Genomic DNA, 71,665 nt, shown 5'->3' with positions numbered 1-71,665 from the left:
GTATCTATCTTCTTCTCTCGGGAGCTTGCCTCTTACTCCTCTGTTCCACTCTCTGGGAAGCTTGTCCCTCCAGCTGTCATCTTTCTTCTCCCCAGCAACGTTTCAACCACATCAGTTCCTGCTGGTGGCTTTTTGATACTTAAACTGGTCATTATAATCCCTAAACAAGAGGCCCCAGGAGAAGGGGACATTTATGTGAAGCGCTCCCGGCAACCCATGACCTTTGTGTTCCAGCTTTCCTGCCTTTATTCTCAGTTGTAACAAGGCAGTGTTTCCACCGGGGAATTTTAAACAAGGCTCAGATGCTTCTTTGTGTCCTAAGAAGAGTTTGTTCTCTGCTGCCATTTACATCTCCATACCACCCCTGCAATGGCTGATTGGGCTTAAGCAGGCCACCTCCTTTCAGATAGCTGCTGTCCATGCCCTGTGCAGTCTGATCAGTGCAAGGAGCTGTGAGGGGATGGTGCATGCTCAGTAACTGTGGGGAAGAGACATGCTGTCCCCACTGACTGGGGAAACCTGACTAACTGCCTGTTCACAAGAGGCTAGGATAAGAGAGAAAGGTTGCACCAAGAGTTAGCTGGTCACCTGGGACTTAGACCTGAGTGCAATCCCTTGCTGTGGGTTCAGATCAGTAGTCATAGAAGCTGTTGACCTTGTGCTCTTCTCACACCTGCTGGTGTGACTCCATTGATGTTGGTGGAGTTCACTGGTGGTGGGACAGTAGTATTAGTGCGAGGTGACTCAAATCTGCTCCATTAGTTTCAAGGTTCCCCCCCATCCTGCTCAAGAGCTGGAATGTTTGCTGCTTTTTTAGTGAATCAGGTGTCCTATCCAGTTTAGAAGCTGCCTGCTTTTCCATAATTCACTGATATCTGAATATTAGCACTAAGCTGTTTGGCTGGATGATAAATACTAGAAACTCCATATATAAGCAATGTAAACGTGGAATAATGAGTGTGTGCTGATATAATTCTAAGCCTATTACTATATAATGGTGACTGCAGTCTGATGAATTATGCTAATAATTCTCTTAAATAACTTCCTTGTTAACACCAATTAGATGCTAATGTAAATTCAATGCATCTTACATGCTAATATGAGACCTCACTCAGCAAGCACAACAGGGCAGAGGTTTCTGGCTCTGATTTTGCCCAGTAGGAGATCAGAACCAGGTTTTGCCGCCCGCTATTTGCAATAATGTTTTAGGAAAACAAAAAATTGCAGTTCCTTTGCTATCAATTTTGATCTTTTCCCAGTGCTATATACTGGGGCGCTTCCCCCTTATTCTATACGGAACACAAGGCAACCTAAAACCATGGCTTCTTTGCCTCCTTCTGTACATTAGCCTTTTCACATAGAGAGAAAGGACGATCTTGCCGTTAATGCACTGGGCTGTGACTCAGGAGATCAGGGTACAAATCCTGCCTTTGCTATAGATTTACCTGTGTGACTTGGAGCAAGTCACTTATTTTATGCCTTGGTTTCCCATCTGTAAAATGGGGCTAATGACTCTGCCTTTCTTCCAGCTTCTCTGCATCTTCTTTAGATAAAACCTTTGGGGCACAGACTCGTAATATGGGTTTGTACAGCACCCAACACACTGGGGGCCCTGATCAGGGAACTCTAGATGCTAACAAAATAGATACACAGCTTGGGACTAAGTTAATCACAGGGCTTACACTGCTCCACTCCCAACGCTTGGAGCCCCCCAGGGGCAGAATGTTCCCTCGGGGAGGCTTTCACAGTGGCCGAAAGCAACTGCAGCCTCCCAGCCACAACAAGCCAAGCTGTGGGCAGATTTAGACAGAAAGGGGATGTGTCCAGGGGAGATGCTGTTTTAGCGCATTCCTCCTCCGCAGCTATCACAAGGTGGGAGTTAAAGCTGCCCTGCCCTGGCAGATAGCCCAATAGAGGGCAGACTGGAGAATCTCTCGTCTAGTGCAGGGTGCTTTGCACATGCTGCTAGGAGCCTACCAGTACATCTGCCAGCTTCAGCGAACACATCCCGGATTTGGTGCTATCTTGTGCCCCCTCTGCTGGCTGGCTCTGCAGCAATAAAGCACAAGTCAGCCTTGGCTGGTGCGTGGAGAAGTGCCAGGACACCTGGAAAATAGCCGCTCTGCAATGGCTTTAAAACAAAAGCCATTTCCCATCTTGGAAAACAATCCCCAATTGATTGTAAAGACGCAACAGGTTGCTCTTGGGGCTTTAATTGCACTGAGTGGTCCCTTTGAAAACCCTATTTCTTGGCACTTCTGCCCTCATTCAAGTGCAGGGAACATACTCCAAACCAGTGCTTAATTTGTAATGAAAGGCACCAGACTCACGCAATTAGGTACCGGGGCTCAGGCAGTTTTTTTTACTTTCATAACTGACACGGCAAGCCCAGAGGTGCTGGGGATATGTATTGCCAAGCCCAGAGGTGCTGGGGCTTGGCCCTGGCACAAATTAAACACTGCTCTAAGCCCCACAACTGGAAAGTTAGTAGCAGATAGCTACACTAACCCCTACAAACTGTGGAGCCGCTGGTTGTTATCTCTGCTCTTAACTGTAACCAGGTAGCCCTACAATTTGGTCCATAATGTTTGGTAACACCCTTAACTGTTACCTGCAAAGGCTTATTATAAATTGGGCTTGTGCCCTTCGTTTCATTCTGGTGTATAAAGAAAGGCATGAAGGAGGCTTTTGAGCAGATGGGGTTTAACCCTAGAAATAGCAGAAATGTCAAGTCTGGTCTTTTCTGGTTTCACTGGAGGGCCTTTGAGATCTCTCAGTGCTGAGCAGTGAGAGTTCCAGCACTTTAAAGTGGTTGTGTTGAATCTTCGACAAAGATACCCATTACTCAAAGTTAGTTAAATGTTAACAAAAGTGAAATTTTAAATGGTTCACCTAAAAATCCCTTCCTTCTCTCCTCAGCTCTTGGGAAATCATTTCACTATTTCTCCAGTCAACGCACAGGCAAGACCCCCTTTCAGGCCTCCTTTTGCCATCTTATAGAAGCAAACATGGGCACAAGCGCACTCTTCCCCCACTCCTTTGCAGCTCACCTTTAAGCCCAGAAAGTCACTTTGTAACATGCCTGGCCAGCAAGTGCCCTAAAACCTTGGCCACTAAATCACCAGCCACTGAATCCCACTAAGGGGGATTTTCCAAAATGCATACAGGATTTAGGAGCACAAATCAATGGGACTTGTGCCCCTAAACCTAAATCCTTGGCTACATTGGGATTGGACATGTCAATTCCCTTGTCATTCATGCAGACCAAGCCCTGAAGTCTTTCCTTAGTCCTGAACCAGCCCAACACAGTAAGGGGGTCTACAGAAGGAAAAAATACACAGACTTTCCATCAGATCATTCTGTCAGCAGGTATTTGGCCCCCACAAGCTGAGCAGATGGATCCATCCTCAAACTCTGCTGATTCTGAGGCAGATTGCACAGGTGGTCTGCGTCTCTGAGGCTTCCTGACAGGGCAGCCTTATCAATTGTTGCTTGCAGTATTATTGTGCACAGGACAGTAGCATCTAGCAGAGAAAGGGCTTCCCAGGGCATTAGGCACTGGGCAGGTGCCTAATAAGAGACATCTTGTCTGTTTAGATTATTAGCAATTTTATAAATGGGGAACCAAGGCCCAGAGAGACCAGATCCGCAAGGTCATTGAGGCACCAGAATCATATTGAAATCAAGGGGAGTTGGGCCCTATATAATTTGGAGGATCTGGGCCTAAGAATCTGTGGTAGTGGCTGGTAGGGTCGCCAACCCTCCAGGATTGCCCTGGAGTCTCCAGGAATTAAAGATTAATCTTTCATTCAAGATTATGTCATGTGATGAAACCTCCAGGAATACGTCTGACCACAGCTGGCAACCCTAGAGCCTGGTATTCAGGCTAGATCTTCTGAGGCCCACGCTAGTGTCTTAGCCACAATTCCACATGTTCTCCCCAGTGCAGCTGAGGCCTATGGAGGAGCTCTTCCTGCACACCTCTCCCTGTAAACGCTTCTTACTCACCTCTCTCCTTGTAAACAGCAGCAGATCCATAGATCCCAACAGATCCTGCCTTTGCCAGCTGTGAATTCTCAGCTCATCACTCCCCATCACTGATGTGGATCAGCCCCTCCGGAGGGACTCCTCATGGCCACTTTGGGATCTTTAAAAGCTTCGTCCTCACTGGATCAAAGCATCCCTGAGCAGTGCACCTGGTAAAGCATTGCTTCTCCTTAGAGCTACTTTTCTGTTTAGTTCATTCCGCAGGGTCATACAGCCTTTTCAAGGCCTGGCAAAGCACATGACCAGAAATGGCTTTGCTCTCGGAATTCTAAGCACCAGGCTTCTCATTTCCAATGCAGGGCTCCCGCATCACTGCTGAGTTCAAAAAGATTGTCACTGTGTAAAACGCACAGTGATGCATATTGTGAATCAGGGATTAGACTTCAGGGCTCGATGATTGTTCAGTTACTAAACGCAACACAGTGACTTTTTGCTGTTATGTGAGGAGGAAAGAGAGGGAAACACATACAACAAATGTATTTAGTGACACGTAATACACTGCCCTTCACATGAACAGTTTTAACCTTAAGAAACTTGGCAGGGAAAGAGTCACTGACTTACATTAACCTGTGTGTGTGTGTGTGTGTGTGTGTGTGTGTCTGGATTTCTACTAGTGTAGCTGAGATCAGAATCTGTTCCTGTTCTCAGATCTGAGCTCAGCTGGTCTGCCTATGGTGCCTGATTCAAAACATCCCATTGACTTAAATGGGCTTGGGATCAGGTCCAACTTAAGGAAAATGCAATATCTGGGCCAAACACTGCTCTCACTTAATTTGGATTTACACCAATGTAACTGCACTGAATCTGGTCCTCTGTCTCTTAAAGAGAAGATCTGGTAGACATGGCTGAATCTTTTTTCAGGTCATGTAAGTTTGTTCAATATTCAACATCAGGAAAAGCAAACATTTATCTGCAATCAAAGCCAGGCCAGAGAGGTTTCTAAACTGCCCTGAATGTTTCTTGAAAGAAGTCTATTCAGGAACAGATGGAAGTATTTGCAATATGATTATAGTGTTGTCACTTTCCAGAATCTAAAGAGCTAAGTTTGGACTTCCTCTAAAAGGTCAGACTAAATATGAATATTAGTTTTGATTATTTTCCAAAGTAATCAATATGCCTCACTTCCCAGGGTTCTGCTTTAGGATGTACAAACAGAAAGAGTGTGCTAACAATAAGGTACTTTAAAGACAAAGCCCTTGGTCAAACTTTTCCTGAATCCGGGGAGCACCCATTTCATCTAGCATAGGCTATGTTTACATTTCACACAGCCAGATTTTCCCATGAGCCCCAGCATTCAACACCATTGTCTTGAGCTTTCATTCTCTGTACAGTTGCAATCAAAGCAATTTGGCATGTGGGGCCATCTTGTGCTCCAGAATCCAAACCTTTGGGCCAGGTGCTCAGCTTGGGTAAGGAGGCACAGCTATGTTGAACCAGTTTATACCAGGTGAAGATATGAACCAAAAGTTGTGCTGCTTTAACTCTACCACTGTAGTTAACAACCCTCCTAATATGGATGCAGTTATAGCAGCATAAAAGTGCTTATACTGGCATAGCTTATTACACGTCTCATAAAGGGATAAATTACACAGGTAAAGATGCCTTATACTGGCATAACTGTGCCCACGCTAATGGTGGTATCCGCATAGCTATTTTGATGAAAAAATAACTGAACTGGCTATAACAGTACGAAATCTGTATCTAGTGGTTTGAAATACGCTGTTTTGTTGAAGCTTGAAATGGTTTTGTGGAGATATATCTGTTTCAACAAAGTTTTCATCGGGAAAGATTTTCTGGAGAAGAAGACTATTGTAATTTTTCCAGTCCCCAACTTGAGACACCTTAAAGGGACCTGATTTTTAGAAAGTTTAGCTCCTACCTTCTGAAAATAAGACCATTTAAAGGTGTCTCAAGTCTGACACACACATACACACCCCAATGAGGCACCCTAAATCATGAGCCACTTTTGAATATCTGAGCAATTTACATTTGCTTCTTTAAAAGTAGCAATGCTATTTAAAAAAAGAATCAGGCTCAGAGAAGTTTGGAAGGTTCTCACCTAGAAGTCACTCTTCCATCCCACCTACATCACCCCTCTCCAGAAACAGGATCATCCAGAGGGATGTATTAATAAAATATATTGTTCTAAAATGCTGCCTTCTCTTTGTTGGCAAAGCCGGATAAGTGCTGAACAATGATACAATGAGATAAAGATGTAAATCATCTTAATGCAAGTGATCTGCAAATGCAAGTGCCTCTCCTTTTATAGGAAGCACATTAAGACAACCTACTACAAGTTATTCTGCTGCTGGTGGTTTTGTTGTTGTTGTTGTTTTTTTAAGAAAAGGAATCACGAAGCATGCTTGGATGGCTGCCCTGACCCAAGTGGCTACAAGGCACCACAAGCTAGCAGAGCTTAAAGGATTGATTTAGGTGGCATTGAAGGCTTGTAGATCAGCCCCCATCATGATATTACAAAACACCTTTTCTTGCCCATACCAACAGGTATGAAGACCTGATGACTGGCATTAAGGTAAAGCAATAGCATGATCCAGTGACTGGCATAGCAGATGGAAAAAATCCCCTATTGCTTTCACTTGTCTTTGCACCCAGCTCCAAAGTTCATGGCAAGTCAGAGGAAGAATTCTCTTTTCCTGACCAATTTCCTGGTGGATGAGAGTTCTGGGTCAGCACTACTCTTCTTTACAACCTTTTTACATGTGTCTTAACTACAGAGTTAGCTCAAGTGATCTACCTTTGAGTTACTTCATTCATGTTAGGCTATCATGAGGGCAAGTGGCCACACTATGGAATAATAGTACAGCAGTTATAATGTCCTGCATCTACCCTGGCACTCTAACTTGACTCATAGACTTTACCGTCAGAAGGAACCATTGTGCTAAGCGGCAGTTCTGCAGAAAAGAACCTGGGGATGACAGCGGACAAGAAGCGGGATATGAATCAGCAGTGTGCCCTTGTTGCCAAGAAGACGAACAGCATATTGGGCTGCATTAGTAGGAGCATTGCCAGCAGATCGAGGTAGGTGATTATTCCCCTCCATTCGGCACCGGTGAGGCCACACCTGGGGTACAGTGTCCAGTTTTTCCCCTTCCCCCCACTACAGAAAGAATGTGGACAAATTGGAGAGAGTCCAGCAGAGGGCAATGAAAATGATCAGGGGGCTGGGGCACATGACTTACGAGGAGAGGCTGAGGAAACTGGGCTTGTTTAGTCTGCAGAAGAGAAGAGTGAGGGGGGATTTGATAACAGCCTTCAACTACCTGAACGGGGGTTCCAAAGAGGTTGGAGCTCGGCTGTTCTCAGTGGTGGCAGATGACAGAACAAGGAGCAATGGTCTCAAGTTCTAGTGGGTGAGGTCTAGGTTGGATATTAGAAAACACTATTTCACTAGGAGGGTGGTGAAGCACTGGAATGGGTTACCTAGGGAGGTGGTGGAATTTCCATCCTTAGAGGTTTTCAAGGTCAGGCTTGACAAAGCCCTGGCTGGGATGATTTAGTTGGGGATTGGTCCTGCTTTGAGCAGGGGATTGGACTAGATGACCTCCTGAGGTCTCTTCCAACCCTAATCTTCTATGATTCTATGATCATCTAGTCTGACCTGCACATTGCAGGCCACAGAACCTCATCCACCCACTACCTCATATGTTGCACAGACTTCTGTAAGGGCACATCCCCTGGTTCCTTGTGCTGCATAAGCTTCACTACTCTGAACACTTTTGCAGTGCATTGTGGGAGAACTTGTCTGGCCCATCTGGAGATCTTGGACAGAAGTGGTATGAACCAGCGACTCATTAAAGTAAGCCAGTTTTAGCTTAGCACGCCAAACTTCTGCCTATGGCCTTCATTCCAGCTAATGGTAAGGCATGATTCCAACTCAGAGGAGTGGAGCTGGGTGACTAATTGTTTTGTCAGTTCAGCCAGCGGAGAAAACCCTATACCAGAAAAGATAGTTGGTTTGGTTCCAGAGATATTTGGAATTTGTTGACAAATCAGAAAAATTTGTTTTGGACCAGCAAACTATCTGTGTGCCCTTATAACTGTACACCCACAGGTAGGGGCACTTACACAGGCTGTCAGAGACCCATGTCTGAAGCTCCACTCTGGAGCAGGGCTTTTAACTCAGATCTCACCCCTCTCAGGTGAGGACCCTAACCACCAGGCTATAGGCTATTCTGGAGTGTGCGTCTCTCAAGTCTTTCCTGTTGAGGCTCTTCCACTTTGTTGCCAACTGTCAAGGTTCCTCCCCCACTCTGAACTCTAGGGTACAGATGTGGGGACCTGCATGAAAACCTCCTAAGCTTACTTTTATCAGCTTAGGTTAAAACTTCCCCAAGGTACAAATTAATTTTATCTTTTGTCCTTGGAATAACCACTGCCACCACCAAACTCTAACTGGGTTTACTGGGAAACGTAGTTTGGACATGTCTTTCCCCCCAAAATCCTCCCAACCCTTGCACCCCACTTCCTGGGAAAGGTTTGGTAAAAATCCTCACCAATTTGTGTAGGTGACCACAGACCCAAACCCTTGGATCTGAGAACAATGAAAAAGCATTCAGTTTTCTTACAAGACTTTTAATAGAAATAGAAGTCAATAGGAGTAAAGGAATCACCCCTGTAAAATCAGGATGGTAGGTACCTTACAGGGTAATTAGATTCAAAACATAGAGAATCCCTCTAGGCAAAACCTTAAGTTACAAAAAAGACACACAGACAGAAATAGTCATTCTGTTCAGCACAATTCTTTTCTCAGCCATTTAAAGAAATCACAATCTAACGCATACCTAGCTAGATTACTTACTAAAAGTTCTAAGACTCCATTCCTGTTCTATCCCCGGCAAAAGAAGCATACCAACAGACAGAGACACAGGCCCTTTGTTTCTCTCCCTCCTCCCAGCTTTTGAAAGTATCTTGTCTCCTCATTGGTCATTTGGTTAAGGTGCCAGTGAGGTTACCTTTAGCTTCTTAACCCTTTATAGGTGAGAGGAATTTTCCTCTGGCCAGGAGGGATTTTAAAGGGGGTTTACCCTTCCCTTTATATTTATGACACCAACCCTCCGTGATTGTCCTGCATTCTCCAGGAATTAAAGATGATTCTTTAATTCATAGAATCATAGAATATCAGGGTTGGAAGGGACCTCAGGAGGTCATCTAGTCCAACCCCCTGCTCAAAGCAGGACCAATCCCCAACTAAATCATCTCAGCCAGGGCTTTGTCAAGCCTGATCTTAAAAATATCTAAGGAAGGAGATTTCACCACCTCCCTAGGTAACGCATTCCAGTGTTTCACCACCCTCCTAGTGAAAAAGTTTTTCCTAATATCCAACCTAAACCTCCCCAATTAAAGATGATGTTGTGTGATGAAACCACCAGGAATAAGTCCAACCAAAATTGGCAGCCCTTCATAAGAACCAGGAGAGTCCCTCACTGTTTTGCCAGAAAACATTTTTGGCTCTCCCGTGCTCAAGTGGCTGAGCAAAAATAAAAATAAAAGGCTGGATAACCAATCTGGAGCAGAGAGAGAGAAGGGGGGAGGAGGCCAAGCATTACAGCAGTTCAGCCCCCCTGGGACTTTGGCATGGAGGGTGACCACCCTGCTTGCCCACCCTTAGAACCAGCCCTGGTGAGACTGGTTCACACCCCTGAACACCCTAGTTGGGTCAATGAAAGAATTCTTCTGTTAACCTAGTTGCAGCTACAGCAGGGGTTAGGTCACCCTACCTAGGATTAACTACAGCAATGGGGAAAAACCCTTTCCGTTGCTGGAGGAGGTACTATGCTGCTGTGACGTCTGTTGTATGGAAAAATCCTCACAAGTACTCCCACGGAGCTCTGGGTCCTCCTCAACTTTGCCACAGGGATGTTGTGAATGGCCAGAACGGAAGCAGGTAAAGCAGGTTGAGAGCCTCAAATGAAAGTCCCCTTGAAATTGCAGTCTTATAATTAGTTCTCTGGGCTGGAATCACCACATTAAATCAGTGAAATTGAAATCAACCCTTGACAGCTTCAGGGTGCAAACAAACAATCCCTGCCTATGGTGGGAGACAGGACTAAGGCTGTACAGTAAGGAAGACTGATTGTTGTTGCTTCCCAGCAGAAGGAGGAAGACAAGTTCAATATGAGCAAGCAAATGCCTCGTCCAGAAAAAATAGAGCAGGCAGATTAAACTAATCTTCAGTGTGGCAACCTCTTGGCAGATATAAAGAAGAACGGAAGCATAATCAACACACTGGAGATAAATAAAGCAGAGCACAAGCTGAACGTCAGGATTAATCAAGTGATAACCAACATCTGCACATTCCTAACTAGGCACCAGGCCCATTGGAGTAACTCAGCTAATGATCCAAACTCTGCTCTGAGCTACTTCTATGCAAGCCTACTGACGGCAACAGCAACCCCAAGGGGGTAGATACAGTGCAGAAAGAGAGCTCAGCCCAGTAATGGTTTGTTGTTGCTTCAGCTAAAGGGTTGTGTTCTGTGTTGTAGTTAAATTGCAGGGGAAACTAATCCAGATCAGTTCCATTTAAGTGATGCAGGTGTAGTATTTCTTTCTACATTACTACAATCTGGAGCCAAGTAGGCTGCAAAGCTCTCGGGGCAGGGGAAAAACAATGCACCAGAGAAATACATTAGCACAAAAGCTATGGGACGTTAACGGGAAACATTAGTATCTGCATTAACACGAGCTGTAAAAACAGAAGGGTTAACAATGCGGCAGAGATACAAAGAGATGCGTTCTCACTTTTGAGATCACCAGACTGATGCTTAAAGCATGGAAAGGTTCACAGAACGTTGCAAAAGCTCCCGCGGTAACACTACAATGTTTAGCAACCCTGGGGAGTTGTAGGGTCAAAACCTAAAGAAGACCTTAGGCACGCTGCCTCTGCATTAGTGAGTGACTAACTCTCCTGCAGTAAACTAAGGGCAGACGTGTGACACTCTGTACCTCAAAGCAGCAGCCTGGACCCTCCATATTCATCACTGCGATATTACTATTATAAGTTTTGTACAAAGTATACCTTGTGAGGAACCATTTTAAAAGTCTTGATCCGCGGAACAATAATAAGCTGTTGGATTGTATGTACTGTCAGTACATGTGAAGTTAGGAAGCATTGCTCTATGTGTTACTGAAATATGTTGGGAGACTGGGAGATGCCCACAGCCAATCTTTCAGTTGCAACAAAGGACCCCGGCCAGACACGTGCTGATGGCCCATTAAACGGAATCCCAGAGACTTCTCAGAGAGAGCACGTGTGCTATGGAGACTGCTTGACCAACGGGGACTGCCTGATCCCCACGTCACAGCAAAGCTCTTTCCAGCAAGCTGGAGGAAAATATAAAAGAGGGGAAGTGACATCTTCACTTGGTCTCATCCCCCCCACCTCCATCTCAACACCTGGAAACACATCTGGGGAGGGGGGGAAGACTTTGAACTGCGGAAGTGTGGGCCCCATGTTGGAAAAGAGTCCCAGTCCGTGTATTGAGGAACCGTAACCTGCTTGTGACCTCTGTTGGGATGAAACGCTGCTTGATTCAAATCCTGTTTAGTTTGTAGAATTTAGAGTGAGAATTTTTTTTCTTAAGTAACCAACTTTTATCTCTATGCTTAAAATCCATCTTTCTGTAGTTAATAAATCTGTTCTATATTTTACCTAAAACAGTGTGTTTTGGTTGAAGTGCCCAGGGAATCTCAGCTCAGGTTAACAAGGGCTTTTGCATGTCCACTTTCCTTTTGTTGGAATGGCAAACTTGGTAATCAGCTTACACTGGTCAGGCTTCCTACCAGTGCAAGATGGTACAGTTCTGGGGTGCAAGGCTGGGGAAAAGTGGCAGGAGCCTCTCTATTGATGGCTCATGGGTGACTGGGAGATCATTCATGTAACACAGTTGGGTGTGTCCCTGCCTGCGGATGCAGTAAGTGCAGTGCCTGTCAGAGATTTGTTGCTTGACATCAGCATCATAGTGTGAGAGGCAACCCAAGTTGGTGGGTTTGGGAGGGGTCAGTGCTCCCACAGTCCAGGGGGACCCCATCTCACCCTTATTGTTCTTCATAAGGCAGCTCTTTGCTCTTTGTGCCTTAGGTGTGTTGTTTGGCAGCTGCCTGAGACAGACTGTCTCTTCTGTGGGAACAGATTTTTAAAGGGTAGTGTTGTGAGGATAAACTTTCAGCCCAGCTTCCGCTGTGCTTTTCTTGGTGGCTGTTTTGCAGGTATAAATAATTGCGGTGCAGATTAGGGTGCAGAGCCATCTCAGCAGCTGATGGCACCTCCAAGTCAGGCATTCATGTGGCTATGGGACCCCAAACTGCAGAGATAGCTGGTTGTGCCCTGCCAATATTGGTGCTCCACAATTTTGGGTGAAAGACTGCCACGCAGGCTATCAAATTCAGGACCTTAGTGTTTGTCACATGCCATCCTAAGTCACTCAGAATATTAAGGGCAATGTTCTCCAAACCAAGTGATTAGATCGGAGGGAAAGTAGTGCTGGTATCCTGGTCAATCCCTGTCCATAAGCAGTGGCCCTCCAATCAAGGCCCACTCATTGTTGCAGATTAACTGCATACCTCTGCTTAAGTGAGCAGTGCCGCTAAGTAGTTCACAGAGCTCTCACGACACTTCCGAGTTTATGTATCATTGGGCTGTGTGGAGCAGCTCACAATTGTGTCGGGCTGCCTTTCTGTAGCCTAGAGAAGCCAGCACTTCATCCGGTCACGCTTGGGTGGAATAAGGGCTAGTGTTCTTCGTTCAATTCCATTCTGCTCCTTAGTGACCCATACTGGGCGTCTTATCCACAACAGTGGGGATTACGACCTAATCTATTCTTATTGTTTGCCATGTTGGGGTAGCAGTGCTGGTTCCAGGACATGAGAAAGAAGATTATTTTTATTGGACCAAGTTCTGGTGGTGAAAGAAGCTCTGTGACCCTTCCATCAACAGAAGTTGCTCCAGGAAAAGACATTGCCTAAGCCACCTTGTATCTATACTTATTCGGCATGTAAAGCATCTGATGACAGGAGTAAAGTGTCCACATGCACACTGTCGTTTTATCAGCAAAAACAATGAGTGTATGTTACAGCAGATCCTGGAGATCCCAGCCGAGATCAGGAACCCCTTGTAATAGGCATTGTACATATACAAAATTCCTTCTTCAAGAGAGCTTGGAATCCAGGCTGACAAGATTTTCCATGAGACCAGGTAAAATTTTCAGAAGGGACCTGGGTACCTCGGAGCCTAAGTCACTTTTGAAAATTGTATCCACAGTGACTTGCTCCCAGTCATGCCACATGTCAGAGCTGGAGCTGGGAATGGAACTCAGGATTCCCAGCTCACTTCAGTATCCACTAAACTGCACTGCCTTCCTGTGGCAAACAGGAGTCTATAGCATTGGCAACAGATAAATGCAGACAAGTAGGAAGAATTTTCTCTCAAAATTGTTGATAGCCTTATCTGGGTCTAACCTGCCCTTTGATATGCTGTGTCCATCATGATGGGGCTTGGAAAATCCTCTCCCCTGCCCACACAGGTGCACAGTGAAGGTCAAGTTCTTATTGGATTTTGTCCCTAGATGATTAAGAAAGTATCGCTTATTGCAATGGAATGCTATGCTCAGAATACAGGACTGAACCACTAATTCCTGCTTTGAATTAGTACATTACTTGTGCTATTTAATTGGTTGTTTTCATTTAAAACTCTACTCTGAACCAACAGCTCTGCTCCCGGGGGCAAAGGTGCCCTCAGTGCATGATGGAAGTTGGTTCCCTCCTGTGGCTCCCTGGGGCAGGACAGGGCGACTCTCACATCACAATTTTACCTCCCCTGGGCTCCGAGTCACCAGCGGGGCACTCCGCAGCTAGCCAAGAGCACACCGAGACACAACTTGGTAAGCAAGCGCAGCGTTTCTGAGCCCCGTTGAGCCACAGTTAGCTGGATAATTACCCAAAGTGAGAGCGCCCAGAGCATGCCCAAGCTTTCCCTGGGGTAATGGGGGCAGGGAGGGGGGGAAGCGACACTTGCAGCTGCTCACCAGAATGGCTGAGTGGTTGATGTGTTAGACTCAAGTCCCCGTGGGCGAGAGTCTATATGGATTTGAATCCCATCCCTGGTAGGGCTGTGCTGCCTGCTGCTTCCCTTTGGCCAACTGGTACAAAAATTCAGGCTCCTGCTTCTCTTTAACATAGCCCTCTGGCGGCCTGCCTGTCAGGTGTGCTGCATTACACTCCTCCCCCTCCCCCCAACAAAACATAAAAGCAAATACCTTGGTGCTGTGTGGACAACAGGCCCATCCAGAAACTGCCACTGGTTACCTAGGCCCTAGCAAGATTGGAACTCGCAACTCTTGGTTCACAAGACCAACACTCTAACCCCTGGGCTATGGGGTCAGACTGGTTTCCTACCTGCCCACGTAAGTGATGCTGCACCTCCGATGGTCAGACGCTCAGGGCTGCTGGCTAGTTGGAGGACGCCGACTGGCGGAACAAAAGGACACTGTCGCCCTTGTTCCTTCCAAAGAGACAGGGTGCAGGGCTGGCTCTTTGAAGCTGTGGGAAGACACCCCGAAACAGCAATGTGAGCAGCTCCACTGGACACCCGGAGGTTCTGCGTGTAGTATGTGCTAATTGTGGTTCCCCTGCTCATGTACACAGCCTTGCAAGTATAAAGAGCAGTTTAACCACGGTAGCGCAAGAAGTGGCATTGATGGCATGGCTTAGTCATGCCAGGTATGTCCCCAGCAGTCTCCGGGGCGGGTTGTTCTCAGCACCAGAGCCGCTGCTGCCTGGGCTACCCCAGCTACTCGACTATTTATGCTTGTGCTAGGTCAATGAAAGCTAGCAGGGGTGTGCCTGTGAGAGCGGGGCCTCACACCCTCGCTCACAGTGTGGGCACAGCCGGACTGAGAGACAACCCTTCCTGGTGAATTTGTCTAAACAGAAGAGACGAAATGTGATAATGGAAACCGATGAAGTGACTCATAGGCTAGGTCAGTGGCAGAGACACTGGATGGAATGGAGGTCTCCTGATTCCCAGCCCAGTGGCTTAGCCACTATTGCATGCTCGCTAAGTACCCTGCCACACCCATGTTCTGTCCTTCTCACATAATTTCTTCCCAAAAAGTCTGGGTAAAACAGGGAGGTAGGAGGAAAGATAAGGGGCCCAATCTACAAACCCAGTGAGCTGTGCAAGACCTGAGTGGGGAGGGAAAAGTGGCTTTATGCCACCTGTGTATTGGCGGATGGGCCAGGCTATAACATAGAGCAGCCTTAAATTTGCTCTAACCTGTGCCAGCTGGTGAAGGCCCTCAAAAGCCCTGTTCCCCTGGGGATCACTGGCATGCAACAATACTCCAACCATGTCCACTTCCTCTGACCATGCCCCCAGCACACTAGGGGAATCCTCAGGTGGCCAATGAAACCGGTTCTGCAGACCTTTAGCTCTCCTTTATTTCTGCCCCTAGAAGGTGATTTTGTAGAGATTAACTTTGAGATGGAGGCAGGACATCCCAGTGAAGATGTCAGACTGGCACGGGCAGGAGTAGAGAGGCAGCTTTGGGATTCATTACAGGGGAGATAGTACAGAATTAGACGGCCTTCAAATGCTCAGACCATTAAATCACTTAGTCCATCCCCTACCCTGGCCCATGCAGGATTGCACCCCACAGTATATTCTTGGGTGCTTTGGCCAGCTCATTTTGAAATGACTTCAGTGATGGGATTTCTCCCCCTTCCACTACATAGACTGTTCCAAAGCCTAAGAGATCTCGCCACATAGAAATATTATCTGAACTTCTGCTAAAAGTTCTCTGCTGGATTTCATTTCAGTACACCTCAGTAGCTATTACTCCCGTAGCACCGAGCTGCAGACTCCTTCAGGAGAACTGCATGATATCAGATCTGTCCCACTAACCTCTCGAAAGCTCATGCTCAAATAAATTGGTTAGTCTCTAAGGTGCCACAAGTACTCCTTTTCTTTTTACTAACCTCTGTGTGAATTCTGCCTTAAAAAGGACCAGGTAAGAACTGGTGGCCCTGTTGCCCCAGCCCTAAGGCAGCACAAAGTAGCCAGAATCTCTGTTTGAGCCCTGTGAGTGAGAAGAGACTCGGACTGGATACAAACACCGAGCAAGTGCAGACTCTTCACGAATATCCCTCAGGCCTAGGGTGACCTTACGTCCCGTTTTTAAGCTCTGCCCCAGCCATCCCGACTTTTAGCTCATGCTCAAATAAATTGGTTAGTCTCTAAGGTGCCACAAGTACTCCTTTTCTTTTTGCGAATACAGACTAACACGGCTGTTACTCTGAAACAAAAAAAGGGATCAGTTGACAAGAGCAAACAAACAAATGCCCAGTTTATCAAACAAATCAGATGCACCCCCTTGGGAGGGGTGGGGAGGAACATTGGGGGGGTGCAATATGAGGTACCGGGCAGCCAGGTTCAGGGACAGCCCCAGATGGCCTGGGGCTCAATCCCAGGCGATGTGGAGGTTGGGGGAAGGGGTCAGCCCCAGCAGCTGGGGGCAGGGGGAGGAATCAGCCCCAACCATGGGCGGCAAGAGGCTCAGGTGCTCAGGCCCAGCCACGGGCACAGGGGGTGTGGCTCTGGCGAGCCCTGCAGGCTCAGGCGAGCCCCAGCCATCGCGTGTTTACTTTAGGAAATATGGTCACCTTACTCACACCACCTACGTTTTCACTGCACCATCCCTGCTCTTATTTGTTGCAGGTCACTGGCAGCAACTTGGTATTCAGAGACCAGGACAGTTGCCTGCTTCCCCCCACCCCTCCCAAGGGCATCATGCCATTTATCAATCCACAATCAATTTTGACAGGACCCCCAGGGCTCAGAACCTGGCCTTTTGTCATTCTTGATTTATATGCTGCCTTCCCCTGACTTTATTCAGCAACATAATAGCTGCTAAATTTTCTTCTATACCCTGGGGACACACAGACCTTTATATTTCAATTAAGCCTCGTTTCCTCCCCTTGCACTAGCCGCTTGGCCTGATTGCCTAAAGAAGATCACAGCAGCCCATTTACTTCAACTCAACCTCGCCTGTTGTGGCAGCCGGGCTCTTTGGGGAATAGGTGGTCCTCAAAGCATTTGGGTTCAGATAAGCACCCAAAGCCCAATTCTCCACTCTCTTGCAACTTGGGTAGTCACCACTGTTAGTGCAGACTAATTGGTTAACATTCTGACCTGCTAGGCTGCTCCACTCATTTCACACAGGTTGATGGCCTAGATCCACAAAGGGACGTAAGTGTTGCAAGGCTCAGCCTTGCAACACCGAAATGGGATCCACAAAACCTGACAGGCTCCTTGGACAAGGCACTGGGAGAGATCAGCACCTTTGAGTGCAATCCACAAAAGGCAGCACGCTAGGCAGGGAGACACCTAAGCTATGCAGCAGGAGATGCTGGTGAGAGTGATGTGTCCTAGGCACCATCCATCTAACCGAGTTAAGCACCCAAATCTCTTGTAGTCGGGCCAAAATGACTATACAATGCGCAAGACAATGATGATTCAGCTCCCCCTTCCCACACATTTTAGTTGTTTATCTAAGGTTTATCAGAACTAATTGGAAATCTCATAAGAATTTCCAGCTTTTCCTGATTCTGATTGGGTACAATATCTTGCAAGAACAGACTTCCTTGCCTGTAGCATTTTGGTTCCAACCCTGTTGGGAACCCAGAAGTACAAATAACCACATCTTTGTTGCCTCTGGAATCTGAGGTGATGTCTCTGGCAAAAATGCCATTGATCATCTCTGCATGACTGGGGACTCAGTGCTTTTAGAGCCAGACCTCAGCCCAGAAGTTTAGGACATTGCACACCTTTTTCTAAGGCAGATTTAACTAAGGGTATGTCTACAGTATGAAATTAGGTTGAATTTATCTAAGTCGACATTTAGCCTCCGATTTAACAAAGTCGATGCTGCATGTCCCTACTATGCACATTCCGGCGGCAGCATGCATCCTCACTCCCAGGCTAGCATCGACTCACGGAGTTGAGTTCAAGGGATAATGGAGCTTCCCCCTCCCCGACTCACACCCCCACCCTCACCCCCCTGCATTCTAGGATGTCTGGGAGAGAAGGATATGGAACTTGGGGAGGAGGGCAGCTGGTTCATCACTGCGTGCAGCGGGACTCTAAGGTCTAGCTGCCTTTCCTGCACCTCAACCAGACGCCTCAACATGTCTGTTTGCTCCCCCATAAGCCGCAACATCTCCTCTTGTGTGTTACGCTCTTGTTCCCTGCATGCTTTCCTGCCCTTTTGGTCGGGGCGTGTGCTCTCCGACAGCATAAGCATTCAGCATTCAGCTACATTCAGCTGGACCCTGTCAGTTTCGGAGGCACGCATCAAATCACAGAACATGGGCTCTCTAATCGGGGACAGTCTTTGCGCTGGTGTGGAGGAAGCACCCATAGATAAGGTTGCAGCTGCAAAGAAAAGAACCCCGCAAGGCTAGCCTTACAGAACATACATTCTTGCAATGAATGAAACACTTCCCGACAGTAAATACATTCCCTGAGGTACACGGTCACATTTTGTCTTTTAAAAGACGCGCCTACCATTAAGGTACAACACACGGCAGAGCGCTGGGCAGCAGATTTCGGTTTGCAGGCAGGCATGGTAAGCACACAAGAAAGGGTAGGAGTTGTCAGGACACACCCAGGGAAATTTTCTGGTGGGGAAACTCTTGGCACATAACCAGGCTTTTCCGGGAAGCACCCTTTGCGTAGCTGGACTGGCCGCCACTGTATCCCAATTGTTTACTGCAGATTAAGCATTAAACACAATCACATTTAACCCCGTAGTGTGATTACAAGTGTGCACTCACCAGAGATGCCTTCCCCACCATCACGGTCCCGCAGCAATAGGCCCTGGGCGGGGATTGGCTCCAGAGTTAGGAAAAGGTCCTGGCTGTCAGGGAGAATGGATCCTCCGCTTCCCTGCTGTGCATTCTCCTCCTCCTCCTCTTCCTCATCAACAATGTCCTCCTCCTTGTTGCCCGAGGCCTCCTGGGGCCCCTGGGAGGTATCCAAGGAGAGCGTTAGGGATACTGGTTGGGTCCCCGCCTAGAATCGCATGCAGCTGCTAATAGAAGCGTCATGTCTCTGGCTCAGAACCAGAGCGACTATTCGCCTCCCTTGTCTTCTGGCACGCTTGCTTGAGCTCCGTTATTTTCATGCGGTTCTGCTGCATGTCTCTGGTGTAGCCTTTGTCCCCTGTGCCCTGTGCGATTTTGGCATCGATGTCAGCATTTCTTCTGCTGCTTCGGAGCTCTGCCGGCACAGACTCTTCTCCCCATCCAGCAACCAGACCCAGTGTCTCCTGCATGCTGGAGCGGCTTTGCGGCCCTGGGCAGACATGGTCAACTGTGCTGGTGAGCTCTCCACGCTGATCAAACAGGAAATGAAATTCAAAAGTTCCCTGGGGCTTTTCCTGTGTACCTGGCTGAAGTGCAGTGGAGTTGAAAGTGCTGTCCAGAGCGGTCACATTGGAGCACTCTGGGGCACCTCCCGGAGGCCAATCCCGTCGAATTACACAGTGTTGTGTCTACACTACCCCTAATTCAACCTGGGAGGGTCGACTCTAGCTCTACACCTCTCACCGAGGTGGAGTATGGGCATCGATTTTAGAAGCCCTTTAGGTCGGGGGAAAGGGCTCGGTAGTGTAGACATGCACATTATAAATTCGGCCTAATGTGGCATATGCCGACCTAATACTGTAGCGTAGACCAGGCCTAAGTCAGTTTAGAAACTGGTTTAATCAGGGCAACCCTCTTGTGAGGATGATCCTAAATCAGTTTAAGGGTGCCTTATATTGTTTTTGCTTAAGCCTCTGGGTGGGCTTTTCAAAAGCCCATAATTGACTTCAGAGAGCAAGTCCCACTGGAAGTCTGTTAGGCTGTCACTAAGCTATGACCTGGTGGGCCAGGATGACCTGAGCCCCACAAAAAAATAAGAGGGGAGAAGAAAAAAAAGGGAGCCAGAGAGACTCAAGGAGTACTTATTAAAGGGTCTCTTCATATTCAGTTCATCCCCTACACTTGAAGGCTTTAGTCTTATTCCCCTCTAAGTTCTATAGCCTCTCAGGCAAGTCCTGAGGAAAATGGGCCCAGTGGATGTCCCGAACTCAGCAACTTTTCCCCAAAATGTCTACTGCACCTCTAACACCTTCCCTTAGCAGCGCTTCTGCCTTCTCCAGCATTGTCCCACCTCCTCGTGCCCTTGGAATGGGCTGGGTCTGGCTAATATAGGCCTAGCCACCGCCCACTCCCAGCAGCCTCTAAGAGGATTGGTTAATTGGAATCAGCTGTTTGGGGGGGAAGTTCTATTTATTTCTCCCCCCCTTGCACAGTTCACTATGTCACACGGGTGGCTTTGAAAATCCTAAGCTACATCTGAAGTGGGCCTGAAGTGGTACATCGTCTTTGTGCTGGCATGGAGTGAATTTCACCCTGTAGCAAACCCATTGAGCTTGAATCTACTATCATTTACACGGCTGTAAATTGGGGTAACGACATTGAAGCCAATGGAGTTGGTGTTGTAAAACTAGTGTTCATAAGAGGAGAATCAGGCCCATAGCCAACTGTGTGATGCATAATCACTAAGATTTTCACAACAGCCCAGAGAGTTTAGCCAGATATGTTCCATTAATAATAACAGCTAAGGCCCAGATCCTCAAAAGTATTTTGGTTCTTATCTTCCATTCAAATCAATTGGAGTTAAGAGCCTAAATATCTTTGAGGGTCTGGGTCTAACTCTCCTACCCAGCTCTAATCATCTCCAAACCTCATCTAAGGTTTTGGCAATAGTATTTATTTTATTTTGCTTACATACGTTACAGAGTACATCCGCAGCTCCATTAAATTAAATGGTTTCAGAGTAGCAGCCGCGTTAGTCTGTATCCGCAAAAAGAACAGGAGGACTTGTGGCACCTTAGAGACAAACCAATTTATTAGAGCATAAGCTTTTGTGGGCTACAGCCCACTTCATCAGATGCATAGAGCCTGGGAGTGGCTGGGTCATTACACATATTTAATCTATTTCCCTATGTTAAGTATTCTCACACCTTCTTGTCAACTGTCTAAATGGGCCATCTTGATTATCACTACAAACGTTTTTTTCTCCTGCTGATAATAGCTCATCTTAATTAATTAGCCTCTTACAGTTTGTATGGCAACTTCCACCTTCTCTGTATGTATATATATATCTTCTTACTATATGTTCCATTCTATGCATCCGATGAAGTGGGCTGTAGCCCACAAAAGCTTATGCTCTAATAAATTTGTTAGTCTCTAAGGTGCCACAAGTACTCCTGTTAAATTTAAAATGAAATCTACCCTGAGGGCAAGAAGATTGATTTATAAGCATTTCCCAGAAGGATTCTTGTATTAGCACATTTCACATGCCAGGCTTCCACCACGTTCCCCTTCTGTGAGTTAGCTTGAAAACAACTGTGTCAACAAGATAAGCACACTTTGAAACAGGCAGCTCTAATGGTACCCAGAAAGCCGGAGTGCCTCTGCAGAGCTTGTGTAGTGAGGTATCAACTCTTGCAAACTGTGTACTCACAGTCTCATACAGTAGGACGGCCAACTACATTGCCGGAAATAATCATTGTCATGAGGTGATTGCCTCAAATGCTGAATCTAAGGGAATGGCTTCTCTGGTTTGCCTAGATTGTACATGTATTACAAAGGCATTCCAGTCACCCCAAACAGGTCAAGGCATCTTCTGGAAACCCAGTATTAACTAACACTCCCCTAGACAGGGCAATGTTGCTGTAATTATCTCTTATAGTGCAAAATACATCAGGATTCTAGCTTTGTTGCTGTCCACACACACAGCATAACTACACTAAATATCATAAAAGGAGTGGTTATGTGTAGGGTTACCATACGTCTAGGTTTACCCAAACAGAGCCTCTATTTTGAGCCTCCTTTCTCTGTCCGGGCAGATTTTTCAAATAACAGGCAATGACCCCAGTTTTTGCTGCAGAGCAGACAAGCTGCAGGTCAGAAAGAGATCCGATTGGTCTGCTTCTCGACTGGTCCCTCCCCTGCATCTGCAGCTGATTGGTCCATTCCCCTGCATGCCACAGCTGCTAGACCCCGCCCTGGCTCCCAGCCCTGGGGAGGGGGGTCCCACAGGCAAGTGCTGACTGACGTCTGTTGCTGTGTCCTGGGGACCCTCCCCCCGGGACACTGTCCCTTTAAGGGCCCAAGATCAGAAACATTGTAGCATAGGGTGGGGCAGGGCCTCCCTCTCTTCCAGCCAATTGGGAGGAGCTCTCTGGGGGAGAGCAGTATATAGACTGCAGTACCAGGAGCGAGATCCGATCCTTTGGGATTGTAAAGGCCATACCATTGAAAGGAGATGTCTATTTAGAAAACTCAGAGGCCTTAAAGTAACAATTTTTTTCTTGGAACATGTATCAAGAATACAAGGAAAATGGAGCCCAATAAAAACAAGCTCTTCTGCAATTTTTTGAAAGCTGCTGGGAAAGGTGCAAGACTCTAAGGCCTGGTCTACACTACAGGGTTAGGTCAACCTAAGCTGCCTTGTATTGATCTACCGGTAGATGTGTCTTCACTGAAATTTGGCTCTCCCCAACATAACTACCTCTCAATGCCAATTCAGTAACACCACCTCCCTAAGCGGCATAGAATCACAGCCGACGTAATTAGGTCGATGCAGTGTCAGTGTAGACACTGCTTTATGTCAACGGTTACTGGCTTCCAGGAGCCGTCCCACGCTGACCATACAATCACTCCTGATGCCATAAGGAGCCAGGTGTGTGCACACACAAGCAATTTAATAACTGCGGTGGCTGTATGGTGACATAAGTGAGGTTGACATAATTTTGCAGTGTAGACATGGCCTAAGTCATTGGGAAAATGCAAAGTACAGGGCATGGCAGGAATAGTCTCAGGAAGCAAGTCTGCTATTCCACAAAACCAAAGACACTGCAGGAGAAGAAAGCCAGGGCTAGAATTCCAGCCAGAAAGGGCTGGAAGTGATGCCTTTGGGTGAAGCGGATGGGGGGAAAGGAAGAGCTCTGTGTGTGACAGAGGAACTGAGGTTGAGCAGGAATGTCATGGGTAGGGATTTTATTTTGGGGACTCTCTAAGGATTGTTTGAACCATTTGTTATTAAGATCCAAACAGTCCTCAGAGTCCTTACCTACTGGTAAACCAGCCCTGGGCAGGGGTGGTGTTAAACACAAGAGAGACTGTTTGAAAGGGCACACAAGAGGGAGCTGACAGCAGCAGGGTGCCTGCAAAGTGACCCCTGGCCGTGTGGGGATGCTCACTAAGTGGTCACCCTAACTCCATCTATATCTATGGGCTTGTCTATATGGTGCAGGCAAAGCACACTAGAGGGGTGTGATTTGTAAAGCACACTAATATGCTGCTCTCTAATGGCCTGGTGCAGACCCTGCTGGTGTGCTCTAAAAGGTACCTAGTTCATGTTAATGTAGGCACGGTTCAAACAGTACTACGTTAATGCAAACTAGGTACCATTAGAGCGCATCAGCAGGGTCTGCAAGGGGCAATTACAGCGCAGCACGTTACTGTACTTTACATATTACACCGCTCCGGCATGCTTTGTCATGCTGTGTAGACAACCCTAAATCTATATATGGCTTGGCCTGTAAGCTGTTGTGGGCTGGGACTGTCTTTTTGTTCTGTGTTTGTACAGCACCTAGCACAATGGGATCCTGGTCCATGACTGGGGGCCTGTGGTGGGGCAAGTGCCCCACCCGCCCTGTGAGAGTGGAAAAAGACAGGCCAGAGAGGCTGCACAAAGCGGCAGCCAATCAGAGAGGGCCTGTTAGAGAGCCAGTCAGGGTTGGGTAAGAGGTGGCCAATCAGGGCCAGGCTCAGCCCTCTATAAATGCTGCCCATGGAGGAGCAGTCAGTCTCTCCCAGACCTCCAGCAGGGAAGGTCAATCTACTGAGCAAGGAGACCAACGCCCAGGACAGCATAGGAGAGCTCCAGCCTGTTACCTGTGTTAGGTGAGAAAAGCTAAATAGGAGACAGTTATGCCAACCAAACCAAAGTCAGGCTAAGAGAGGCTGCTGGGAAAGTCTCTGAAAGTAGAATGAAGGAATATTTGTTTGTTACAGAGAGTGAGGAAAAAAAAGGGAGGCCTGCATTTTTGTACCAGATGTGCTGGGAACAGTCCTGGAGATACAGAGGCGCTGTTTTCCACTCCCTGCTCTTGTGTTATGTCCATTTTAACTCCTGGTTGACACCCATACCGATAAGAAAGTTAGTGAAGCATTATGATTTGCTAAAAGTTATCTACAATAAGGGGGGTAGATGTGCATGCATATAGAGAAAGAGGATTTTAACTAATATGGGGGGGTGGGCTGCTTTATGAATAAATCTGTGACGCGACGGGACTGTCTATAAAAACCTATGAGTTTTACTTAGAGGCTGGCTGGTTCTCTTTGGAGACGGGCCGCTCTCTATTGTTGTGTGCACTCTTCAATAAAGAGCTTTGAGTTCGGACCTTGATGGTGGTGCCTGTCTCTCTCCGGTCAGACAATGAACCGTGCCGTCTGGGGTTCGAGTCCTCGACACGTGCCAGGCTGCGGGTCCTGACCAGAAGGGCCTAGAGGGTGCAAAGGGGTCAGAGGGGAAGTGACCCAGGGAGAGTGGACAGACAAGGGGAGAGAAGGAGGGCAGGGAGGCTGTCGCTAGAGGGTCCCTCGGTCAGGACCCAGAGTAGTGGGCATGCCTGGGTCCCTCCCTTTCCTCCTTATCTTGCACCTGGTCATGGGAAGTGGCCATAACGGAATGCAACAGACCCCTGAGGGAAGGGGTTAGACTTTGGGGCGTGGTTGGCCACTGCAGCAGGGGCGAACCAGGAGACTGCTGTTAAATCACCCCCCAGAAGGGGGTGAGTGTGGACTAAGGGGCACAACCGGCGGAGGGTGTCCTGAAGAGGATACCGCTGAGCGGGGAGCAACGCCGGTCCAGACACCAACGGAGGGCAAGAGAAGGACGGGACACCACTGGTGGAGGGTGCTCCACATGGACTGAACTAATTCCCGGAGTCATCAGCGGGAGGCGCCACAGTGGTGAGTCTCAACCCCGTCATAGGGCCCCATGTGCTACCACAATGCAAATAATTATAACAATATATGGCCCCATGGATGAGCGACTAGGGGAAGCTGGATTGTATTGGTGGCTCGGCTCAGTGAAACTGAGCATGTTTCTGTTTCCCTATCTGCAAAATGGGGGTAATACGACTTTTGAGAGCTACAGATGAAAAGCGATATGGAAAAGCTCAGTATTCCTGTAAATTGGACGATAGGGTTTAACTACTGGAATTGATGTGGGGTTTCTGTAAGAGGAAGGGAGAATGCACTGGGATACATTTCACCAGTGCTCAGTGAGCCAGCATAGGTCCTTGGTACTATTTGAGCCCTCAAAACAGAGCTTAAGTGGTGCACAGGGGATGAATTTTACCAACTATGGTTTAAAACTAAGAATCTGATGCTTCTACTTACGCCCCACAATCCCTTGTTAACCAGCTTCCTGAAAACCGGATGAAATCCCGAGCTAATCATTTCACTCAGGCTAGGGGGAGATATTTTTTGCGAAGATAAAACAATAATTGGGTATTAAAACATTTATTGTGGCTTAACGACCCTGTTATACAAAAGTGAGTGTCTCTGTTACATCCCTATAAATATTTTGCTATAGGCACTTGATATTTATCACACACTAACTGTCCCTTTAAATTGTAAATTACATGCATATTTGGGGACCTTAATAAAAGGTGGTTTCCATGAGATCTCACTCTATCTGATTTATGGCTCAGGGACACTCCTGTCTCTTCTTAACAGCTTATTGGCTGCAAAACGAGAGGAGCAAAAACACTGGCCCAGCAATCTGCAGAGGGGGAGTATGTTTTCTCTGAGTGAACTGAGTTCTTGTTAAAGGTGCTGGAGTCACGCCCATGAATAACAAAGGTCTCTATTTATCCGAAGAAGAGGTACCCTGTGGGCAGCAACAGTGCAAGCTTTCCCCTCATCGCCCCACCCTGCTCGGGAATAACCAGCTACCAGGATTAGAAAAGGATTCAGTCTATGCCAGGGGTAATCAATTATTTTTTGTCAAGGTCCAAATTTCTTGGTAAAGGTGTAGTCAAGTTCCAGACTCCAGAGAGTAAATAAAATGATTTCACGGGCTGTTCAAAAGCATCTGGCAGTCCGGATTTGGCCCACGGTCTGCCTATTGACAGCCCCTGGCCTGCACAGCCCACCGCTCCTGTTGCCCAGGCCTGTGCTTTAACCACTTGACAACACTCCTCTACACTCTGTTCTAGAGTGACCAGGCCTGGTGCTGTAACCACTAGACCACACGGCCGTGAGTACTAGTATAATCCAGGAAATTTACAACCTTCAAAATGGATTTGAGCCATTTCATTTCCATATGGGTGATGGCCCCTGATGCATATCTCTTGCTGAGTCAGCCTGGCAGGCGAAATCAATGCTCAAACCACATAACAACATGGAATGTCATCTATTGATCAATTTCTCCTTTCATGCTGCTCCGCTCTGTTGTACATTACGAACTACAGCCTCGCACTGGACACAAGCTCTGAGTTAGAAATAACAACAAATGTCAAAAGCCTTTAAAATTATAAACCATGTGGCATCTGCTCCCAATGGCTTCCATAAAACCTTGCAGTGTATTTCCCTGCAAGTGAAATTGCATGCCTCTGATACCCACAGTTGCGCAAGATCCATTGCAAATAAAGCAGTAGTATCAGACAAGTGTTCTCAGATTATTAATTTGTAACATCCAGTGAGTTTGATGCCATGTCAGGCTTGCACACCATGACTAACGTGCATCACTCTTTGTAAATGATACACCTGTGATGGCATGAGCACTAATCACCAGCAGTGCTGATGTAAAATGAGCCAGATGCGCTGGTGCACACCTTTGGAAGGATGCGCTCAGGTTCTGTTTAAATAAATGTAAATTGTTTCACTAGAAGCATGGGTGTGGTCTGACTTGCATTCTATGCCCAACAGCAAATGCCCCTATGTAGACCCGTGGCCACCATCCAAGCACCCCTTGGTGGCCCGGGGTGCTTCTGCAGTGCCCTGCCCGTTTTCCCCTTCTTCAGGGCTCCTTAAACAATACTCCACACAGTCTTGCTCAGCAGCCTTCCTTGGGGTCTGAGTTTTTTTGTTTTTGTTTTTAATTAAAATAACAAAGTTCGCAAAAGGAAACGTAATAGAATGCTAACGTGTATTATACAGTTCAGACAGCAGGTGGCACTGCAAGTAAAATACCTTATTTAAACAAACAGCCATACCTGGCTGAGTGCTGAAGTATCTCGGGGTGAACACGTGTGAGGCATATAAGCAAGCTCTGTAGCCAGGCCATATGTGATACAGGGACATGACAAAACACAATAGAAGTCTTCCACAGAGGTACTGCTCCTTCCTTGGGGACCCTCACAAGAGGCCCATCTCTCCCTGCATTTCTTGCCTAAGCCATCTGTCATTGTTCGGAGATGTCAGCTCATTGATTTTGTTTATGAAACTGAAAAGGGCATCATCGCCTATGCTGTCGCACTGTGTTGCATCGCAGAACATTGTCACTTTGGTCATTGTCTCAACGACATGCTGCAAGACCCCAGTGGAGTTCAGGATGAAGCGTTTCAATGCCCTTTCCTTGCTGAGCCGAATTTGACATTCGCCATCACTCAGGAAAAGGCCTTGGCTGCCAAAATAGCAGCATTGTACCCTAAGAAAATTCATGTCACGGTAACCAATGTCAACGCCATCTGTCACAAAAGAAGGATGATTGTCCTCAGCGGAACAATGGGAACTCAGTCACACTGAGGCAAGATTAGTCCTCTGAACATCTGCTTAAGTTACGCAGAATAGCATCAAAGCTCTGCTTGAACATTCAAAGACACCGAGTGCCATTTCCGAAAACAGAAAGGTGACATCAAGCTAGTCTCCCGATCAAAGGTCAGCAGTGTGAGGCAAAAGGACCATGACAAGTATTCTTATCCTCAAGCATCAAACAAATCCTATCCCTCCTTCGACAATAATGTCAAGAAGCATTATCACATTCATAGAGTCCGCAACAAGGAATCTCAAGGTTCTGAAATATTTGTCAGAGTGTTCATCAATGGCCATGATTGTGAAATGGAAGTTGACTCTGGTTCTGGAATATCAATGGTCAGTGAAGACACATTCTGTTTTTTTTTTTTTTCTTCACGTTGTCCTACCAAGTTGTCAAGTCCGGCATGCAGCCTTTGAGACTACAATGGACAAAATGTCAACCTGCTGTTAACCAACTGCTCACTGTTCTTGCTGAAATAAAAGTCTTCACAAAACTTGACCTTGGCAAGCATATCAACAATTGATTGTTGACAAAGACACTGCAGATGTGAAGACATTTATCACTCTTCTAGGAGCATTTTGAGTCAAGCATCTCCGGTTTGGAATTTCCATTGCACCAGGAATTTTCCAATGCTTCATCAAAACTCTACTTTCCAGAATTCCAGGCACTGTACCATATTTTGATGACATCCTGATTATGGGATCGACTGAGGATGAACTTGCCGAGTGACTTTGAGAAGTCTTGCACAGATTTGAGAAGTCAAGCATTCACATCAAGAAGGAAAAATGTGAAATTGGAGCTACAAATGTCACCTTCTTGGGCTATTGCATCGATGCATCTGGTATCCATCTGCCCAGAAACAAAGTACAGGCAATCTATGATGCCCCTGAGATGAAATCTAAACAGGAACTTCAAGCATTTTGGGGGCTGCTCAACTTCTGTCACAGTTTTCTTCCAAAAGAGGCAACAGTCGCTGAACCGATTCATCGCCTTCTTGACAAGGCAGTTCCATGGAAATGGACTTGCCAGCAGGCAGAAGCCTTCAAGAATGTCAGGAAGTTACTAACACCTGACTCTGTCCTCATGCATTACGACAAACAGAGGCTGTTGATCATTAACTGTGGGCAGAGCCATTCTTAATCATTCCCTTGCCAGATGGAACTGAGGCACCTGCCGCCTACTATTCAAGAACATTAACATCCACCACAAGAAGCTATGCATAAATTGATAAGGAAAGTGCTTGCCATCATTGCTGCCTTCAAGAAGTTCCACAATTACATCCATGGTCATGCATTGTACATGAGATTTGTACTGACCACAAGCCACTTCTAGGAATTCTCTCCAATAACAAGACAACACTTCAAGTCATATCACCATGAATGCAATGCTGGAGTGTCATGCTAAGTGCTTACAACTACACGCTTGTCTACAAGCCGGGAAAGTTGATCATCAGCGCACTGAGCCAAATGCCACTATAGATGCTAGATTGTGCTGTTCCTCCTCCACCTGAAGTTTTGACATTGGAATCCCTCCCTGACCTACCTCTTAAGTCTGACTAGGTCACAAAAATGACTGCCAAGGATCTGACACTGGCATGTGTTCTCACCTGAGTGTGAAGGGGATGGCCAAACGAATCAAAACAAAAGTGTTCATTGTTACTGTTGACTGTGAGGGATTACACAAATTCCTCCTCACCACACAAATACAATAAATGGAGCCCATCCCCATGGGATTTGGGCACCTCCCATAATTATGGTGTGTAAATATTGAGAGATTTCTGTTTGTCTTTCTCTTCCCTCCCAACACGGACAGGATTTTTTTTTTTTAATGACTGGGGAAAGGCTTGGCCGAAGAAGTGCACTTTGTATTTTGCTGCAAGGTTTGTAGTCACTTGATTTCATCTAGGAGTCTCAGATTCGAGGGCCAGTCATTGAAAAAACTCAGTATCCTGCACTTGCTAGACTCAGCCATGAAGCTAACGGTTCCATTGTTCCAGTGGAACATGGCTGTTTTGGGAGACCATGATCATGCAAAGTGAGCAGATCCCTCAGATAAAGAGAGTCAGTCCCACATGAGGGATGAACCTTTGACTGGATCTTGGATTCTGCAGGGAGTCAGTGAGGTAGAGAACAGAGCAATAGGGCAAAGTGCTTTCCCTGCCCTGTATTGCTGACCAGATGAACGGCTGTGAGCTGAAAAAAACCTTTGCATTCTTCTTAGCATATGCACAACATATGCCTCAGGTGGCATGTGACCAGGATTCATCACTGAATTTGGTCCGCTGGTTGGATCATTAGCTTCCCCAGCCCAGACACTGATGGGGAGTATAAATCAGGAGCCTAGTAAAATGTCATGTACTCCAAACAAAAGATTTACTTTCTGGTTCATAGTGTCTGGTATTGGAGTGACCTAGTAGCCTGGGAAATGGCAAGACATTTAGGGTAGATCTTCTGTTTCTGTTTATGACACCACAGAAGATCTATTGTAAATGTCTTGCCATTTCCCAGGCTCCTAGGTCACTTTAATAATGGACACTATGAACCAGGGAAAAAAAAAACTTTTGTTTGGAGTACATGACATTTTACTAGGCTCCTGCCTTATACTGACGACAATGAGCCTTTCAGATATGGCCTGTTTGTCTGAGTGGTGTTCTTCAGAACTGGAGTAAACAACATCCTTTGCATGTTTACAAAAGCACATCTGGGCTTGTGTTTCCCTACTATGAACTCCACTAAATGCTATAAAGCAACAGCTGCATTTTCAAATGGGTTGGCATCACTTTGACCTGGAGCTTTGGTTTTGCTCCTTTCTTCTGTTCCCATTAGCAAGTAGCTGCCACTGACTAAACTTGTACACAGTATCTATTCTGCCAGAATTATGAATGAATTATGAGGTTGTAATACTGGGTCAGACCCATGGTCCATCTAGTCCAATGTTCTGTCTCCAAAACAGCTACTACTAGATACTAGTAGAGGGAGGTGTAAGAAACCCGTCACCACTGACAGGTTTGGAATACTTTCATTTAATGCACTGCTAGAAGGCCCTCAGACTCTGTAGTAATAAGTGGTATAAGAACCCAAGAATAGAGCAGAATACAATACAATGCTCTCAAGTGTCCCTAGCTTCTGTTTCCCAGAAGCTGGGAATGGATGACAGGGGATGGATCACTTGACTTGTTCTGTTCATTCCCTCTGGGGCACCTGGCACTGGCCACTGTCGGAAGACAGGACACTGGTCTGACCCAGTATGGCTGTTCTTATAGTTTTATGTTCTAATACAGTCGAATAACCTGCCTATAGAGATAGCTTCTTCCTGCTTTCCATCAGCTATGAGATGACTTAGTCCTTTTCCAGCTCACAAATAATTCATGAAGGAGTCCCGATCGCTGTGAATGCAGTCTCCTTAAGTACTCACCAGATAGTTTGGATGAACAATTTTCACCCTCTGGTTTGTTTGCGGGCTGTCCATTGTTTGCTCAGTGTGATTGGGTACTTAACACGTGGTTTGTTTTTTTTCTGCACCCTGATTGGATGACTGAAACTTTTTAAATGGGAGAATAAGAAATAACGAACGATGAACAGCAAGTAGTGAACAGCACCTATCCTTGATCACACGTGAATCCCTTTGCCCGCACATGAATACGTGCATGTGAGCGAAGTACAGCTGTTTCCCAAAGAATCCTGCCAATGGGAACCTATTTGCATGGGTGACCATGAATAGCGAATCACAGCTCCAGCAGAGCATGTACTGACTCACCAACCAGGCGTGCTGCAGTGGCCTTTCCCTGGACAGGGCCCAGGTCAGATGACCCCAGGGCACAGATACTTCACCCTCACCACCAGAGCTGCAAGTTAGATTGTGCAACAGCCCTGCTTGGCTAGGCGCTCGCCTGCCACCTCGTAGCGTCACAGATGCCCTAGACTTCTCGTCGGCCCTCAACCCTATCTCTGCTCCTGTTCCAGCCTTGTCTGGGCCTTATTCTGACCCTGCTCCAGCCTTGCACCAGCCTCTTGACCCCCCAGGTCCTTGGACTGACTCCAAGCCACCTTTGACTTGCATCCAGACTCTGATTATGACCCTGATTTGGCTTGTCTATGGACCTCAGACCCCTGTTCTGACCCACGGCCAGTCCCTGGACCCCGGTTTCATTGCTGCCCTTGGCCCAGTCTCAGCTCTTTGACTGGCTTTGACCATGACTCCCATCACCAGGCCTGACTGCCTAGAACCCAGAGCCTGACAACTAGGCTGGAAAGCACATGAGAAAAAGTTATTTTTCATGGGATTTCTGACATTTTCTCAGGTTTCAGAGTAGCAGCCGTGTTAGTCTGTATCCGCAAAAAGAAAAAGAGGACTTGTGGCACACTTAGAGACTAACAAATCCAGTTAGATTGAAAATGCCTTGGAAAAAAAAAAGCCCTCCTTGTGGTATATTTAATTAGCTTTACGAGTGCTTTGGGGCAGTCTAATTTCCATCTCTTCTTCATTGGGTACAGACCTGTGCACCTTTATGGTGCTGGATGGGGGGAAAGAATACTAATAATGGGGCACTTTCTGTCCAGCCAGAATCCAGGAGCTGCAGCAAAAATAAGAAATAATGAGGGTCGGGGTAGGGACGAGTTTTCCTAACTTTTTCCAACATTTGAAAAATGCAGAGGGGTAAAGAAAACCACAAGCACCTCTGAATGTGCCCTGCTCTGACAGCTGTCCTGAAGGATCATTATTAATGATTCTGGGATGGGCCCTGCCTCTTATCTTGTTGAGTGTAAAGCCAGGACTATACTACAGACCTATATTGGTATAACCACCCCACCCCGGAGCAATGCAATTGTACCAATCTACCCCCCCCCCCCGTGTAGACAGCACTACGTCAACGGGAGAACTTCTCCCATCTACATAGCTACCACCTCTTGGGGAAGTGGATTAACTACACAGACGGGAGAAGCTCTCCTGTCAACACAGGGGCATCCTCCGTTAAGTGTTACAGTGGTGCAGCTGCACCAGTGCAGTGTCTTATGTGTAGACCTGCCCTAAGTCTCTGCTAGTTCCTACCACAGAGGTGGGCAAACTACAGCCCTCAGGCCACATCCGGCCTGCAGGACCCTCCTGCCCGGCCCCTGAGCTCCAGGCCCGGGAGGTTCGCCCCCAGCCCCTCCCCCCCAGTCTCAGCACCCCGTGTGGCCGGTGCAAGGCTCTGGGTGGCCGGGCAGCGCAGTTGTGGAGCCGCGGCCTGACCCGGTGCTCTGGGCAGCGCGGCTGTAGAGCCACCAGCCACGGGTGCGCCAGCAGCGCAGTGAGGGGGCAGGGAGTTGGGGGTGGGATAGAGGGCAGGGGAGTTGGGGGTGGCGGTCAGGGGGCGGGGGTGTGGATAGGGGGCGGGGCAGTCAGGGGGCAGGGAACAGAGGGGTTGGATGGAGCAGGGGTCCTGGGGGGGGGAGTCAGGAAGGAGAGGGGGGGGTTGGATGCGGTGGCGGGGGGCAGTCAGGGGCAGGGGTTACGGAGACAAGGAGAAGGGGTGGTTGGATGGGGCAGAGGTCCTGGGGGGCAAGTCAGGAATGGGGGGGGTTGGATGGGGCAGCAGGGGGCAGTCAGGGGTGGAGGGTCCAGGGGGTGGTCAGGGGACAGGGAGCAGGGGGTGGTGGATGGGGTAGGAGTCCCGGGGGGGGCCGTCAGGGGGTGAGAAGCGGGGGGGGGGTGTCGGATAGAAGGCAGGGACTGGGCCACAACTGACTGTTTGGGGAGGCACAGCCTCCCCTAACTGGCCCTCCATACAATTTTGGAACCCTGATGTGGCCCTCAGGCCAAAAAGTTTGCCTGCCCCGTCCTACCAGGACATGAGACACCAGTGGCAGAGACAGGTTTTGCAACCAGAGGGGGTGATGGGTCGTGGTGGGGCCTCCCTCTTCACAGTAGTCATGGAAACTGTACTGGAAAACTGCACTGAGCCAGGCTAGATAACACGGTACTTAAAACGCCAGCAGCATCCCCAGAATATCAGACAATCCAGTACTTCTGGGCATTGGCGGATTAGCCACTGGGCCAATGGGGCCCCAGCCAATTCGAAGAATGGGCACCCTCGTGCCTCGATCCAGTCCGCCTGCCCGGCGCTCCTGCTGGGGAGGGGGGGAAGCCCCCACCCCCCAACCCAGTTTCTCGGCAAGAGTGCCGGGGGAGGGGGAGGACTGCAGGCGGAAGGGGTAGGGAGGGGCCCCCACTTGCTCTGGCCCAGGGCCCCACAAACCCCTAATCCGCCTTTGCTTCTGGGAACTGTGTGGCCCCACCCCTGCCTGCATGATCCCACCCCTGACAGTGTGACCTCATACGCACTGTTCATGTGAGACCACGCCAGTGGGGGCGGAGCAGCGAGCTCCTCAGAATGGCGTTTTGTCTCAACACTGGACGGGAAACAAACCATAGAAAAGCCGGACTTTCTGCCTCTCTCCCACTGGAGCCTAACCAATAGCCGTGCAATGGCCGGAGATCATAAAAGACTAATTTAGGCAAAGAACCAGATTCTAATGGCAGATGCATAATCTGGTAGCTCAAAAACGCATCCATGGCAGTTGCAGGCATGCACATAAGGCTAGAGGTCCACTGATTCAGCTGAGCTATGCTGACTTATGAGGATCTGGTCCGAGGCAAGCCTTCCCAGAGAATAGGTTGTAGCCCAATATTTTTAAGAGCGGGTTTTGAAGTACAGGAGCATCTTTGCCCCTTCAAGAACAAAGAGACATTAAAGAGAATAAAGATGAGGGGGCTGATTTTCCTCTTGCACTCATTTTACACCACAATTTGTCCACTGGCTATAATGGAGTTAGTCCTGGTTTACACCCAGGTGAATGCGAGAAGAATCAGGACCAAAATGTGGTTATTCCCCAGAAAGGGACTCTAAAAGTGCCATTATTGGTTTCCTTACTGACTGTATTTATTGTCCTTTAGATTTCAGAGTAACAGCCGTGTTAGTCTGTATTCGCAAAAAGAAAAGGAGTACTTGTGGCACCTTAGAGACTAACCAATTTATTTGAGCATGAGCTTTCGTGAGCTACAGCTCACTTCATCGGATGCATACTGTGGAAACTGCAGAAGACATTATATACACAGAGACCATGAAACAATACCTCCTCCCACCCCACTCTCCTGCTGGTAATAGCTTATCTAAAGTGATCACTCTCCTTACAATGTGTATGATAATCAAGTTGGGCCATTTCCAGCACAAATCCAGGTTTTCTCACCCCACCCCACCCCCACACACACACACACAAACTCACTCTCCTGCTGGTAATAGCTCATCCAAAGTGACCACTCTCCTTACAATGACAGGTTTCAGAGGAACAGCCGTGTTAGTCTGTATTCGCAAAAAGAAAAGGAGTACTTGTGGCACCTTAGAGACTAACCAATTTATTTGAGCATGAGCTTTCGTGAGCTCACGAAAGCTCATGCTCAAATAAATTGGTTAGTCTCTAAGGTGCCACAAGTACTCCTTTTCTTTCTCCTTACAATGTGTATGATAATCAAGGTGGGCCATTTCCAGCATAAATCCAAGTTTAACCAGAACGTCTTGGGGGTGGGGGGGGTAGGAAAAAACAAGGGGAAATAGGCTACCTTGCATAATGACTTAGCCACTCCCAGTCTCTATTTAAGCCTAAATTAATAGTATCCACTTTGCAAATGAATTCCAATTCAGCAGTTTCTCGCTGGAGTCTGGATTTGAAGTTTTTTTGTTTTAAGATAGCGACCTTCATGTCTGTAATTGCGTGACCAGAGAGATTGAAGTGTTCTCCAACTGGTTTATGAATGTTATAATTCTTGACATCTGATTTGTGTCCATTTATTCTTTTACGTAGAGACTGTCCAGTTTGACCAATGTACATGGCAGAGGGGCTTTGCTGGCACATGATGGCATATATCACATTGGTGGATGTGCAGGTGAACGAGCCTCTGATAGTGTGGCTGATGTTATTAGGCCCTGTGATGGTGTCCCCTGAATAGATATGTGGGCACAGTTGGCAACGGGCTTTGTTGCAAGGATAGGTTCCTGGGTTAGTGGTTCTGTTGTGTGGTATGTGGTTGTTGGTGAGTATTTGCTTCGGGTTGGGGGGCTGTCTGTAGGCAAGGACTGGCCTGTCTCCCAAGATTTGTGAGAGTGTTGGGTCATCCTTCAGGATAGGTTGTAGATCCTTAATAATGCGTTGGAGGGGTTTTAGTTGGGGGCTGAAGGTGACGGCTAGTGGCGTTCTGTTATTTTCTTTGTTAGGCCTGTCCTGTAGTAGGTGACTTCTGGGAACTCTTCTGGCTCTATCAATCTGTTTCTTCACTTCCGCAGGTGGGTATTGTAGTTGTAAGAATGCTTGATAGAGATCTTGTAGGTGTTTGTCTCTGTCTGAGGGGTTGGAGCAAATGCGGTTGTATCGCAGAGCTTGGCTGTAGACGATGGATCGTGTGGTGTGGTCAGGGTGAAAGCTGGAGGCATGTAGGTAGGAATAGTGGTCAGTAGGTTTCCGGTATAGGGTGGTGTTTATGTGACCATTGTTTATTAGCACTGTAGTGTCCAGGAAGTGGATCTCTTGTGTGGACTGGACCAGGCTGAGGTTGACGGTGGGATGGAAATTGTTGAAATCATGGTGGAATTCCTCAAGGGCTTCTTTTCCATGGGTCCAGATGATGAAGATGTCATCAATATAGCGCAAGTAGAGTAGGGGCGTTAGGGGACGAGAGCTGAGGAAGCGTTGTTCTAAATCAGCCATAAAAATGTTGGCATACTGTGGGGCCATGCGGGTACCCATAGCAGTGCCGCTGATCTGAAGGTATACATTGTCCCCAAATGTAAAATAGTTATGGGTAAGGACAAAGTCACAAAGTTCAGCCACCAGGTTAGCCGTGACATTATTGGGAATAGTGTTCTTGACGGCTTGTAGTCCGCACCAAGTAAAATTTGCTCAGTAAAAAATTGGAGAGGTCTTTTTCTAACTACATCCCTGAAAATCCACCCTGGGACCTAAAAGTCAAGCTGGATTCTTCTGGGCTCATGAAGTGACGTCAATACATAATACAGATTCTGTAACTGGAATTTGGTGAACAATGCAGCTGATGATGCATGAGATGGAATAGAATCCAGCTCACTCTCCCTTCGCTGGGTTGCTCTGCGTGGCTAGCAAGAGTAAAACAAAAATAGTACAAATGTATTTTTGTCACCCAAATCAGTAGGCCAGACTCTGAATACACCCAGGGAGCAGATCTGTTGATTAAGAAGGTGCCATTTTTGCAGAGTCATCACATTTTCAGAAGGGGAACATGACACAAGGGCATGCAAGATGGGCCAGGAGCCTTCTTAGGTACCAGCGGGGAGGTCTATAATTTGTACAGATGCCTCTGTGTCATCATCCTGGGAGTACATAGCGAGTGCTGGCTATACACAGTGGCTCTGGTATTTCACTACTGGCTTCTCTCTTTAGCCCATGACCTCCTTGCGCAGTTCATGCCTTGGGCTTGGTGAATTTCTCTGCCATTAATGAGAGCCGCTTGCACCTCAGACCTTTTCTCTTTAATCTATCGCCATCTAGCGTGCTGTGTCAGTAATGCAAAAACCCAAGACTCCCCTGCCTTATGCAGTACATACAGTCTCCAAACGATAACTCCCTCAGAAATATATTCAATCCCAAAGGCCCAGAGCAAATCAGACTGCCTGATAAAGACTCAGCGCAGATGCATCTATTCCTAGCAAACCACAAGATGTGGGCTGCAATCATCCTTGTTCTTTTCAGTTCTTTCGTGAAGGTGAAAGGTTGACAGTCGTGAGAGCTGCGGTCCTTTCTGTATCCGCAAAGCAGGCATAACATAGACAGCAGCAGTGCTCACCGGTCACTGTGTCCCAACAGTGACTGGGCTGAGTGGAGGGGAAAGATGGTTTCTCGTGTCCATCTAATTCTTGGTCTTTGGCTCAGGCTGCTCATGAAGGTACCGGATTTTGTTAGTTGTGTGCTGTGTTATGGGTGGGGGGGTTGTTTTTGTTTTAATCCCCCACCCAATGCTTTAGGGTTTAAGCCAATCTTTAAATATTAGAGACCTGGGGGGGGGGGGGGGTAGCGGGAGGCAGGTATCCCATATCAGCCTTCTGAAGGGTTCTTACACCTACCAGTGAAGCATCGGGGGTGGCATAGCTCAGTGGTTTGAGCATTGGCCTGCTAAACCTAGGGTTGTGAGTTCAATCTTTGAGGGGGCCATTTAGGGATCTGGGGCAAACATTGGGGACTGGTCCTGCTTTGAGCAGGGGGTTGGACTAGATAATCTCCTGAGGTCCCTTCCAACTCTGATATTCTATGATTCGGTGATGTCCACTGTTGGAGACGGGATACTGGAGTAGATGGACCTTGGGTCTGATCCAGTGTGGCTGCAACCTCACCCCTACTGCAGCCTGGCTGTGTGTTGGCAGAATAGTTGCTTTTCCACACTCAAAGAGCAAAGCACAGGCTTTCAGACTACCCTATGGAAAACAATGACAAAAAAACACAAAAGAAAATTTACCCTGAGAGAGCACAGCATGTGCATCTCCTTAGCAACAGTCTGCAGGAACTCCTGTGGGCCCTCGCTGCAAAGAGGCCCTCAACAGAGACATCTGCCCTCCAGCTAAGAGATGCTGAGGGAAGGGCTGCTCCTCTTAGAGCAACAGAACTGCAGTAGGGTTGCCAAGCAGCGGGACTCTGAGCCCCATTAAGACTGTGTTGGGCCTGGCATGGGGGTGAGCCCTAGTGGTGCAGAGCGATGAGCTGGGGATGCAGCAGCCTCACTGCGATGGCAGATCTCTCAGGAGGAAAAGCTGTCTCTGAAATGCAGCAATCCTGCTGATGCAGCTCTGCAGGCACAGAGGTCTACCACCTCTTTCCCCAAGGCCCTGCCCCCTATTCACTCCTCTCCCCTCCACCCCCTGTTGCTTGCTGGTCTCCCCCCCTCAACTCCAGCCCCTAGGGACTTGCAAACCTGAGCCGCATTGGAGTGCAGGTCAGAATAGCGCTGCGGCCAGACGGGAGCAGCCAGGCAGCTCTGCTGGCAAGGTAGGACATGACCCTCCTGCCTAGCAGCTCCCCACCTCCCTCTGAGCTGTCTGCCCAGCAGCCCCCTTTCCCGTCCGCTCGAGCCCTCCCCGCCCCAGCGCTGCCTGAGAGCGCGGCTGGGGGAAGCGCTGGCTGGCGGGGCAGTTTGCTTCCCTTCCCTCGCGGGGAATGTTCCATGTCTGCTGGGAATCCCTTCCCCTGCTCGCCGTGAGCCCCCGCACTCTGTCCTCTGCCACAGCCCTGCAAACTGTGCTCCTCCAGGGGGTGGCCTGCAGCCCAAGCTGGTGCATGTGTTCTGCCGTGGCAGCCACCGCTTCAGGGCCGGGTGATAGGTTGCCACTTTCCCCCTACCCTCGGTAACTGGACTTTTAGCATCCGGTCAGTAGATCTGACTGGCCACTGCCAGGTTCCCTTTTCGACCGGACTCTCAAATTGTGGAAATGGTGTAAGGAGGGGATAGGATTGTGCGTGGGGGTAGAGGGGGGGGTGTAATACATGTGGTCCATGTGCACCACAGAGATCTTTGCTCTGGAAGGAAGACATGAGGACAGGTGGACATTGGATGGACAATACAGAAGGATCCAGCTTCCTCTCCCTTCACGCCTAATCTATACAGATAAGCACTGCATCAGGGCCACATCCTCTGGCTTAGCTCAGAGACTGGGATTCACCCCCACAGTGTTTTTAAGGAGGCAGAACCATGCTTGAACAACAGCTAACTCCTGGATCTCTCTCAGGCATCTGGAGCAAGTCCCACGGCTTGGGCCAAATGCATCAATGTTGTAACTTCACGTAAGTCAGTGGAGCTACAGCAGGGACAGATGCTTCCATTTAGATACAAAGGTTCTGCGTGCCTAACCAACCCCTGTATAACCTGGGCAATACACCGACGTAGGTTAGATCAAAACCCAGGCCGGGGGAGGATCGAAACTCTGTTCCTCACAGCCCTACCTGGAGGGCACAATAGCAAAGATTTACACAACATCCTCTGGCCTTCAAGCCACATGACTCATGTTACTGGGGCAACGTCCGGGGAGGGAGGAAATAGTGTGTTAAAAAATAAAACCACAGCCCAGCTGAGTGTGAGAGACGAGCAGAGGCCGAGCCCGAGCAGCAAGAAAGCACAGCCAGGCTGAAGCCCCGCAGAGATGGTCTGAGTAATTATCAATGGTAAGGAAACCTCTTTGGGTTGGACAAAGCAGAGCAGAGGGGGAGGTTTGGTTTGTAAATACGTGTGTGCCCCCGACTATCACTGGTGCCTGCCGTTCGTGGGATGATGAGTGAATTCTTTTTAATGCAGTCTGAGCTGCCAGGCCTTCGCAAAGAGTCTTTCCTTACATGGGTGTTGTCTTCACTGTTGCGGGGAGGGACTGTTCCACAGTGGGGTATATCCCAGCCGTGGACAAAAGGGAGGCTTCTGTGATACCTGCTGGGTCACCCTGCAAGGGGAGGTAAAGTCCTATCAGCTGGCGCTCTCCACAACTTTCCCTTCCCACAATAATATCATATACTTTGTCTAGCTAGGTCTGGCAGGGGAGGGGAAGAGTGGGGGGGGGGGTTACTATCTAAGGAATAAAGTAAAACTTTGCTCATTAATTAAAAAAAAAAAATCATTAGGCCTGATTCTGATCTCATTTACACGGGTGTAAAACAGGAGCAACTCCACTGAGTGTCTTTGGGTCTGACTGTGGACTTGCACCAGGGTGAATCAGGAATAATTCTGCTGAAATTAACAGAATTACACAGGATGAAACTGGAGCTCGTAAGTGTGCAGCTAGGCCCATTTTGTCCGGTTGCGACCAACTACCTTCACTTCTGTGCTTTTTGGCCAAGATCTCTTGTGGTATCAGTGCGAATCTCGCTCTCTCAGCGCTTTTTCTCCAACCCTGACAGGAAATGGACTTGTATTAGCATAGCACCTAGGTGCCCTAGTCCTGGAGCAGGACTCCATGATGCTAGGTGCTGTACAAACACAGAACAGAAGGAAAGTCTTTGCCCCAAGCTTTTACCTTGAATGGTGTAACTTGATTCTATTGATTCTATTGCAATCTGGACATTTTGCTGACCATTTGTTACATCCCCCCTGACTCCCACCATGGCTGAAAAGGTGACTTATTGGGTCCCTAGCTCAGGTAGGATCAGAGAGGGGATGATTTGCTCCTCTGAACACCCCTACCACCTTGGTGCCTTGTGCAGCTTCTTTTCCCCAATGCCCCACAGGGACCAACAAATATTTGCCCTTAGCTTGAGGAATGAAAAACAATGGTCTCCTTTCTCTCTGCAGGCTGCAGGTATGTGGCAGCAAAGATTGGGAGCCTATGTGGCCACAGAGGTGAGGAGCCCCCTGCCACCCTGGCCCACCCAGCGGACCACAGCCAGAACCAAAGTAAGTAAAGGACTTGCTGGAGCTGTCGTGAAGATTGCTGTCATGGGGGGCAACAAGCATACTAGATTAGAAAGGAGATGGGATGCAGCCAGTCGGGACTCAGGAGACTTAGGGTCTATTCCTACGTCTGCTGCATGGCAGTGCCATAGCCAGGCATGTAAGTTTGGGTAGGCTGCAAATTATTATGGCCAGGCAATATCCCACCCCCACATTTCCTTACAGACACAGCTTTGTTTTTGATTAGCTGAAGTCTTTTCAAAACTTGTCTATTTGCCCAATAGGAGACACCATTAAAAAAAATCCCAGTATAAATTTACTTGAACTTCACATTGAACTGACCCACATAGAGTCATAGGGCAGATTAGGTATAAGCTGTTTAAGCACTTAGCACCCTCAAGTTCCCAGATCTAGGTCTCCCCAGCAGGCTTCCTGTTTGATGCCAAAATGCCTTATCACACACCAGGCAAACACATCTCTTATTTTCATTACCAAATTCAGTCCTACCCCCATCCGCTGGCTGCATCAGTTAGAGGAAGTTATTTAAAACACAGAAGTCAGCATGACTTTGCAGATGGCTCATGTAATACCCAGGAGGCCTGTGGCTCTCCCAGCTGCCTGAAATTCAATACCTTGCTACTAGCCAATGAATCAGCTGGGACTTTCCCTCCTTTCTGATCAGCTCTTGGAGACACAAAATATGGCTGTCACTTGACAGACTTGCACTTTTATTCCTGTTAAATTGCTGTAGAATATACCAAGCGTGCACCACTTTCCGATAAGATAAGGCTAACTGAATTGCTGTCTGAACCCTTGCTCAGGAGTCTTAGATTAGATTTTAAAATGTGGCAGCAATTGGATAGTAGATTGATGAGACTGAGGCACAAGAAGTGAGGTCCAAAGAAGGGCTCCAAATCATTTGCTCAAGCTCTAAGAGAAGCAGTGAGTGATGGGTTTACATGGTCAAGGTAATGAGCCTGATTCTCCTCTCACTTACACCAGGTTTACACCAATGTAACTCAGTGCAGTTTGTCTTGATTTGCTTTAGTGTAAGCAGGGTGACCAGACAGCAAATGTGAAAAATCGGGACGGAGGTAGGGGGTAATAGGAGCCTATATAAGAAAAAGACCCAAAAATCGGGACTGTCCCTATAAAATCAGGACATATGGTCACCTTAAGCGTAAGTGAGTTCAGATCTTGGCAGTATCAACCTGTATTGCCATATGCAGCAGCAGGAGGTGTGGCCATGAAGCCTATGCCAGCCTAGCTATGTCAACATCGCTGTTTGTGACTGAAAAACAAAGAGTTTTTTCAACAGGCTCACTGAAAGCCAGGTGGGGTGGGGCCGCAGAGTGGCCCAGAATTGGAATCGCAGTTTAACTGGTGTCAGATAAGTTGCCCTGGCAGTGGTATTTAAACTTCCCCTTTAAGCTAACAGACTCCTCTTTAGCTGGTGTAAATCAGCATAGCTCTGTTGGACTCAATGGAGCTGCTTATAGTGGTTCAGTGAGTGAAATAACTATACCAACAAGAGCCCGTTTTTGCCGACGCTTGGAAGCTTTGCTGGCTGGGCTATTTAAGACTGAAAACATTTTCTAATATAAATCTGGGCTCCTGTTCTCAGGGCTAGTCTTCCCCAGAAAATTAGATCCACACAGCTACGTCGCTCAGCACTGTGAAAGATCCACCCCCCTTCAGACTTCGGCCGACCTAAGTCCCTGTGTAGACAGCGCTAGTTCGATAGAAGAATTCTTCCGTGGACCTGGCTACCACCTCTTGGGGAGGTAGATTAACCACAGCACTGAGAGAACCCCTCCCGGCACTGTCGTGTCTACACTGAAGCGCTACAGATGCCGGTGTGCAGCTGTAGCATTTTCAGTGTAGACCTAGCCTCAGCTTTCCCTTGTTCTGTGTTACAATCTCCCGCTGTAAGGCTTGGAACGTAGCCTCCTCGCTAGCTGATGTCGAAGCTTTGTTCATGTGACGGATAAGCCTTTTCATTCCCACGGCTAACATTGCGGATTCCTCCTCTTTCCTCTCTTGCGCTTGCATTTTCAGATGTAAACACGGTGATATCAGAAGGCCCCCGAGTGACGGGCGCCGTCGCTAGGAACAAGATGCTCGGCCCTGAACAGCCCTGCGGATCCTGAGGGTAGATGGCCTCAGGGCCCTCCTTGGAAGCCTGAGGCCTTCTTTCTCTCTGATTCTGCAAGGGTCTTGGTCTGCTCCCCAGCGATCGGAAATGCGTGTTCACCAGTAAATCCATCTTGCATTTGTATAACAATATGAATTGTCCTTACTAACCCCTTGCCACAAGGATTTCCCAGGATGAAAGACAAATTAAGTCCGATGCTCAGCATCTGCTATAACTGCTGCCTCAAAAACTTACTCCATGCTCTATACTGGGGCCAGGGAGAATATGTTACCCTTCTCAAACCAAAGTCGTATTCAATACGTATATCAGGCCACATTCTGGTCTCATGTATACTGGTGTAACTTCAGAGTAACTTCACTGAAGTAAATAGAGTCAGATCTTCAGCTGATAAAAATTAGTGTCGCTCCATTAATTGGAGCTATGCTGAGTTGCACCAGCCGAGGATCTGGACCAGCGTTGCCCTGAATTTACGCTGGTGTAACAGAGAACGGAATCTGGCCTTCAGGGCTAAAAATCATCTCTAAAACGGTCATAAAGCAGAGAAACTCAATTGATTTCAATGAAGTTACTCTGGGTCTACACTGGAGTAAGAGAGAGCAGAATTTGGCCCATGGAGGGAAGACACCACCCTTACATGGGTGGATGGATCTGGCCCTTGGTGATCTGATTTCCTTTCTTCTGGGAAGTTCTCCCTATATTGTCACAGTGAACAATGACGACAGATTCACAAACTCCTTTGTGTGGAGATGAACAAGTCCGAATCCTTCCTGTGCTACAAACATGCAATTCAACCAGAAATAAAAACTAATGAAAGCAAGTGTACTGTACATTGATGGCCTTTTGGTGTTGCTCCATTTGTAAGCATTTATTCCTTTGGCATACACAGTGAATTATTAATTAGTTGTGTTACGGTTGCCATGGAGGCCCCAGCCCAGATTATGCCCCTTGGTGTTTTACTGTGTTTGCAAACACGTGGTAAAAGAACAGCTTGCAGCCATAACAGAGAAGACAGACAGAGGGAATGAAGTGATTCAGCAGTACTGTGAATGATTCCCCCTCATCCTTGGATGCCCCCTGGCACCTGGGAGCTCCAGCACCAGGCTATTCCCCTCTCAGAAAGGCTCCATGACAGGCTCTCTTGCCTCAATAATCCCCCTCTGGGGAGAAAGGGGGGGCGCACTTTATTACAAAAACATAGTGCAAATAATCCTTAACAAACGTCCATGAACACAGTCCACTTATCACTCCCTCATGTGAAGGGTTCATGTAGCGTTCATGCACCTGGAAACAGTCAGGGCACACCCTGTCTGGAAATAGTCTTTAAAAATCCCACCACATCTAGCTCACCAGCATAGCATGTGTCACATTCCGGCATCATCCACCACACCTGGGCTCGTCTTCTGTCCTCTCCTGTCCTTCTGCTAGGACGGCCTTCCAGCTGGAGGGCAGCCCACCCACCCCCACCACTAACCTCTCTGCTGGGACGTCATCCTCACCAGGGGAACAGCCATCTCTCCCCAGTTGTGTTAACCACTCATCTCAGACAGACCGGCAAGGAAGCCCTTCCACTGCCCCCTTGGCTTCAGCCCTCCATCTTCAACTCTCTGGCTTCAAAGTCAGCAGGAAAGTTCCTATGCTGCTCTACTGCCTTCAGCCTTCTCCAGCTTGGGGAGGTCAGCCATAAACCTCACCACCTGCTGCCTCAGGAACCTCTTCCAGCTATCTTCAAGGACCTCCTACCTCTCTGACTCTCCCTCTGGTGCCACCCCATGCTCTTAATCAGTCAAACTGGGAGCACCAGTTCTGGCCTGAACCTGCTTCCTTTAAAAGGCCCAGCCACCCTGGGACAGATACGAAGAGAGGAAGTGGCTTGCCTGAGGTCAGCTGCTCGCCCAGTATTAGCACCGAAATATCCTGACTCCCAGTCAAGTGCCCTATCAAGACAACCAGAGGTAACATTTTCTATTTTGTTACCATAAGCTGGTCTGTTGGAAGAGTTTCATGACAAAGGCCTGCTCAGAACAATGTGGAACTTCCTGCCACAAGAAACTATTGAGGCCGGGGGTGAAATGCTCACTGAAGTCATTATTAAAAACTTCAGAGGAACCAGGATTTCTCTGCAGAAAAAAGGCTTCAAAAAAAGGATTGGACACTTACATGGATAACGCGAACATCCACACTTAACAAATAGTTATAGGGGACATAAACCGCACATTTCAGGGCATAGACCAACGAGGAGGGTAAGGACAGAATTTCTCCTGGGAGCAGGTTACTTTTTTATTGTTCCCAATGGATTTTCTTGCTCTGTCATCAAAAACGTCTGGCAGGGGCCCCTGTCGGAGACAAGATACTGAGCTGGATCACACTAGTCTGATGTGGTCTAGCAATTCCCATGTTCCTATGTAATAGGAAAGAGTGCTTGAATCTTGGTTTAAATTATATCTTTAAGTGCCTCCATGGAGAGGCAAATTACAAATGAATGTGTTTCATCAACAGAAATAAGATATTCAGGGGACTTTACAATTAGAAATAACAGGGCAGGAGCACGTCATTACAACTGACTGTCTAGCTCCATATACCCTGATCGTCACTAGGTCGTCTGGGTGCCTAAGGCAGCTACTACAATCTTACAGATACAGCCTGTCATGGTCGTGAGGTCATGTAAATCCCTATTGCCATGTGTACTGGATCAGTTCCTCCATGGAACTATAGCCTTAAGTTTACCTGCTGAAACCAGCTGACAGAGTCTGCAGTTGTCCGATGGATTCAGATGGAAAGCATGAGCCACGTCTGACTTGTATGTTGATTGCCCAGTCACGGTTATTACTCCAGGATGCAATTACTTGTATAATTTAAGCACTTTGTTCACTTGCTGTTTATTAAATTAACCCGGTAACAAGCAGACACTTTGGTCTCCTGCTTAAAACTAATTCCTTTTCCATGTCATTTAAAATGATAGCAAAAAAAAACCCCAAAATACTGTCCCAAAACTGAAGAAAAGATGCTCAATAAAGAACTTTGCTTTAGATTTTTTAGTGTGCTTCATGTTGTCTGTTTTTAAAAGGCCTAATAATGCGAGATGCTGAGCACCTTCTGGAAGTTGTTCATCACCCCTAACTCCTGATAGAGTAAAAGGGAGTGGGGGATGTTTCTGATCATGCTCCTAGGTTAACAATTCTCCAGGTCAGAGGTCGTGACATCTTCTGTGTTTTGTACAGTGCTGAGTGCAGTGTCCATGCCTAGCAAACAACAAATACCAACAGAAGTCCAGAACAAATGGAATGCTAAGAGTTTGTGAGTTTCTGCTGGGGTGGAGCAAGCATGAGAGATGTCATGCTCTGATCTCCAGTGCCAAATAAAATAGAGCATGTCTGTGCAAGAAAATAAAGACAATAGCCAGGTTATTTGCCCATGCTGGGAAAAATGCAAGGATCACACATGCATGATGAAAGGAACATGAGTGGAGCATAAAAGAGGAAACTTAACTAGCCATGATCTTGCCATGTTCCTTGCATTAAACATTCAACAATATGAACTTTATATGCTGTGTATCATCCAGGCATGATCCTTACTTGCACTATTGCCAGCATGAGTTGATAGCTCATTACAAACACACTTAAATGAAACTATTTGTATTGGACGGCCAACAGACCTGACGAGAAGTAAGGAAGGCACATTTGTAAGCAGCCCAATTCACTTCTTCACATGAGATTTTGCTCCTCTGCAAGAAGGCAGTTAGGTGTCTGTCTCTTTTATTGTCTCTGAATGGGATTTTGAATATTTAACTAAAGTCATGTCCTCCACCTCATTACTGACCTCTCATTGGTCAAAACAAATCCCTGATGCAGTTGCATCTCTCTCCGGGACTTCCCTATGCCCTGGCTTCTTCCATGGACCTCTGTATTTGAACAGTATTAATTGCAACAACTCATTCCAGGCCCCTCACGTCACCTGGCCTTGAACCAACAGTGTCCTGTGTCAAGCACATTCGTCTCTATGAACTGGCAAAGGCAGGGGATATTCATGTGTTCCACATGCCTTAACATGATGACCTGAGGGAGTTGACCACTGATCAAGAGTCTGATGTAATAGCCACTGAAGATCACCAACAGCTGCTGAGCCATCACCTGGAACAAGAATGAGATCAACATCAGAGGCACTCCACACATCAATACCTTCACAGTGCCCATGGTGACAGAGTTCTAGGGTGATTTATCCATGGTGATAAAGTCTTGGGGCAATCATAGGAATCAAAGACGAAAAAGACCTTTTAGATATTGGTGCCAATATCTCCTGCCAAGGAGACATCTTGCCCCCCAGTCGATGATGTATTGGATACTAAATGATAACTCTTAATGCATTTCTCCTTACTATTCCTGATCCAGCCCCAAAACAGATGCTCCTACAACAGCAGATAGTGCAAAAGCCACCAAAGACATTTTGTAGCTATATTTCTTGTATGAAAAATGGGATGAACACAAGGGGCTGGAAATACTGAGGAAAGTCCCCGTAAAGCAAGGGGATCCTGGCTGCACTCAGCTTAAGTTTATCTGGGTCTGATTCTTGATTACATTTACACCATTCTGGCTATGTAAAGGGGTCTAAGTTACAGTCACTTTAAAGTGTACACACCTTTACACTGCCTTACTGCAAATGTGGATCAGGCCCTCTGTCCTTAATGGCAATATAAGTGAGGTTACTAGATGGCTCAAAGGAACAGTAATGGAGTACAGTGCTGGCTAAGTCACTGCTTCAAATACAGCTCAGGTCAGCAGAGATAGAATGTTATTACCATCCAAGAGCCATGTTGGGCCCAATGTGAAATGATTCAGCATGCTGGTGTCAGCCTCACAGAACAGCCCCCACACTTGTTATTAGCGGACAGATCCAGCTGAGAGGCAAAGGACTAAGTGGGCCATGGAGACTGAACAACCTCTTCCTGACAGGGAGTCAGGGCTGAGCCAAGTTGGCAGGGATGGAGCCGGGGGCAAGCTTGCTTTGCCACAGCTCATATTGTTCTAGAGATAGCTAGAGGGCTTCCGTTTCCAGGGCTGTCACCAGCACTAAATTCACTTAATAGCTCTGCGTATAAAAATGTACAGTCAATCAAACCCATCCCACTGAAGCTTTCTTGCTAAGCCAGAGAGAAAATGTTTGCTGCTTAGCTCCACGTTACCTCTGGAGCTCCCTCTGGAATGAGCTGGAGCAGTTCACTGCATGCCAGAGTCCCTTTCTTGTCATTGGGTAGAAGAGGTGACTCTTCAGACGAACTCTCCTTTCCTCTCCCCTGACCCGACTGGATCACTGTCTCCATAGTGACACAGAACTGGTCCAGATTGTGCCTCAGGGCTGACTGAAAAACACAAGGAGAGCTCTTGGGATCTCCAAAGGTGGGCAGCATTGTCTTTCTGCCTTTCCTCTCTGAGTACCTGGCAAGGGTAATTTATAGGATCTGGTGCTGCACAGTTACCCACAATTATCCACCCAGGAAAGAAGGGCATGAAAAAGATGTACGCTTGGAAGGATTCGATTTTTATCGGCGAATGTCCATTTCACTGCACGCACGCGCACACACCCAAACCAATGAAAAAATATTTCCATCAATGTTAATAGAAATTTACTAACAGGCAAAGTACAGAAAATGCCACTGGAGAATGACTGTCTGATTTAAGGATATTTACTTTCTCTGCTTTGACATACGATGTTGACAATTAATGTTCTAACAGTCATCAAGCTTTACCTTTTTGTATCTCCATGCCTCCTGCCCTTAAATAATTATTGTCTGCCTCCAGCCTACTCTATTGTCTGACACTCTGCCCCCACAATTTTCTGCAAATGTGAAAATTTAAATCGATAGAGATTGAAAAAGTGCTTAAAAATAAACATCCATAGTATATGTCAACATTATTTAAAAAATAAACATTGAATTCTGCCAAGCCTAAAAATATGTTAGAGCCACCCACACTGCTTTGAGCGCGGAGCTGCATTTCATCAGGTGGTGCGTACTTTGTCTAACACGTGCTGTGCGTCTAGCTAGAATTTAACCTCCCTGCAGGAGGGACTAGGTCTCTATTTTGTACAGCACCCGGCATATTGCCAGGACTACAGATCACGAAAGCTTATGCTCAAATAAATTGGTTAGTCTCTAAGGTGCCACAAGTCCTCCTTTTCTTAGATCAGGTTGTGACCCCCATACTCACATGGGTCAGCAGTATCTCACACAAATAAACCCAGCCATTTCAGCTGTGTTACTTGTGTGAGTAACTGCACACTATCAAGACATTCACAGTCCAGCCCTACACAAATAATAAATAATCATGCTTTTGTCTGAAATGTGCCATGCCTGTTAGGTTGTTCAGTTTGCTTGTTGCATTCCACCCATTGCTGTATCCATCACTTCTGCAAAGGGCCTTCTTCAGATTTCAGAGAATTATAGGAGTGGGGATTTGAACCACACACTGGGACCTGGGCTCATTACCAGTCATGACACTACAGGGTGGAATTTACACATTCGTGCACGTCCTAGTGGAGAAGAGCTAGAGCAGTTTTTGAAGGGATTAGATTATATAACTTCAGTCAAACAGCCTCGTCTCTTACTCCTTGAGCTGTCCCATTGATTTCAGTCACACGGCTCAGGAAGTTAGGTACTACTCAATGTGAGTACAGGTATCAAAATCTGGCCCTGATTCTTCTGCATTTTCTTTCATTAAATTGTTATGTTTCATTATCAAGGGACAGATTTATAGAAATGTGTGCACCAAATTGCACGTGAACTGGACATGGATGAATACCATTGATTTGCGACATGCATTTCTAAAAATCTGGCCCTAGATGAAGAAATTTACAACAGGGGCCTGATCACAAGGAAATTCAAACAGGTGATCCTTTTTATTTGTATTAGATTCACTTTCAGATCAACACACAGAGCTCAATTCACCACCATACTGGCGTCTTTGGGCTGTTCCAATGATGCAAAGCAGCCACAAACCCAGCTCAGCTGGCTGGTGAAGCCATGTTTCTGGCTGTTTTGTGTTACTAGAGCGGGGTAAGGCAACCAGAGTATACTTGGGAACTTGTCCCATGCACTATACCCCTCATTTATTCCGAATTCTAGAGGTTGTATGTAGCACAGTCAGCTCAGATTGCTCCAAGCATCACTTACCTGGTGGTTTCTCTTCAGTTCTGTAATATAGCCTGCTAAGGAGTGAAGACACTGCTCCAAGTTGAAATGGACAAAGCAAAGCTGACGATGGTGGAGAACGTTAAGGAAGGAGCATTTTACAGGACAGACACCAATACAATTCCTTAATGCTCCATCTTTTGAGCTAGCAATGTATCTATCTGTACCCACTGCCTGCCAAGTTTGGGGACTTTGGGAGACAAGGCACAGCTCCCACAGGCAAAGACTGGTATTGCCTATCTGCTTGTGCTGGAGGGACACACCTAGGAACTGGACTGGCACATGGGGGTGACCAACTTCTGGCCCCAAAGAGCCTGCACTGTGAAGCTCACTCTGAGGGGTCAAGTGACCAGGGAGGGAGAGCCAGAGGGGAAGGAGACTGATTGTTGCTCTCCACAGCTGCAGGAGAGGCAGCCATTTTGACTGACCCGGTCAGATGGCCAAAACAGAGCCTCCCCTCCACAATGGTGAGTTTAAGCCCAAGAAGCTACATCCAGGGGGGCTGAAAAACCAGTAGTGCCCATAGGCCCCCCTGCACTGGGAGCCAGGGGTCAGCCAGGCCTCATTACTGCCCAGCTAATGGGGACAGCTGGACATGAGAGTGGTTGGATGCATAGACAGGGATACCAGGCCTACAACCTGAGCTTCAGCCCCACTTCCCTGGTCAGGTCTGTGGGGAGAGTCTGATGGGGGTATTTCTTGTTTGGGAGTTTTAGTGGTTGTTCTGGGAGTGGCTGGGGCCTTTTTCTCTGAGACCTTTACCTGTTCCCTTCCCCTTCTTTTAAATGACCTCTGTCTGGTCCAGGGAATAAACTGTGGTTTATTTTTGTGTAGTCCTTGATTTGCTGTACTTGTGACCTAATAACCTAGAAGTTGCTGGCTTTGTGCTCCCAGCCACTAGATGGAGGCATCAGTCACTCGGAAACCAGGACCCACTGATCCTTGGGGGGGGTGGCCACGGAGTCCCTGAGCAGGGAAGAATGAGGTGCTCCAATTTTGGGCAATGGGGGGGGGGGTTTACACATCTATAGTCTTCCTTTGCATGATCAAGGGAATTCCAAAGCAATATGAAAGCTGAGAAAAGATATAGTCAAACACTGGAGTAAAACGGATAAAAATATACATCCTTGGGCCTAGTTCTGCTCTCCGACAAGCCCAGCACACATGCATGGAGCCCAGAGCCTATTCCATTAGCCACCCTGATTAGTTAGCGGTGTAGCCAGGTTTGTCCAGACATCTAGTTCAAATTCTCAAGTGTGTCACCCTCACCTTCAAGACTTCGCATAACTCCCCTCCTGCTTGCATCTCTCCTAATTTCTTCCTACTCCCCTATCAGCTCTTGGTTTCCTCTCCATTTCTAATCATTGTGCCTTCTCCCATGCTGCCTCTTATGCTCGGAGGACAGTCTCTGTTTTCTTGTCCCCTTCTTCAACCCCCTTCTTCAACTGCACGTCTTCTAAGCTCTTGTGCAATAATCCACAAAAGTTCTCTTTAAAAAGTGGGTCTGAGACTCATTTTCATTTGGTCCTCTGGGCCTAAATTTTTAGAAGTACCTACTAATTTGGTGTCCCTCTATGTTGCGGGTGGGGGGCAATTTGAGATGTCTTAAAGAGGCCCAATTTTCTGAAAGCACTGAGCACTCATCCTCTTAAAATCAGGCCCCTTTAAAGTGTCTAAAGTAGGGCACGCAGAGTCAGGAGGCACTTGTGAAAATGGTGTATTTGGTGCCTTAATGAGTTTGTCTTTGCAACATAGAATGTAAGCTCTAGGGGCAGGGACCACATGTTCCTTTATATTTGTACAACCCTGAGTGCCCTGCTGGCACTCAACAAATAATAAAGAAGCCCACTGAACTCAGTTGGAGTCATTATCTTCAGTGGATCAGTCCCTAGATATGAAAAAAAAACCTCTGGAGAACCTCTTTGATGAGGAGACTGATGATAAATACCTCCTTATCTGCAAGCACCAGCAATGAGGGGAAATTGTCTCACCCAGAAAGGATACCTGTAGAACATTCTGGTGCCTGTCCATGGCATCTGCAACCCCCAGAAGTAAGTTGTGCTTCATGAAGACTTCATTGGCGGCTGCCAGCCTCACATCAGTATTCACATGTATCTGTTAAATAACAAAGATGTTAGCATGTCCCACGGTGACTTTCCAGGCCAGCCTGCAACCAGGAATTGTAAAGAGTCGGTGACTCTGATGGTCCAAAGTCCTAAGTCCCTGAAAACAAAGCAATGAGAGAAACTATCCATTTCAGGTAGTCTTTTCAGAGACACTCAGCTCTGGCCTAACTCTGCTGCCATTGAAGCAAGTTTACATACCAGGTCTATTCAACCAGCGCTCCCACCACAAAATGTGATATAATCCCAGAAGATGGAGAGGGAAATGACTTGTAAAATCATTGTTCCTGTTCCTTCCCGCACCAGTCAGTTCAGGATTATCTCAGACAGTCCTGTATATCTTCCAGTCTAGGTTTCAATATTTCAAACAATGGAGCTTCCACTTCTTTCTTTGGAAGATTAAATCTATAGCTCTCATCATTCAGCACTTGATCCAAAGTCCATCCTAGTCTCTGTAAGGTTCTCATTGACTTCAGTGGGCTACGGATCAAGCCCTAGGGCTCAACGGGTAGTGATCAATGGCTCCATGTCTAGTTGGCAGCCGGTATCAAGTGGAGTGCCCCAAGGGTTGGTCCTGGGGCCGGTTTTGTTCAATATCTTCATAAATGATCTGGAGGATGGTGTGGATTGCACTCTCAGCAAATTTGCGGATGATACTAAACTGGGAGGAGTGGTAGATACACTGGAGGGGAGGGATAGGATACAGAAGGACCTAGACAAATTGGAGGATTGGGCCAAAAGAAATCTGATGAGGTTCAATAAGGATAAGTGCAGGGTCCTGCACTTAGGACGGAAGAACCCAATGCACAGCTACAGACTAGGGACCGAATGGCTAGGCAGCAGTTCTGCGGAAAAGGACCTAGGGGTGACAGTGGACGAGAAGCTGGATATGAGTCAGCAGTGTGCCCTTGTTGCCAAGAAGGCCAATGGCATTTTGGGATGTATAAGTAGGGGCATAGCGAGCAGATCGAGGGACGTGATCGTTCCCCTCTATTCGACATTGGTGAGGCCTCATCTGGAGTACTGTGTCCAGTTTTGGGCCCCACACTTCAAGAAGGATGTGGATAAATTGGAGAGAGTCCAGCGAAGGGCAACAAAAATGATTAGGGATCTGGAACATATGAGTTATGAGGAGAGGCTGAGGGAGCTGGGATTGTTTAGCCTGCAGAAGAGAAGAATGAGGGGGGATTTGATAGCTGTTTTCAACTACCTGAAAGGGGGTTCCAAAGAGGATGGCTCTAGACTGTTCTCAATGGTATCAGATGACAGAACGAGGAGTAATGGTCTCAAGTTACAGTGGGGGAGGTTTAGATTGGATATTAGGAAAAACTTTTTCACTATGAGGGTGGTGAAACACTGGAATGCGTTACCTAGGGAGGTGGTAGAATCTCCTTCCTTAGAGGTTTTTAAGGTCAGGCTTGACAAAGCCCTGGCTGGGATGATTTAACTGGGAATTGGTCCTGCTTTGAGCAGGGGGTTGGACTAGATGGCCTTCTGGGGTCCCTTCCAACCCTTATATTCTATGATTCTATGATTCTATGATTCTATTTTTTCTAATATGCAGCCTAACTTTATCTTGGCACCCCATTGGTTATTCTAATTATACTGTGCCCATTCTAAAATATTTCATCCCTTCTTGGCAATTATGCTCTTCAAATACTTTTAGGCAATTACCTTGTTCCCTAACTGTTTGCTTGGAAAGAAATACGTTGTTACATAATGGAACAAGTGAGAAATTTCTCCTTACCTTCCTTTGATGTTGGTCAATAATCAATATAACAACTATAGTGAGTGCTATGGCAGCCAACGTCACCAGAATGCTGACTTCCCAGTGGCACCCAAAGGAATACAGCTGCATGGTGGAGTAAATATTTGCCCAGATTGAGATGTAGAAAATCTGAAAAGACCCAGAGAGACTCAGAAAACAATACTCACAAAAATAGCGAAAGCAGAAGAAAGGTCAAGAGAACAAGAAAGTTCCCTTCTCATAAATTAGATAAATTACCAGGGATTTTCAGAGGGTTAATGGACAAAAGGTCCTTCTAATAAGAAACATGGGGGAGAGAGGTCTAGAATGAGAGTCGGGATTGAATGAGCTCCTGATCATCAAAGACAGTAGATGAATTCTTGATGGTGTTTCATACTTAGGATTTCAACCAAGTTCCTCCATTTCTAGTAAGAAACGGATTCCCCAAGGTGTATTGAAAATAATACTTCTTATAGTCACTGTGTTTATAAAGTTCCCACACCAAAGCACGAAGGGTACTGCCAAGAAAATTAAAATACAATAATGCAAAAACAATGTACAGTGGCACCTGCCTCAAGGGACCACTCGAGGGACTAATGAAGGCAGAGCAGAGTCGTATTCATTTGGGGATACCTTGGAGTAGTATCTTAAGACAGGATGTTGCCTGATGGAACGTATAGATTAGAGATGGACTGAAAGGTAGGTATGATACAGTGTGGTACAATGTTATATGGGGTAGATAGATCAATTAGACAGGATAGATCAATAATACCAAACAGAAAAATATTAAAAATCTAAACACTGCAGCATTAGCGAAAATACAATGGCTGACATTAAAAAAATACCTCTGAGAAAGGAGCACTTGATTATTATTTACACAAGGGCCACTCCACCCTGTTCATGAGAAGGGGCCTGAAAGATGGTGAAAATATAATTTAGTCCCATTTTAAGACTCCTTGGGCCTGCCAGAGAAGTGTGAAGACCTCAGGGTAAATGAGATGAGGTCCAGAGTGTTTTCGGATGATGTTTGAGAGCTGAGAAGGATGGGATGAGGCAGATGCTTCTGGTAAATGAGTTCCATCCCCATTAAAGCCACCACAGCGAAAGCTTTGCTAACTGACTGCCTGTGGTGGGACGCCTGAAAAGTGGGCCGTGGGCATACCTGCCTCATTATACAGCAATCTCTGCAAGATGGAAGTTTCAAAGGGGCCTCAGGGAGTTAGGTGCTCAACTCCCACTGAAAGTCAATGGGGGGTGGACACTTAACTCCCATTTGTGCCTTTGAAAATTCATTCCCTTCTCCAAACTCCCATTGAAATGGCACCTAACTCCCTTAGGCTCCTATGAAAATCCCCAAGGCAATTTTCATTGTATATCAGTAATGGCACGTACCAATTAGGGTGACCAGAAAGCAAGTGTGAAAAATCGGGACGGGGGTGGAGATATTATGAACCTATATAAGAAAAAGCCCCAAATATTAGGACTGTCCCTATAAAATCAGGACATCTGGTCACCCTAATACCAATTAACCTGAATGAGGGGCCGTGATGCTTACCACAGCAATGGCTATCCCAAAAGCTCTGGAGTTGTAGAACATGTATCTTCTTACTTCAGGTTCCAGAATGGCGTTTTGAATTAAGTTCCTCCACTGATCCATTGTCATCTGTTCAGAAACCAAAAACAAACAAATCCCACCCACTTTTTTATGCAGATCTCTAAGAACAATCAGAAGTCGAGCTGAATGGCAATAGCCAAGAGCCAGGCCGGCATTTCACATTATTAGATTATGAGATTGGAGATTCGATAGGATTGGCCTATGTCCCAGACTCTGCCTCCAAACAAGGGACATTGGCCCAAATTCTGATCTCATTTATACTGGTATAACAGAGATAAAAATCTGCCCTCAAAACCTATTTGTGCCTCAGTTTCCCCATTTGTAAATAATACCACCAACCTTTGTAAAGTGCTTTGAGATCCGCAGTTGAAAGCTGCTTTCTGTATAACTAAGGATACATCTACCTGCAGAGTTGCACCAGTTGCAGAAATTTAACTGATGGGATTTTAAACCAACTTAGTTAAATCCGTGCAAAAGACTGTCTGAACATTCTTATATTGGTTTAATCAAACCTTTTGGTTTAGCTGAAGTCCATAAGGAACAGGTTTCAGCCAAACTGAAATAAGCCCCTTTTAAACTGAAATAAGAGAGTCCACACAAGGGTCTGCACCCATTTAACTAAAGAGAGAGTGTGTGTGAACAAGGACTGAGTGTTAAGTAATAGTGTATAATTCATTGCCCTGCTCATGCAGTCAGCCTAGTTTGCCCTGAAAGCAGTGAAACTCTTTGTGAGGCAGAATCACTGTATTGATATGAAACTGCAAAAGAACCCATCATGGGAATTCATGTCAGACCAAGATCATATTTAAAGGTGACAGTTTGCAATGCTGTGTCCATCACAGATACCTCCAGCTCTGCTCCATCCCTTTCTGTCTTTAGCACAATGAATGGTTTGTCTAACTGCTCACTGACCATGGGCAAGCATGTTACTCAAGTCTCTCTCCACTAACAACAGGCCCATCCTTGCTCCCATTTGAGCCACTGGGAGTTTGACCATTGACTTCAGTGCGAGCAAGATTGGATCTTTTAGTGCTAAGATCAGGTCTTTTAGTGAAACAGACTAGAGAACCAAAGAATCGTAGGACTGGAAGGGACCTCGAGAGGTCATCTAGTCCAGTCCCCTGCACTCATGGCAGGACTAAGTATTATCTAGGCCATCCCTGACAGGTGTTTCTCTAACCTGCTCTTTAAAATCTCCAATGATGGAGATTCCACAACTTCCCTAGGCAATTTATTCCAGTGCTTAACCACTCTGACACTTAGAAAGTTTTTCCTAATGTCCAACCTAAACCTCCCTTGCTGCAATTTAAGCCCGTTGCTGCTTGTCCTAGCATCAGAGCTTAAGGAGAACAATTTTTCTCCCTCCTCCTTGTAACAACCTTTTATGAACTTGAAAACTGTTATCATGTCCCCTCTCTGTCTTCTCTTTTCCAGACTAAACCAACCCAATTTTTTCAATCTTCTCTCATAGTTCATGTTTTCTCGACCTTTATTCATTTTTGTTGCTCTTCTCTGGAATTTCTCCAATGTGTCCACATCCTTCCTGAAATGTGGCGCCCAGAACTGGACACAATACTGCAGCTGAGGCCTAATCAGAGCGGGGTAGAGCAGAAGAATTACTTCTCGTGTCTTGCTTACAACACTCCTATTAATACATCCCAGAATGATGTTTGCTTTTTTTTTTTCGCAACAGCATTACATTGTTAACTCATATTTAGCTTGTGATCCACTATGACCTCCAGATCCCTTTCCACAATACTCCTTCCCATTTTGTACGTGTGTAACTGATTGTTCCTCCTAAGTGAAGTACTTTGCATTTGTCCTTATTGAATTTCATCCTACTTACTTCAGACCATTTCTCCAGTTTGTCCAGATCATTTTGAATTTTAATCCTACCCTCCAAAGCACTTGCAACCCCTCCCAGCTTGGTATCATCCACAAACTTTATAAGTGTACTCTCTATGCCTTTGTCTAAATCATTGATGAAGATATTGAACAGAACCAGACCCAGAACTGATCTCTGTGGGACCCCACTCATTATGCCCTTCCAGTTTGACTGTGAACCACGGATAACTACTCTCTGGGAACAGTTTTCCAACCAGTTTTGCACCCACCTTGTAGTAGCTCCATCTAGGTTGCATTTCCCTAATTTGTTTATGAGAAGATCATGCAAGACAGTATCAAAAGCCTTACTAAAGTCAAGATATACCACATCTACCGCTTCCCCACTATCCACAAAACTTGTTACCCTGTCAAAGAAAGGTGTTCTTACAAATCTGTGCTGACTGTTACTTAACACCTTATTATCTTCTAGGTGTCTGCAAATTGATTGTTATGAGCTGCAGGGCTTGTTTATATGCACTCGTTTAAAATCACAGCCATTCAACTGACTCAACTCCGCATGTAGACAAGCCCTGAGTTATACAGAGCACTTATCACCAGAGGATCTCAAAGCACTATCATTGTACTTTGTAATATCACTTTCTCAGACGCAGCTGAAATTTATACACACCCAACCTCTCTGAAGGTAATAAGTTGTGACAATTGGGCTAAGCCAGGGGTGGGCAAACTTTTTGGCCCAAAGGCCACTTCTGGATAGGAAAATTGTATGGTGGGCCATGAATGCTCACGAAATTGGGGGTTGGGTGCGGGAGTGTGTGAGGACTCTGGCCAGGGATGTGGGCATTGGGGTGCAGGAGGGTGGGACCAAGGGGTTCAGATGGCAGGAGAGGGATCAGGGCTGGGGTGTGGGAGGAGGTCAGGGGTGCAGGCTCCAGGCGGCGCTTACCTCAAGCAGCTTCCAGAAGTAGCGGCATGTCCCTCGTCTGGCTCCTACACGGAGGCATGGCCAGGAGGCTCTGCCCGCTGCCCCGTCCACCGACGCTGCCCCTGTAGCTCCCATTGGCCCCGTTTCCTGGCCAGTAGGAGCTGCGGGGGCGGTGCTTGGGGTGGGGGCAGCATGTGCAGAGGGGAGCCGCATAGAGCAAGCTCCTGACCCCATTCCCTGGCAGGAGTTCAAAGGCTGGATTAAAATGTCTGAAGGGCCAGATGCAGCCTCCGGGCCATAGTTTGCCCACTCCTGGGCTAAGCCAACATGACTGCAGGCCAGCGATGCAGACAGTCAAATGTAGAGGAGTGCACAATTAGAAGACTGGAGTGTGAGCTGCAACACCTTGCTACCCTCAGTGATGCAGCACTTAGATGGCTGAATAATTTAGACATCGACTTGTGACACACACAAAAGACAACTGAAGTCACTAGGAGTGCCCAGGTGTAAGTGATAGCCCTCTTTCTATAGGCCATCTATACTTCTGCGTGACAGATATGAAGTAGACCCTGATTTCTTGTAACAAGGGCAAGTGACACAGGCATCAGAATACCCATCACCCCAGTAAGCCATCAAGTAGCCAGGTTCCCAGTGAGGAGCTAACCTGAATTCCAAAGGTCTTCAGTTTCTCTGCACAAAGCTCCAGATCAAAGAAGGTGGAAGAGCAGGTATTGCTAGCAGTGAGAACCATAAGCACTTGGCCATTGTGGAACTCTGCAAAAGGAATCGGAGGAGAAGGCTGAGTGTGATCAAAAGGGACTGGTCTGTGGTGTGTTTTCCTCTTGAGCGCTGAAGTGGGCTTGCAAATTGAGGAAGTGGCAGATTGTGCTGAGAAGCTCTCAGCATGTGACGGACTCTGAATTCTTCCTCTATCATTTCGAAGAAAATCACAACATGAAGAGCTGCGCAGCCTTCTGGCTGTATTGGAGGGACCAAGGGCTGAAAGGTAAGGAGACCAAATCCTACACGTGCCCAAAGAGGATGTGACCTGACCTGGGAAGGGATCATGTGCCAGTCCAGTGGGTGATGAGACAATGGGTTCAACCCACTCAAAACAGCTGTGAAGATCCGTGACAAATGGCTTTAAGGCCCAGCTCCTTGAAAGTACTTAGGAGCCTAACTCCCATTGATTTCAATGGTATCTAGGTGCCTAAATACCTTTGAGAAACTGGGTTTAAGGCACTGCTGTCTTGGCAGAGGACAAGGCAGAACACCGTAGACTCTACCCCACTAACTCCTACCCATGGCACACCTTGCCCCACCCTCTGCACCAGCTCTGCCCCACCCGAGGTTTCCCTGTGTTGGCTAACAACAAGGAAGCTAAATTCCTTCTCACACAAAGGTGTGGCCCATTCAGATTAAAATCCGTGGAATAGGCATATTTCAAGGGTATGTGAATGAAACAATGTTCTATGTGTTTGCTGAGATGAACTACATCATCAGAAAGCCAGGAGCAGGAGTCGGCAAGCCTGGGTTCTATTCTCCGCCCTGCCGCTCACCCACTCCGTGACCTTAGGCAAGTTACTCAGGACAAAGTCTAATAATTCTGGGTGCCCAGCTTTAGCCCCCAGTGATTTTCAAAGGTGCTGAGCATCCTGCAACTTCAGTTGATGCCCGTGGGAGCTGTGAGTGCTCAGCACCTCTGCCGATCAGGCATTAGCTACTAGGTGTCTCAAACTGGGCAAACCAGAAACGGAGACGCTCAGAATGAACAGACCCTTTTTCAAAATGTTTACATGGCTTCATTTCCAGATGAGCTGAGCACCTGCAGCTCCCACTAATGTCTTTCAAAATCACTTTGAAACCTTGGGCCCTGATCCTGCAGCTGGATCTGCACAGGGCAACCACTTGGCGATCTATCCATGAAACGTGCTACAGGAGCGAAGTGCTCTGATTGTATCAGCTGGGCACAGGACTTCAGTCCGTTTCTAAAGGAGTGTCGTTGTGTTAAGCAACAAAAACAGAGCAAGATTTTGTCAGTCGCTTTACAAATCCAGGCTAAAATCTTCACAAGCGATTTATGGCTTTGGGTGCCCCAACTGTGATGCCTTAAAGGGATCTAATTTTCAGCAGGGCACTCCTGAGAAGTAGGCCTCGTTAAAGTGTACCACGCTGGGCTCCCCAAACTTGGGCTACCCAAAATTACTAGCCACGTTTTTGTAATTTTTGGCCATGGTATGTGTTCTTTATTTTTGCTTAATTATTATAATGGTTATATTCCTTCTGTTGAAAATGAGCAGCCCTGAAGAAAAAAAAATGCAATTTCTCTTAGTTTAATGCCACCTGATTCAGAATGTCGTTGCAATCAATAGTTGGAGCTGTTTGCTTACCTTTCACCCAGTGAAGGGAGCTTTCACCTGCATGGGTCCCACAGTAGGAGATGGGACTTTGTTTCTCAGCTCCATCTGCTTGGCTTTCACAGGCCATGGTGAAGAAACGGGCTTCATGCGGACCGCTATCTCCTGCAGTCATAAATCCAACACTCTATATTCATAATTCTTCCCCTTTCCTCTTTTACAGCATAGAAACACCCAGTTAAAGACTGTTCTCCTTGCTGTGGACTGGACTGTGATACTCTTATTCACACTGAAGAAAAGTCCCATTGATATGCTTGCGATGTAATATATGACTTGATTTGAGCAAGGGAGTCACAATCTTGCCTGCAAGGGGGAACAGAAATGACACCATCTTGCATAAAAAGACCTTGTAGCACAGCAGCATACAAGCTCTTAGGAGCACTGTGCACTCTGCTCCTGATGGACTATGCCCAAATGATTAATGGAGTACTCTTGGGTCAGCTCCAGAGTCCTCATGGATAAAGCATACCCATGTCATCCCCATGTTTATGTATGCTGCTGCAGGCATGGGTGCCAGGCATCCACACCTCCCGTCTATGAGGCAACAGCCCTCTTTGCCCATGGGGAAGACTGTCCTTTAATTAAACATGATCATGCACATTTTGTAGGCAATTAATCCACAAATGGGCCTATCCTGAGCCTGTTGAAGCCAGTGGGGAGCTTGGCCATTTTCTTCCATGGGAGTAGGATCAGGGCCAGTGAGAATACACATTACTGATGTTTTAAAGCAGTCAAGTCATTGAACTGTAAATACTGGACACTGAGCAGGTGCATCATAATGGACGACTGTGTGAGAAAGAGAAAACCAATTCAGATAAGAAATGATGACACAGTGATGGGAACATTACAGATGCGAAGAGAGAGTGACAAACAGACTAGGACTTCCACCCAGCACCCTCAGGGAACCTTTGTGCTGGGTCAGAAATGCCAGGGTAACTTTTTTTCTCATTTGCACCCTCGCCTGTGCATTTCAGTTCTCAGTTCCAGAAACAGTAGTCACACAGCCCTGTGAGAGAGACAGTGTGTGTCAGATATGACATTATCCTAGACAAACCTGATTGGATTAAATGTAAGGATTTTAGGAGCACAGTAGCACCTCAGAGTTCCGAACACCAGAGTGACAAACTGACCAGTCAACCACACACCTCATTTGGAACCGGAAGTACGCAACTGGACAGCAGCAGAGACATACACACACACACACACACACACACACACAAAAGAGCAAATTCAGTACAGTGCTCTGTTAAGTGTAAACTACTAAAAAATAAAGAGAAAGCAGCATTTTCTTCTGCAGAGTAAAGTTTCAAAGCTGTATTAAGTTAATGTTCAGTTGTAAACTTTTGAAAGAACAGCCATAGCATTTTGTTCAGTTATGAACATTTCAGAACTACGAACAACCTCCATTCCCAAGGTGTTCGTAACTCTGAGGTTCTACTGTACATTGGATTAAAAATGCAAATGTTTATGTATTATTGTGGGAGGTAGATGTCGCTAAGAGAGACACATGACCAATGTAAACCCTGGGACGTATTATGAGCTTCAAAGGACTCATTTAAACAATGTACCAGACACGAATGAATTTTTAGTTGATCGGGTTTCCTAGGAAATACCGGGGGGGGGGGTATGTTAATGTTGTTAATGTTGTTAGGAACTTGTAACCACAGCAAACCCCCTTGGTGGGTTTGAAGGATTGCCCCACCCGCAGAGCCCTTGCTGGGGTTGGGCAGGGCGGTGGGGGTAGTCTCTGGTAAGATTATTAGCATGCATGTAGGTTTCTTTAGTGTTTTAATATGTTTTTTTTTGTAATGCTTTCACCTTAAGACTAAATGCGCTTGCTTAGAAAAGCTGTGTGGTATCTTATAATTATGGGCAATTATGCTGTTTATAGCCTCGGAGGAGAAAGCAAAGCAGGCCTGCTTAGGCAGTCTAACTTGCTGGGGAGCTCACAGTGTAGGTGGGAAACAGTTCTGCCCAATCAGAAGGAAGCAAGATGGGGTGTCCGCCCAAGAGAGCTGGTGGCTGGGAGCCAGAACCCTAAAAGTAGGCATTCTTGCTGGATACAGGGACAGGTGGCCTGGACCGTGACATGGTGCTTGTGAGCTTTTGAGTTAAATGTTGCTGATGCAGGAGGTTTGTATAGTTCAAATCAGCAGCCAGACTGTGGGTGCTTATCCAAAATGAGCATCTGAATGTTCTGAGGCTTGTCCTGCATCAGTAACTGCCCTGCGTGCATGAGGCTCATCTGCATCTCTATTAGAACACGGATGATGCACCACAATTACTCTTCACTTCTCTGCCCTTTTCTCCTGTCTTGTGTTCCCAAGAGCCTGTGTTGCAGCTGCAGGGCTGCCGCACAAAGCCTATCAATGCTGTGCCACAATCAGATACGGGATTGCTCTGTTTGCATCCCTTGGTGTCACTGAGGTTTAACCCAGTCACATAAATCCATGATAGTCATCAGCTAAAGTGCAATCAAACAGGAAACTGATGCAACAGAAACTACATTAAAAGATCGTTATGATTGCAGCAGGAGCCCACAAAGGACAGGAAACTCACAGTTAAAGAAGTAAAGCTCTGATATTTTGGCACAACAGGAGAGGTGTATGTGAATTTGACCCATTCAGCAGTGGCATTGTGCAGACTGAGCGCTTAGGAGGGTGAGTATTCGTGCAATCTCAAGAAAATGAGTGATCAGCTGTGGCAGGAAATACCATGAAATATCTCCATTTTGACAGCAGCTATTTACACACACACACACACCCCCAAGCCCTTCTCCACCAGATCACATCACCCTGATGCCAGCCCAAAAAAGGAACATTCTTGTTCTCAAAAAACCAACCGAACAAACAAAAATAAACCACTCTCCATCCTATTTGCCTTGATTGAGGGTGAAATAAACTCTTCTCCCCAAGTCAAAAGACTCTCCCTCCGGGCCTCGCCCTCAATTCCTACCCTTTGGTGGCAAACTGGAAGGACAATGAAAAAGGAGAACAAGAGACAACCAAACCACAGCAGAGTTAAGAAACATACACCAACTAAACGTGCCATCAATGCTGGTGGCATATAAAGCGACAGCTGAATCGGGATTTGCAGGGTTAGACATGTCAGTCACACGAAAAGAGCTTCCCATTGGAGAAAACTTCAGCTGGAACAGCTGGCTCAGAGCATGCAATGCGTGCTGGCAGTTCACAGACATCAGGGGAGCTGCTGCAGGGAGCTAGCCCCTCCTACCCAGGAAGAGGGTGCCGATTCCATAGCTTCCCCATTACCTTTTTATCTAGCGTATATCTCATTCCACGGGGTTCTCCGTTAGTGTGGAAGCAATGCCCCTCTGTGGAGATCTGTCTCCCCCGGTCCTTCTTCCAACTCCACTCTCCCTTCCTCTCTTCTTGGGTTCTCCTCTTCACCTCCAAAGTTCTCTGGGAGTCTGCCTTTGTCTCCTCCTATGCTCCCTCCCATTCCATATGCGCTGCCAATCTACTAGTGTAACTACTCCCTTTGTCTCCTTCACTCACTCTGGGCTATTGCAGTTCCTTTTGTGACACCTCATGTTCTTAGCTAAGATCCAGATTAATGTTCAACAATATCCAGACTGGATGATCATAATGGTCCCTTCTGACCTTAATATCTATGAATCTATGAATCCATCCCCCTTGTCCTTCAAGAGACCTCTAAAAGCTCACCTATTCGGTGTTGTCTTCTGTATCCAATGAGTTCACACCATTCACTTCCTTCTCTCCTACTGTCTTTTGCATGAGCATGTCCAACACCGTACCCCTTGTGCCTTAAAACTGTTGAACCTTGGGATGGCGACCTCTTTCTTGTTGGCTATTGTACAGTGTGGCTGCTGCAGAAATAAATCATCCTCATTTGCCCTGATCCAAATGAATATACTGGTGCAACCCACGGAAGTCAGAGCAGCATATTCGCCCCCACCCTGCCTCTCACTTTCATTATACTGCATTGCAGGCACCAACTTGCAAAACAGCTCATGTGCGTGAGAGTTTTCCCCTAAGCATGTTGTATATAGTGGTTTTAACCCCATAGAGTGCCTACATAGTGTTTCCCCATCTGTTACAACTGTAGAGACTCTGGATTTCAAATACCTCAAAGTCTGGGGGAGTTCAGAGCTGGGGTTAAACCTCACAGGCTTAGTGGAGGTACAGGAAGCTGATCGTCAGCATGGTCCAAAGGGGACACTTTCCCTTAAACAAGAAGATGAGGGTCACCTTGTATTCTCAGCTGCAAACCCCAGGGCTGCATCATCTAAACTGCCATGGGTTTATTAGCCAAAGCAAAGCTTTAACAATGGGACTGCACCTTTGGAGTCTGCAGTGAAAGCCTTCAGAAGATGACTGCTGACACTGAGCACCGTGAAACTTGTCTTCACTGACTGCGCTCATTTCCAGCAGGATGACATTTCCTTTACCAGAATATTTGACTCATAAGAAATAACTAGTTTGATCAAGGTTCTGATTCATTGCTCTCACTGAAGGCTCTGCCCCATCAGTCATCCCCAAACTACATACACACACACACAAACACACACACATACACACACACAACGCTGTTGTTGAGTGGTACCAAACTGTGCACTCATCCCTGCGAAACAAGCCCAGTGAATACACACTGATGGCAGTGGCCGGGCTGTTTTCTTTAAAGACAGCCAAGGCTGCCATGCATATCCCCTTCCAAGTTACAGAAGGCAGGAATTAAGCAAAGCTGTGGCAAACACTTCTCTCTCTGAAATACATAGAGATTTCACACCAATTGCTCAAGATTGGGGAGTAATATACAGTACTAAGAAAATGGTCATGCAAACAAAAAGACAAATGTAGATAGGAGGAAGGGGGCATACATACCCAGCCCTGGGAATTTATTGGCTGTTTACAAGAATCGACCATCAAACTAGGACATTTTCCTGGCTTCCCTTACAAATAAACTGCTGCACAGAGAGACCAAGGAAAGATGTGTTAGTTTTGCATTAGGGATGATCCATTGTAGTGGGTGGAAAGACTCCCAATCACTTTAGTAGGGTTGGTAGTGGGTCTAAGGCCAAGTCTATATTAGGAGCCTTTAGCTGATATAGAATACCAGTATACTACACCAGTAAGGCACTCCTTGTGGGGACAAAGCACATACCAGGAAAACTGCTTTTGTTGGCTTATTTCAGTCCCCCGTCCCCCTGCCCCCTTCCATACACCCCAGGTGAAATAAATTATCCTGGTAAAAGCACCATCTTACCAGTATAACTGTGTCTATTCTAGGGGGTTTTGCCAGCACAGCGACATCAGTCAGGGAACCCACCCCTTCGTTCCCCTGACTGGCATAGCTGTGCCAGCAAAAGTTTGTAACATAGACCTGGCCTAGATCAGATCCTAGTTATGGACTACTCGCATCTGATTCAAAACATCAGGATGCACAATCAGCTGACCCAAAGGACACACACTGTACCATTTCCCTACCTGCTGCGTCCAGCCCAGCTTCTCCCAGAGAAATGTGACGGGATCAGCCATAAAATCAGAGGGAGTCACGCCATAGGTTTCTCTCCATTGTGTAATATGCAACACCAGGATTACAGCTTCCCCCAAGCAAAGGGGTGGAGTGGGAAGGGAGAAGGTTCATTTTACACTGTCTGTAATCATGAGGTTGCCATAGAATTGGGATGCACCAGAAACAAGCAAACGCAAGTGGTTCTGGGGAGGCACGAGACAGATCTAATCCAGGATTGTAGCACACTTCTTTATACTCGTGAATGGTGACTAAAATAAAAAAAAGATGAGCTCCACTTACTGTGCCTGCGCCCCCTGTGATTCTCTCGTAGCCTGGAATTTCTCTAGCTCGGTTTACTCTGACCATTACTAGGCAACGTGTTCTCTGAAACACTGGAGCAGCTTTGACTTTATAGCCGCTCATCTGCAGGGGGGCTTATTACATTGACCACTGCAGACTGCCTCTCTGTTGTCATTAGCACGCAGTATCATCTCCCCTCTACAGACACAGGTAGGCAAAGCTCAGGGTGCAATTGCATCAGAACGAGTAACTGCATCTGCCTTCTCTTCTCCCCCAGATAAGGATCCAGGCATAGCAATAAAACAGGGGCACGGAGTTTAGAAAGGCTACTGTAAGCAGGTTATTAAAAACAGCCTGTGGCAAACCACAGATGGGGGTAATAAAAATGACATTGCATCTCTGTGGCTGCTTACTTTCTGATTAGCTACAGTGCATAAACTCTGGTACCCTTGAGCAAAAATTACCTTTGGGAGCTGATCTCAGAGCCAAAGCCCAGCCCCCTTGATGCAAAGCCCTGGCCGGGATGATTTAGTTGGGGTTGGTTCTGCTTTGAGCCGGGGATTGAACTAGATGACCTCCTGAGGTTCCTTCCAACCCTGATATTCTATGATTCTAAGTGGCAAAATTCCAATGGATTTCAAAGGGACCAGAGATTTAGCAGAGGGGCAAATCCTGCCAGCACCTTCCATGGATGCAGAGGAAGCTTAAACCTAGTGGTTCTGTTGTGCAAGCAGGGAGAAAACTTGGGATCCTACCCAGGGACGAGGACATGACTCCAGCTGCTTTTATGCAGGTAAGTTGGAGTGGCCTGCAGCTTGTGCATCTGCCATTTTGTGCATCCACCTGGAGTGATGGGGCTGCCATAGCCTAGTGGTTCAAGAGCATTAAGTCTCCTGCTTTCCATAGCCTTTCCCCCTTAGAGATCTCCAGTGCCAACTCCTGTTACTTCAGAAAAGCAAAAAAATAAGGAAACTACTAGCCTAAAAGGCCCTGAAGTCACAAATAAGGAGATGGTTACAATTTCTCAAACAGCCTCCATGCTGAGCCTAAGAATTTCAAAGTCTCCAAAGGCATGCACACCCCTGTTGGGGACACTGGGGCATGGCCACTAGGTAACTCGAGGGGATGGAAGACCACGAGTGTCGATGAAGCCCCCTCGCACTAGGCCCAAGTGTCCTTGGCACCACCCCCCTGGCCTGGAGGCACTCGCAGGAGCGCTGCGTACTAGGCCCAAGTGTCCTTGCCCCCCCCCCCGCCTGGAGGCTCTCACAGCAGTTAGGCTGAGGATCTGCAACAATATGTTACAGAGTCAGACTGCCTGAAACTAAACAAGGCCAAACAGGGCAGATATGGAAGAAAAATGCTGAATAAAGCAGCTTTATGTATAGTTTAACAAATGATACAAAAAACAAGGGAACTAGCTGGTAACTGGATTGGCTGGCTATATGGATACTTAGGGCAGCTTGCTATTGGATAAGTATGCTGAAGAAAGGATGTGTAAAAGCCTGTGTAACTTCCTGCTCTGTGTGCAGGATTTGAGATTCTATTCTCCCTGTACCTTTTTGAAGCTTCAAATAAACTTTTCTGCTTCTCCACCCCGTTGTGATTATTGGGTGAAGCACACCGGGTAGCGAACCAACCCCTGCTGTTGTTTTGCCTCTCGGCACTGGGTGCCGGCAACACTCCTAAAGCAGAAAGGCCCCTGGAAGCCCTGAGAACCCTCATTACAGTATCAAATCTTCCTTTGTATCTTCCCTCACAATATACACACACTGTCTCTCTCTCTCTGGTCCAGTGCTGGGTGTAGCCCATCAGAACCCAAGGATCAGGAGCCATTAGGTTTAATTATTATATTTCAAGATGTTTCTCAAATTCTACATCTGAGATCAAAAATTGACCTTGCTTAATGGAGAATGTGCAGTTCTTGCTTTTTCTACCTGAGTCTTATTTCCTGCCAAGATGAGGTAGATTGTTTTTTGATTATGGTGATGCAAAAACCCTTTCTTGCATCTCAAATTAAAAATAAGGAAGCTAGCAGTTTTCAGTCTGGCTAACAGCTCTGATATTGATCCAACAGATTCCTTAATAGATATTTTGAGGTAGCTGACTGTAATTTAATATCTATCTAATTATTATTCTCAAGCCAGTCTGAGAAACCATATTTACTGCATGAGATTAATACAAAAAAAAGGGGGGTTATTTCTTTCCTTTCCATAAGGTGTTTTGAAGGATTGTCTTTCTAGACAAACTATTGTTATTGGGGGGAAGGGGCACAGATTTTATTGTTCTTTAACATTTTAGGCCAGAGTCTCAGCTACTGTAAAAGGTGTATCTTCCAGCTGAGGATCTTTACCATTTGTTATGAATTACTGGTAGACTTCATAATGAAACCATAAAGTGTGTGGGGGGAAGGGGGAAGAATCTTAGAAACAAAGAAGGAAAAACTGGTCCAATGTCATCTTGGCGCAAGGTTAGCAATAAACAGGAGTGATGTTGTTCAATATATTTATCAGTGATCTGTAAAATGGGTTGAGGAGTGAGGTGTCAACATCTGCAGAGGACTCAAAATCAGTTAGGTCAGTTCACACTAGAGACCATGAGAGGGATCTCACCTAAGGAGGTGAATGGGAAGAACAATGGCAGTTGCAATTCAATACTGACAAGCATAAGCTAGTGAACATTCGAATAACCTGAACTACTCCTACAAATGATACATTAACTTAGAACCTGACGATCACTAGGGAAAAAAACCCAACGAGACCTGTACATCATTTCAGTTAGCACAATTTAAATCTCTGCTCTGTGTTCAGGGGCAGTCACAAAGGCCAAGTTCTCGCCACAAACTTTCCACCTAGATCAGGTTGAAATTTTTTGGTTGATGAAACCTGGCTTTTTTGACTCAATGAACATTTTTGCAAAATATTTGTTTTTTTAAGAGAGAACATTTCTGACGTTTTTTCCTCCTCTGTCTCCCTTCCCCCTGCCCGCCCCCTTTCTCTTCTATTTTGTCACTGGAAATATGAAGGAAGGAGAAAATGCAATAAAAAACTTCCCGCAAAACTGAAAAAAGGTACTTGGAGTGGATGGGTGTTAAAAAAAACAACAACCAAAAACCCAAAAAACTGCCGTGGAAAATTTCAAAAACAAAATAAAACATTTGGCTTTTTAAAAATGTTCAGACCTACTACTTACCCTTTTTCAACGAGTTGCATTCCTGACCATGGTGATGAAAGCTTATGCCTCCAGGTCCTATGGTAACTACTTAAATCTAATTAAAAGAAACACACTGGATGACCACTTTGCAAAAAGAGCCACTATTTAATCTTCTTTGTAAACTTCCTTCCCAGCTGTCATGCCCCTTCTCGTTGTGTCCCATGTAACCCAGATTGTAAGTGATTTAGGGTAGGGACAGTCTTTATCCTTATCATAAAATGCCATACTGCAAACCATCAGTTTGCTCTGTGGGTTGTATCTCTTTCCCTATCTTGTCTACTTAGATTGTAAGTGTGACAGCCGCCATCTTGGCTGCCACACTGGGGACTGAACCTGGGACCTCCAGAGCTAAAAGCATGAGCTGCTACAGCTTCAGCTAAAAAGTCACTTTTTCTTAACTTGGGCTGTAACAGACTCACATTCTCTGTGGCTCAGACACAAGCAGGAGAACTTGTAACACACACAAAAGCAGGTTATATAAACTATGAATCCAGGCACTATCCCTGACTCCATATTTGTATGGTACTTAGCACAATTTGCAAATATTAAATGTAGCTCTTGAGGCTGGGATATGGATCCTGATCTTTCTGAATGGCTGGGCATCTTGCAGTTCTCATCAACTGCAACTGGAGCTCCAAGTTATCACTGCAAACTGTTAGGATATAAATATTCAGGCCTGTCGGTAAAGGCCTAGACTCTAAGAATTTAGGTGTATTCTTATCACTTAGCTAGTTATAGAGGTATAAAAGAAAGAATCAAAATCACTGTTTGCCGGTGTAAGGGCCTCCTCTCACTGTGACAGTCTGAGGCCCTGTTCTTAGGCTAAGGCCTTTGGCTAAGCAGCAGAGGCAGCCATAAGCTGGGAAGTGACCGGTCACCTCCTCACATTCTAACCTAGTCACATTGAAAGAAGGTGCTATTGGGCTGTTAGGAATACACTCCTGTCCTGATAGTACCTATCGCCTCCAGAGAAAGGGAAGTGCCTAGAAGATGTAAAAGGAAACTTAGTTTGATGGCATCCTGTCTGGCAAGAACTCACCTATCAATAGCTAGGACGTGAAATCTTCATTTCTGTGTTGTTCTATCATTGTAGTCCCCATTTCCATGTTGTTTGTCTGTATAATCTCTGTCTGGTTCTGTGATTGTTCCTGTCTGCTGTATAATTAATTTTGCTGGGTGTAAAATAATTAAGGTGGTGAGATATAATTGGTTAAATAATCATGTTACAATATGTTAGGATTGGTTAGTTAAATTTCAGTAAAATGATTGGTTAAGGTA

At 46.7% G+C, this 71,665-nt stretch overlaps 1 protein-coding gene and 1 long non-coding RNA gene across 4 annotated transcripts; one reads left to right on the top strand and one right to left on the bottom strand.

The window, feature by feature from the left end:
- The first annotated feature begins 40,009 nt into the window (after positions 1-40,009).
- Positions 40,010-44,346, top strand: LOC125623428 (uncharacterized). The gene is made up of 3 exons (XR_007352994.2): positions 40,010-40,161; positions 41,276-41,377; positions 43,433-44,346. It is a non-coding gene; the product is annotated as an uncharacterized LOC125623428 (long non-coding RNA).
- Positions 44,347-45,781: 1,435 nt separating this feature from the next.
- Positions 45,782-70,420, bottom strand: TMEM268 (transmembrane protein 268). 3 transcript variants are annotated; one of them, XM_075120354.1, is made up of 9 exons: positions 70,367-70,420; positions 61,352-61,681; positions 59,626-59,735; positions 56,135-56,242; positions 54,580-54,729; positions 52,714-52,824; positions 50,692-50,772; positions 48,706-48,882; positions 45,782-47,656 (listed from the first exon to the last, which is right to left on the bottom strand). In XM_075120354.1, the coding sequence occupies exons 2-9, from the start codon at positions 61,491-61,493 to the stop codon at positions 47,477-47,479; spliced, it is 1,059 nt and encodes a 352-aa protein (XP_074976455.1). In that variant the 5' UTR covers positions 61,494-61,681; positions 70,367-70,420; the 3' UTR covers positions 45,782-47,476. The 3 variants fall into 3 exon arrangements, with proteins under 3 accessions (XP_074976455.1, XP_074976454.1, XP_048678739.1); XM_075120353.1 differs by lacking the exon at positions 70,367-70,420 and adding an exon at positions 66,847-66,968; XM_048822782.2 differs by lacking the exon at positions 70,367-70,420 and adding an exon at positions 64,651-65,036.
- Positions 70,421-71,665: the final 1,245 nt, after the last annotated feature.

Source organism: Caretta caretta, chromosome 16 (assembly GCF_965140235.1).
Source record: "Caretta caretta isolate rCarCar2 chromosome 16, rCarCar1.hap1, whole genome shotgun sequence".
NCBI lineage: Eukaryota > Metazoa > Chordata > Testudines > Cheloniidae > Caretta > Caretta caretta.
This window is presented reverse-complemented; position numbering and strand designations above follow the sequence as displayed.

Excerpts from the sequence above, each read along its gene's own strand:
- TMEM268 (XM_075120354.1), bottom strand. The coding sequence starts at position 61,493 with ATGACTGCAGGAGATAGCGGTCCGCATGAAGCCCGTTTCTTCACCATG. Across the intron at positions 56,243-59,625 it reads TGAAGACCTTTGGAATTCAG|ATGACAATGGATCAGTGGAG; the intron begins GTTAGCTCCTCA and ends GTTTCTGAACAG. Across the intron at positions 52,825-54,579 it reads TTGACCAACATCAAAGGAAG|ATACATGTGAATACTGATGT; the intron begins GTAAGGAGAAAT and ends GTTATTTAACAG.